General features: G+C 34.8%; 2 protein-coding genes across 2 annotated transcripts; both read left to right on the top strand.

Moving 5' to 3' along the window:
* Positions 1-39,656: 39,656 nt before the first annotated feature.
* Positions 39,657-47,240, top strand: LOC128988097 (histidine-rich glycoprotein-like). Its single transcript, XM_054409300.1, has 3 exons — positions 39,657-39,982; positions 42,218-42,537; positions 46,904-47,240. The coding sequence occupies exons 1-3, from the start codon at positions 39,815-39,817 to the stop codon at positions 47,238-47,240; spliced, it is 825 nt and encodes a 274-aa protein (XP_054265275.1). The 5' UTR covers positions 39,657-39,814.
* A 9,181-nt stretch (positions 47,241-56,421) lies between these two features.
* Positions 56,422-58,503, top strand: LOC128984807 (histidine-rich glycoprotein-like). Its single transcript, XM_054404175.1, has 2 exons — positions 56,422-56,934; positions 58,087-58,503. The coding sequence occupies exons 1-2, from the start codon at positions 56,422-56,424 to the stop codon at positions 58,501-58,503; spliced, it is 930 nt and encodes a 309-aa protein (XP_054260150.1).
* The last annotated feature ends 13,586 nt before the right edge of the window (positions 58,504-72,089 follow it).

Raw genomic sequence — 72,089 nt, 5'->3', positions numbered from 1 at the left:
AGCTATAAAGATTTTCAAAAATAATTCGACCAAATAGAAACTAACTGGAATGTCAAATAAAAATCCAAATATGTATGATAAGCTCTATTTATCTCAAGATAAGAATGCCCTGATAACAAATCAAATTCAACTTATACAGTTTAATGAGCAAATGTAATTTAAATCAACATCAGTTTCAAAAGCAATCTGAGAGCAGTACTTAATAATTACATTTTATAATCAATAATCCGTAATCAATAGTCAAGAATCCATAATCAATATTCAGAGATAATCCGAATTATTAATCTGAAATCAATAATCAATAATCAGCACTCAATAATCAATAATAATCAATTTACCATATTCATCAAAATTCAATAATCAAAATCCATATTCAGCAATAATTAATAAGTAACCCTTTATCAATAATCAATAATCAATCAAACAGAATCCATCTTAAATCTACAAAATGGTACATAATGACGGTGGCCACCGGAACACCTATAACAGACAACATACAAGGCACAAAATATTACAATATACAAATAAGTCCGTAGGTCCTGGATGTCCCACGACGATTCACTAGCCGCTGTCCAAGTGTCCGTTGCACAGGAGATAAATAATCGTAAAGTCACTCACCAAATGTAGACTTCATACACAGTGTCCAAAAGACAAAAGATATCCGGCCGGACCGGGTGTCTGAGGCAAACGTATTGTCCAACAGTTGAGCGAGCGGTAGGCCGTGAGCGGCAGGTCGGTACGTGAGAGGCAGGTCGGTACGTGAGCGGCTGACACCAAGGCGGCGTCCAGAGATGTCCAAACAGTAGCCTCTCGTAGTAGTGACAAGTCCGGTAGCAGTGGGTCAGTATAAAAAACCCTCAGAATATTCCAAAATGGGAATCCAAGAAAATCCACCGGCGTCGGTGCTCTGAGGGTCCTTGACGATGTTGGCTCTGCTTCTACTCAACTAACTTCTTCGTCGTTAACGAGCGTTCACATGTGCTCCTCCACTCCAGTACAGACATGATCTCAATCAGCTGTTTGGCAAATGACCGATCGATAACGCTGTCCACGCTGAGCCCAATACGTTTGTGGACTTTATTTAGTGCCTTCAGGGCAGAGTTGGCAATTTTCTGTCAGTTCTGTTTATGGTCATCCAAACATTGAAGGCGCGCGTCACTTCAATTATACTGTCATTAGTGAGGTGATCAGTCTCACTGGGATTTAGTTCAAAACAAGAAACTAACGTTACATGTTATTCCTCCTTTGGTCTCAAACGTGGGTACTTGATCATTTTGAGGTACTCTCTGAATATTTATAGAGTTGAGTAAAAAAATGCTCTAATTTGTATAATACAACTTTTCTATAATTTTTATGTATATCTTTGATTCATATCATCATTATTCCGGAGGGTTTTGCTTTGAAGGACTCATCATATTTATAAAAATTCTGAAGTCAGTAATCAAGAAATGGTTTTTATTAACATATCTATACTCTGAGAAACAAATACAGAAATTATATAAAAAAACTTTTTTCCGTTCAGAGTCGGTCTAAGTTGTATAATATGCTATCCTTTTTAGTTAATTTTACATACCGGGTGTTAAAAAAGAACCAGATCGGCTTGTTATTTTTTTTAAGCTTAAATATTTACTTAAAAAACTTAGAACCTGTTTCTTGGACACAAAATACCATTTTAACACTAATTCAATGACCACCTACCCTAGTACTTTTAAAGACCTTAAAGTGCATATCAACCTATGCTTACATTTAAAATTTTCTTTTGACTACTAGTTGGTCGTCCCCCTGAGCAGGTAGGGGGTCACTGAATACGTGTTAAAATAGTATTCTGTGTCCGAGAGACAAGTTCTAAGTTTTCTAAGATGATTTTACTATACAAAAAAATATGAAGCCGATCCTGCACTTTTTTAACACTTGTCGTAAAAATAATGCATTCGAAATGAATGCTAACAATGTAAACATTCTGAAACCCTCTGGAAACACAATACCTCGTTTCACACATAGGACCAACAATCAATATTCTATGGGGAAAATGCATAACAATTGCACTTTCACAGCAAAGTGCAATCGTTAGAGAACTCGACAACACAGGCTCGGACAAAGCTAACAAGCTCAAACTGTGTGATCGTGGCCATCTTGTTATACATGTGTTACAAGCGAGCGTGGACTTTGTGAATAAAGTGGATCTTGTTACAGGAGACACTGGTTGACAAGGTTGCAACTGTTTAGGTAGGGTTTTGGGATACAAAGTCAATTGATGAGTTGTTATAGTGTTTGCCTCAGAATCAATAAGTCTAATCGGAAAGTAAATCGTAATTACGATTTTTCTAAACTGGACACAGTTGTCTTAAATCGTTGTTCTTTAAACCCTTTGTTGCCCACAAAAAGAATTCTAAACATTTCAAGGTACTTTCCTGTTAAAGGGAACATTCATTATTATTGATGATTTATTTATCGATATATCGATATTAACAAATTGAAACATATCAGCTGACAACAACGATAAATATTAAGTATCAACAAACAATAATGAAATGAAACTGTTCTAAAAAAATAACCTAACATAACTAACCAAACTTGCTGTGTAACATGCCGTTTAACATGCTTTTTCTTTTAACATCAAAAGGAATTTTTAAATAGTACAGCAAGTTTGGTTGGTTATGTTAGGTTAGCTTACACCAGTTTCATTTTTTAATCCATATAATAGACTATTTTAGCCTAAACAAGATCAGTTGTCAATATGTAATGGATCGGTAAACAAAAATATCGATATATCGAAAAAATCATCGATAATAATGAATGTTCCCTTTAACAGGAAAGTACCCATTTCAACTAAACTATTTGTGCCCTCAAATGTACATTTCCACAATAACACTAAAAGTATCAATAGTAGGCTTTTTATAAGCTGGGAATATACACCATTAACCTATGGTTTGGTGCAATTATTTTAGACAACCACTTCAACTAAATAAACTGACAACTGTACTAAAATACTGCAATAGACATAGCAATTATACTATTTATTCTATGCTATTACATTTACTATTTGTCGAGGTTTTAATACCATATAATTTATTAAGATCCTGTTGTTTTGAATATTATTATTTTTTATTAACATGTTAGATTTATTTTTTATTATTTATTGAATAACCACATACCTTAAGTTAATATTTGAAGGAGAAGACGAGTAAAGAATGTTAGTTGAATCTGTGAAATAATATTTTTGTTACTCGATTGGTCAGTTGTTTTCCTTCCTATTGATTTATCTGAACCAATGATGACGCACTATTTGGACATGATAAAATCTGCATTCTTTAGCTTATCAACCATATCATACTTAAAATACCCCCGCCGCAGCAAACCTGCAGACTAAGCGAATTTCCATTAACCTGATTGGATTTATACTAAAATGCCTCCATAAAAATAGCATATTTATTTCCTATTTAAATAGAATTAGTTTAACGAGTACTTAGGTTTGCTGCAACAGGGAAGGTAAAAAAGATTTTTTTATAAAATGATAAAAGTTTAGTAAGAAATAAAAGTATTTTCCAAAATCGATCAAAATATGTTCATAAACAAGCAAACTACAACAGTTGACTTATTCTCCATAAGAATAACATGGGAATTTTAAAATTAAATTTTTTTTGAATTTTCTCCGTAACAATTAGGCGCATACTAACGATTCAATATACTAAATTATTTGTTTTTTTAGGCTCTACAAGATGGTTTAAAAAGAAATTGTGAAATTTCCTGTTTTTAGGGTCAAAAATGGGAAAAACCTATTTTTGCCCCATAAAACCCCCCATAAACCCCCGTTCCCATAGTCCGATCATGCTGGTTCGCGAACTCATTCAAGTTTATCCCGCTTTACACCTTCAAACCAAATTTTATCAAAATCGGACAAAAATTACTCAAGTTATCGTGCGGATGGACACACACATATATATATATATATATATATATATATATATATATATAGATATATAAAAATTTGAACGAATGGTGTTTTTGGCCTCTGGGGACATTAAAATGAAAAAGTAAATCGGTCCCGGGCTTAAGTCTTACCATGAGACCTACGGTAATAGCTACTTTCCTATAGGGAAATTCGCTAACACTAACTAACTAGATAACTTAGTTAATTTTCAATTATATAGGGGAACGTTTGACGCTTAAGTCTTCGGAAGAGGAAGTTTTAATTAGTTCTAAAGAATGTTGATTGGTTTCGCTAAATCACATTTCTTCCTGACTTTCTAAATGATTCATTGGCGTCACATAGATGGGTTTGGTTTTATTTCAACTCTTTATAAACGACACAAGTGTCTCTTTATAAACTAAGATGTTTTTCGATCTTAGATATAAATATCATGTCAAAAACTAAATGTTATTTCTACTTGATTATTAGGCAAAAAGCTTAACTTGTGTTTTTAATAAACAATTTGTATAGGTACAGAATCATTAAATAGTCAATTCACAATACAATTTTGAGAGATTTAAACCCCAACTTACAGCACATAATTCCCACATTCTATGAGTAATTACTTCTTTTAAAGGGGGTTATCTTTCTTGTAGGGTAGCTGCAAGGGAGTCAACTTTCTTTTTGGACATCTGAAAGGGAGCCCCCTTTCTTGTAATGCAGCTGCTTTACCTTATATTAAATCAGGATGCTATCTACCATTCCGTTTAAAGAATTATTCTTAATTTTTTTCTCCTATTTGACTACTGGAGCCTTCTTGTCGAACGCAGACAGTGTCGGTCCATTTTTAGGAGGTAGAGATTACACAAGGAAGACGACAAAGGGTAGCTGCAAGGGACTCACCTTTTGTTGTAGGGTAGCTGCAAGGGACTCACCTTTTGTTGTAGGGTAGCTGCAAGGGACGCACCTTTTGTTGTAGGGTAGCTGCAAGGGACTCACCTTTTGTTGTAGGGTAGCTGCAAGGGACTCACCTTTTGTTGAAGGGTAGCTGCAAGGGACGCACCTTTTGTTGTAGGGTAGCTGCAAGGGACTCACTTTTTGTTGAAGGGTAGCTGCAAGGGAGTCATCTTTCTTTAAGGGCAGCTGCAAGGGAGTCACCTTTCTTTTTTGGAATCCGCACGGGAGTCACCTTTCTTTTTGGCATCTGCAAGGGAGTCCCCTTTCTTGTAATGCGGCTGCTTTACCTTATATTAAAGTCAGGATGCTATCTAATCTACCATTACGTTTAACGAATTGTTGTTCATTCTATTTTCTCTTAATTGACTACTGGAACCTTCTTGTTGAACTTCAAACGCCTTTTCCCACCCTTGGTTCATTTTGTGTTCAAGCCACTCATGACCCCACCTATTTTGAGACGAAAAAATGCAACGTGTATCATCTGTGGTTATATTATGATAAAGCAAAAATAAAACACACCAATCTAAATGACAAATCATTTTATTCAAATGAGTGACAGTATGACAGATCTATATAGAGGTAACTAATCATCTACAGTTCTAAACCGTCTTTCTTCTGTTGTGATCATACGCAGACAGTGTCGGTCCATTTTTAAGAGGTAGAGATTACACAAGGAAGACGACAAAGGGCAGCTGCAAGGGACTCACCTTTTGTTGTAGGGTAGCTGCAAGGGACTCACCTTTTGTTGTAGGGTAGCTGCAAGGGAGTCATTTTTCTTTAAGGGCAGCTGCAAGGGAGTCACCTTTCTTTTTTGACATCTGCACGGGAGTCACCTTTCTTTTTTGGCATCTGCACGGGAGTCACCTTTCTTTTTTGGCATCTGCAAGGGAGTCCCCTTTCATGTAATGCGGCTGCTTTACCTTATATTAAAGTCAGGAAGCTATCTAATCTACCATTTCGTTTAACGAATTGTTCTTCATTCTATTTTCTCCTAATTGACTACTGGAACCTTCTTGTTGAACTTCAAACGCCTTTTCCCACCCTTGGTTCATTTTGTGTTCAAGCCACTCATGACCCCACCTATTTTGAGACGAAAAAATGCAACGTGTATCATCTGTGGTTATATTATGACAAAGCAAAAAATTAAACACCACAATCTAAATGACAAATCATTTTATTTAAATGAGGGACAGTATGAAATATCTATATAGAGGTACCTAATTATCTACAGTTCTAAACCGTCTTTCTTCTGTTGTGATCATACGCAGACAGTGTCGGTCCATTTTTAAGAGGTAGAGATTACGACAAAAGGCAGCTGCAAGGGACGCACCTTTTGTTGTAGGGTAGCTGCAAGGGACTCACCTTTTGTTGTAGGGTAGCTGCAAGGGAGTCATCTTTCTTTAAGGGCAGCTGCAAGGGAGTCACCTTTCTTTTATGGCAACTGCACGGGAGTCACCTTTCTTTTTTGGCATCTGCAAGGGAGTCCCCTTTCTTGTAATGCGGCTTCTTTACCTTATATTGAAGTCAGGATGCTATCTAATCTACCATTACGTTTAACGAATTGTTCTTCATTCTATTTTCTCTTAATTGACTACTGGAACCTTCTTGTTGAACTTCAAACGCCTTTTCCCACCCTTGGTTCATTTTGTGTTCAAGCCATTCATGACCCCACCTATTTTGAGACGAAAAAATGCAACGTGTATGATATGTGGTTATATTATGATAAAGCAAAAAATGAAACACCCCAATCTAAATGACAAATCATTTTATTCAAATGAGTGACAGTATGACAGATCTATATAGAGGTACCTAATTATCTATAGTTCTAAACCGTCTTTCTTCTGTTGTGATCATACGCAGACAGTGTCGGTCAATTTTTAAGAGGTAGAGATTACACAAGGAAGACGACAAAGGGCAGCTGCAAGGGACTCACCTTTTGTTGTAGGGTAGCTGCAAGGGACTCACCTTTTGTTGTAGGGTAGCTGCAAGGGAGTCATCTTTCTTTAAGGGCAGCTGCAAGGGAGTCACCTTTCTTTTTTGGCATTTGCCTTGTATCAGCCCAACATCTGGAAAATCGAATTCTGTTGTTACAATACCAAATCTAACTCTATAAACTAAGTTAACACTGCTTTAATAATTTAACTTTTAACGGAAGCTTGCAGCCTCTCAAACTGATGTGCCTGGCTATGCCCTGTGAGATGGGTCGGGTTTAACCAAAATACTTTCCTTACAACATCCAACCTTCGTAGCAGCCGGGTCTTTGGTTCGAGATCTCCGTTTAAAAAAATACAATCAAGAGTTCCTAACGAAGAACAAAACTCTTCTTGTGGTTGCTAGTAAGGCAGGCTGCTGGAATTACTCATTCCTAACTATTCATGACCGATGCTTTTACATCAGTTGCTCTAGTATGCTCAATATGTTTACCAATTTCAAATAAATATTGCAAAGACAAAACTTGATGTTAGGCCTACCAGTGTTCAAAGACATATTACCCAGTTATTTCACAATTAATTAGCCTACAGAAAAATATTTTATTCTCTTCAGCTGAGGCCTAGGCCGTACGTTAGGCTCAAAACTTGATTTTGTTGTTGTCATGTAACCTCTAGTACAGTGCATTGAGTATGGCCACAATCTGCAGGCGTTCTGGCCATTGCATGTGCTCTATCATACAAAGTTAAATAACTCTAGTCGGGTGATCAGTCCAATGGCCCATCTCTACTATGTGAATATTTTTTTTATTAACGCAATTGAGTTTTACCTCACATTGAAGTCGGGGTGATGTCATCTATTTCATTTGTAGAATATTTCTTATTTCTATTTCCTCCATTTTCCAAAACCCTTAAGCTTTGAGATTTAGAGAGATAGCAATTTCTTATTCTAACGTACAGGCAAGAGGTACAATACAAAAAGCATCTTTATCTGCTGTACCAAGAGAGTCTAAGTCACTCCCATTGTATTACATACTAGGCAAGAATCATGTTGCGTAATCCACCCGATAGAGAAGCAGCAATGTTGTGTTTTAAAAGAAGGCCTTATAAGAAAAATAGATGCTCAATATGTTTACCAATTTCAAATAAATATTGCAAACACAAAATCTGGTGTTAGGCCCACCAATGTTAAAAGACATATTACCCACTTATTTCACAATTTATTAGCCTACAGAAAAAGATTTTCTTATTATTATTCTACTTATTTTATACAGAATTATTACATTTTCCTTTCAAATCAAAATCTATAAACCATTGTTTGAATTGGACTAGCCAAAACTAAGTTAAAAGACGGAATTACCCTGCCTAACTTTAGAAATTTGCAATTTGGTGCTTTTTATCCCTCTTAAAGCGAGATAGAAAGTCAAAAGGAAAAAGTTAAGCTAGCCTTGTCTTGTCTTGTCTACTTCACCAGAGCGACTCGCTCAATGCTAATCCAGCTGAGGCCTAGGCCGTACGTTAGGCTCAAAACATGATTTCGTTGTTGTCATGTAACCTCTAGTACAGTGCATTGAGTATGGTCACAATCTGCAGGCGTTTTGGCCATTGCATGTGCTGTATCATACAAAGTTAAATAACTCTAGTCGGGTGATCAGTCCAACATCCAATAGTGGCCCATCTCTACTATCTGAATATTTTTTTTACTAAGGCAATTGAGTTTTACCTCACATTGAAGTCGGGGTGATGTCATCTATTTCATTTAGAGAATATATCTTATTTCTATTTCCTCCATTCCTAAAAGCCCTTAAGCTGTGAGATTTAGAGAGATAGCAATTTCTTCTTCAAACGTATAAGCAAGAGGTACAATACAAAAAGCATCTTTATCTGCTGTACTAAGAAAGTCTAAGTCACTCCCATTGTATTACATACTAGGCAAGAATCATGTTGGTAAACACTTGATAGAGAAGCAGCAATGTTGTGTTTTAAAAGAAGGCCTCAAGAGAAAAAGAAACAATTTTATTATGACAAATAACAGTTATCAGCACACTCTTTCTTTCTAACTTCTTGATTAGCAGTCAAATATATCTTCCAAATCTAATATATGAAAAAAAATATATCTTTCTTTATATGAATCAGCCCGAAACATGGGTGATGACGGCGGTGATAATTTCTCTCAGTCGTGGTAAACTACCGTTGGATAGTGGGTAGCAAAGGCTGATAATTTGTTGCCATCTGTAGGTATGCAGCTGCAAGGGAGTCTTTTATGAGTCGAAGAAATGCAACGTCTATCAGCTGCGTTTATAATATGATAAAGGAAAAAAATTTAAACAGTCGAATTTAATAACAAATAATTTTATTCAACGGAGTAACAGAATGACAGATCTAAATACATGTACCTAATTATCTACTGTTCGTAACCGTCTTTCTTCTGTCCACAGACAGTGTCGGTCCATTTGTATGAGGTAGAGGTTACACAAGGAAGACGACATACAGTATCTTCACTAAATCTTCACTTCGTCATTTGCCTTGTATCAGGCCAACAATCTTGGTCATCTGGAAATCGACCCACTGTCATGTGCCTTGTATCAGGCCAACAATCTTGGTCATCTGGAAATCGACCCACTGCCATGTGCCTTGTATCAGGCCAACAATCTTGGTCATCTGGAAATCGACCCACTGTCATGTATCTTGTATCAGGCCAACAATCTTGGTCATCTGGAAATCGACCCACTGCCATGTGCCTTGTATCTGGCCAACAATCTTGGTCATCTGGAAATCGACCCACTGTCATGTATCTTGTATCAGGCCAACAATCTTGGTCATCTGGAAATCGACCCACTGTCATGTGCCTTGTATCAGGCGAACAATCTTGGAAAATCGAATTCTGTTGTTACAATACCAAATCTAACTCTATAAACTAAGTTAACACTGCTTTAATAATTTAACTTTTAACGGAAGCTTGCAGCCTCTCAAACTGATGTGCCTGGCTATGCCCTGTGAGATGGGTCGGGTTTAACCAAAATACTTTCCTTACAACATCCAACCTTCGTAGCAGCCGGGTCTTTGGTTCGAGATCTCCGTTTAAAAAAATACAATCAAGAGTTCCTAATGTAGAACAAAACTCTTCTTGTGGTTGCTAGTAAGGCAGGCTGCTGGAATTACTCATTCCTAACTATTCATGACCGATGCGTTTACATCAGTTGCTCTAGTATGCTCAATATGTTTACCAATTTCAAATAAATATTGCAAAGACAAAACTTGATGTTAGGCCTACCAATGTTCAAAGACATATTACCCACTTATTTCACAATTTATTAGCCTACAGAAAAAGGTTGTCTTATTAATATTCTACTTATTTTATACAGAATTATTACCTAAATCATAGATATATATTTCAAAACTATAATCTTGCAAAACTTTGTCAGAACCATACATGAATGGAAGTGTGAAGCCTAAGCTTTAACTTACAAGCTTTCATTTTCCTTTAAAATCAAAATTTATAAACCACTGTTTAAATTGGACTTGCCAAAACTAAGTTAAAAGACGGAATTACCCTGCCTTACTTTAGAAATTTGCAATTTGGTGCTTTTTATCCCTCTTCAAGAGAGATCGAAAGTCAAAAGGAAAAAGCTAAGCACAAAATCTTGTCTTGTCTTGTCTACTTCACCAGAGCGACTCGCTCAATGCTAATCCAGCTGAGGCCTAGGCCGTACGTTAGGCTCAAAACTTGATTTTGTTGTTGTCATGTAACCTCTTGTACAGTGCATTGAGTATGGTCACAATCTGCAGGTGTTTTGGCCATTGCATGTGCTGTATCATACAAAGTTAAATAACTCTAGTCGGGTGATCAGTCCAACATCCAATAATGGCCCATCTCTACTATCTGAATATTTTTTTTATTAAGGCAATTGAGTTTTACCTCACATTGAAGTCGGGGTGATGTCATCTATTTCATTTAGAGAATATATCTTATTTATATTTCCTCCATTCACCAAAACCCTTAAGCTTTGAGATTTAGAGAGATAGCAATTTCTTATTCTAACGTACAAGCAAGAGGTACAATACAAAAAGCATCTTTATCTGCTGTACCAAGAGAGTCTAAGTCACTCCCATTGTATTACATACTAGGCAAGAATCATGTTGGTAACCACCCGATAGAAAAGCAGCAATGTTGTGTTTTAAAAGAAGGCCTTATAAGAAAAATAGATGCTCAATATGTTTACCAATTTCAAATAAATACTGCAAACACAAAATCTGGTGTTAGGCCTACTAATGTTCAAAGACATATTAGCCACTTATTTCACAATTTATTAGCCTACAGAAAAAGATTTTCCTATTAATATTCTACTTATTTTATACAGAATTATTACCTAAATCATAGATATATCTCTCAAAACTATAATCTTGCAAAACTTTGTCAGAACCATACATGAATGGAAGTGTGAAGCCTAAGCTTTAACTTACAAGTTTTCATTTTCCTTTCAAATTAAAATCTATAAACCATTGTGTGAATTGGACTTGCTAAAATTAAGTTAAAAGACGGATTTACCCTGCCTTACCTCAGAAATTTGCAATTTGGTGCTTTTTATCCCTCTTAAAGCGAGATCGAAAGTCAAAAGGAAAAAGCTAAACTAGCCTTGTCTTGTCTTGTCTACTTCACCAGAGCGACTCACTCAATGCTAATCCAGCTGAGGCCTATGCCGTACGTTTGGCTCAAAACATGATTTTGTTGTTGTCATGTAACCTCTAGTACAGTGCATTGAGTATGGTCACAATCTGCAGGCGTTTTGGCCATTGCATGTGCTGTATCATACAAAGTTAAATAACTCTAGTCGGGTGATCAGTCCAATGGCCCATCTCTACTATCTGAATATTTATTTTATTAAGGCAATTGAGTTTTACCTCACATTGAAGTCGGGGTGATGTCATCTATTTCATTTAGAGAATATATCTTATTTCTATTTCCTCCTGAAATGAATAAATTACCGAAAGGTACCGCCTAAGGTAGTTGGATATTAACTGTCTGTTTTGAACACGAACGCAACAACATAACAAGAGTGACCACTACGTGATGAGAATGCGAGTGTAGTATCCGTTACGTGCCTCTGTACTGTGTCTTAGTTACAAACGTACAAAGTATTACAAACCTGTAGAATAACTTGAATACAACTATCCCACTACGTGTATCCCACTTCACTGCTTTGACACGACCAAACTAAGTTAACAATTCAATTCACAGTTTGTGTTAGTAACTGAACAAAGTGAATGCAAAAGGTCTAATCTGTACTGTGTCTTAGTTACAAACGTACAAAGTATTACAAACCTGTAGAATAACTTGAATACAACTATCCCACTACGTGTATCCCACTGCTTTGCTTTGACACGACCAAACTAAGTTAACAATACAATTCAACGTTTGTGTTAGTAACTGTACAAAGTTAATGCAAAAGGTCTATCTGTTTTGAATCAAAACTAAACCTTTTACCTTAGAAAAATGGCAACGTTAATAACTACAAATATAGACGTAGAACAAATTTGATTCAAGTTAATGATACGGTCAAACTTTTCTTACTAATAACTAAATCATAAAAAATTAATCTCTAATACAATTGTGGTATTAATCGTGAGTAATTATTAACTTAAGTCTCTAAAGAACTAAAGGATTAACTAAATCTTAAGAGTCTCTTTATGAATAAAATTCATTTTATCACTTCTATCTCATTAGAAAGGTCTAAACATTTCACCAGCAAAGGTCAAATACACCAACTTCACTTATTATTTTAAATTGTAAACTTTTTATCATCACTCATAAGGCCGTTTTATATCAGATTGTGTTCTTCCTTTACAATAATATTCTCATTGTTCTAGCATTTCCCAATTTATCTTTTATTTTTAAGACATACATTTTTGTACCTTTCAGAACATTAGCCTTTAAAAGTCCTACTACAACTTTTCAGATTCTTTGGAAATCTTTTATATTTTTGTGTATAACATTACCTTTAACACGTCTAAGTTAACTAAACCATAACCTTTAAGGTTGTCACCCCTTTTTGAGTTACACGGTGTTCTAAACAAAATCTAAATCCAAAAAAATTATCTTCCTACTCATCTTATAAAAGCTACGTTTACATTTTCTTTACTTCGCACAGGACAATACCCTACGGAATTCGATTATTTGCCAATTATACTTTTAATATTTACGACATTTCCTTTATAAACATCTTTTTCATATTATAAGGACCAAAATAACTGTCTTCAATCACACGAAGTGTTCCTTACACGCTCCAACTTGTCACGTTTCAAACAAAGAATTCAATTTCGCACCGAGAAGAGAAGTAGACAGTTTGAAGTAACATTATTGAAAAACAAATACATGTTCTAGATCCAACGTCGACTTAAACCTAAGCTGCATTCCGACATTGAGAATGACAGGTCTTCTGTTACAACAAATCGGACGAGTTAAATATATTCGTAGTACTAGGTCAAGAATTTGTCTGTATTTGTGTCATTAATTTACATAGCTAAATGAGTTACATGAGTTAATTAAATACGTATGAATAAAACTGGTTAATATTTGAAAGTATTGATAAACTACTTGATTAAATCAGTGCAATTAACACAGTTAGTGATCGATCAGCTGTTGATCAGCTGTTTGTGTAATTGATACATTAACTGTTCTACTAATTTTAAACAGCTGCTAATAAAGAGGCAAACTGTTTTAATGGGATTATTATTTAATAGATCACTTAAATTTGTTTATTTTTCCTAACGAAATGGTTTAAACGTCCTTTAAGCTGTAAAATCTAAAAGCCTGGGATTTTTTAAACACTGTTATTGAATACGGGTTATAAAAACACTGTAAAAAAACACGGTAAAGTTACATGACATATTTAATATTCCTGACACAGTTCGTGTGATAGTAAATAACACAAGGGTTGTTGTCTGTGTGACGGCGTGGACTGAATATGAAATTACTAGAGGTGGACATAGGTCGGGTATAGAGAAAGTAGTTTAACAGCATTAAAAACTTAAAAAAATTTTTAATTTACCAAAGTTATTATTATTTTTATCGAAAATGCTGTAGTCCAGTAGAATATGTATTGCAATCTAAAATTGTAAATATAGTATATTTTAGTGTGGATGTATACATTTATTACAAAAAAAAAAAAACAAAAAAACAATTCAACATATTGCATAGTATTCTTTTTACATTTTAAATAAAAACCCATACAATTATTGACGAATAAATAACTTACAACCAATAATTAAAATTATTATAATGGATTAAAAAATCTAGGGCAGCAGAACATGTATTTAGTCGTTGGTATTGAGGACCTCGTCCACAGTATAAAATTGATTGACAAAACCTGTTCGAGAAGTAACTTGAATATTTTTTCATCTCTCTGTTATCTTATCTCTTTAGGTATTCAAAAAACTTTGAATGTCTTCTAATCTTGTAATCTTGTAATCTTTTTTGATGATGTTGGAAATGAAATTTCGATTCATGTGATCCTATTAAATTTAACATAACGATACTTGTTCTTACAAAAAACAAATGTTTATCTTCTTCTAACTTTAATCTAAAGTCTAGATAACACACTGCTGCATGGGTTTGTTTTTGTAAAATATGATATTTTGCGAATACATTACTTTATGTTTTAAATATTGTTCATTCGAAAATTCTAATATTGACAGTTTAGCTCAAATATTATTTGAATTTTCCATATACTTATTTATCAAAAACTACGTATACTTGGCAAATTTGTCGACATTTTATTTTTAAGAGTAACAATCTTTTACAATTTTGGTGCAGTAGCTTCTGAAAATATGTACCAATTTAAGAAAACAATACGTATGGAAATAAAACCAAACGCAACTAATAGATAATTTTGCAAAACATATCACCAATGAATTCACTTACCCAGTTTTAAATGTAATTCTATTTGGCTTTATAGCAAATAAATAGAAACGACAATGAAGACGAATTCTTTCAAACAAAAGTTTGGCTTTTTAGCAACTGTTTAGTAAAGCTTGGTGTGCAATTATTGTAAGGGAGATAACGGGAAGACATGGAAATAGCGAACCTATGGCACCTTACGGAAGGGGGAGGTGATTGAGAAAAGAGAAAGAAGGGGTAGGGAGGGAGTAGTGTAGGTTGAATGTCTAAGACTTGTGGCTGGAGCCTGTCATCCTGTCATGGCGGTGGGTAAAAGTTCCAGAGCTAGGATGTGTTTTCTATAACATATAAAGGTTGGAGCAAGGTTAAAGAAATCCTGGAAGGTCGAGCCTATGAAAACTTATTTGAATGTGACCCACTTTTGTTCTACGAGTTTTTTTTCGATTTTTTGACTGTTTTTACCTTTGCTTCTCTAGCCTGATAAGGGTGAGATTTTCCTGAATGCTGTAACTTGCTCCGTCTTGAGTATGTTTGAGATGTTGTTCACCCATATTTGTCATCATTCCCCAAAACAATCTCGGCCTCCTCATGGCGGAGGATTATATAGCATCGACTGATACTGGGTGAATACAGTACAAACCTCTGCTGATTCTTCTTTATGGGATTTTTTTTCTTTTTTAATTCTTGCTCCGTCTTGAGTTTGTTTGAGATGTTGTGCATTCAGATTTGCCATCTGAGGAATGTTTCCCCAAAACAATCATGGCCTCCTCATGGCGAAGAAATACCTAGCATCGACTGATACTGGGTGAATACAGTACAATCCTCTGCTGATTCTTCTTCATAGGATTTGGTTTGCTTCCTCACTCTTGTTCCGTTTTGAGTCTGAGAAGTTGAGTACTGAGATTTGCCATCTGACGAATGTTTCCCCAAAACAATCTAGGCCTCCTCATGGCGGAGAAATATCAAGCATCGACCGATACTGGGTGAATACAGTACAATCCTCTGCTGATTCTTCTTTATGGGATTTTTTTTCTTTTTTAATTCTTGCTCCGTTTTGAGTTTGTTTGAGATGTTGTGCATTCAGATTTGCCATCTGAGGAATGTTTCCCCAAAACAATCATGGCCTCCTCATGGCGAAGAAATACCTAGCATCGACTGATACTGGGTGAATACAGTACAATCCTCTGCTGATTCTTCTTCATAGGATTTGGTTTGCTTCCTCACTCTTGTTCCGTTTTGAGTCTGAGAAGTTGAGTACTGAGATTTGCCATCTGACGAATGTTTCCCCAAAACAATCTAGGCCTCCTCATGGCGGAAAAATACCTATCATCAACCGATACTGGGTGAATACAGTACAAATCTCTGCTGATTCTTCTTTATGGGATTTTTTTTCTTTTTTAATTCTTGCTCCGTCTTGACTCTGTTTGAGATGTTGTTCACTCAGATTTTTCATCTGAGGAATGTTTCCCCAAAACAATCTCGGCCTCCTCATAGCGGAGAAATACCTAGCATAGACCGTTACTGGGTGAATACAGTACAAACCTCTGCTGATTCTTCTTCATGGTAATTTTGGGTGCTTTTCTAACTCTTACTCCGTCTTGAGTCTGTTTGAGATTTTTTTCACTTAGATTTGTCATCTGAGGAATATTTACCCAAAACAATCTCGGCCTCCTCATAGTGGAGAAATGCCTATCATCGACCAATACTGGGTGAATACAGTACAAACCTCTGATGATTCTTCTTCATGGTATTTTGGTTGCTTTATTAACTTTTGCTCCGTCTTGACTCTGTTTTTAGATGTGGTTCACTCAGATTTGTCATCTGAGGAATATTTCCCCAAAACAGTCTCGGCCTCCTCATAGCGGAGAAATGCCTAGCATCGACCAATACTGGGTGAATACAGTACAAACCTCTGGTGATTCTTCTTCATGGTATTTTGGTTGCTTTTTTAACTTTTGCTCCGTCTTGACTCTGTTTTTAGATGTGGTTCACTCAGATTTGTCATCTGAGGAATATTTCCCCAAAACAGTCTCGGCCTCCTCATAGCGGAGAAATACCTAGCATCGACCAATACTAGGTGAATACAGTACAAACCTCTGATGATTCTTCTTCATGGTATTTTGATTGCTTTTTTAACTTTTGCTCCGTCTTGACTCTGTTTTTAGATGTGGTTCATTCAGATTTGTCATCTGAGGAATGTTTCCCCAAAACAATCTCGGCCTCCTCATGGCGAAGAAATACCTAGGATCGACCGATACTGGGTGATTACAGTTCAAACCTCTGCTGATTCTCCTTCATGGTATTTTGGTTGCGTTTTCACTCTTGCTCCGTCTTGAGGCTGTTTGAGATGTTATTCACTCAGATTTGCTATCTGAGGAATATTTCCCCAAAACAATGTCGGCCTCCTCATGGCGAAGAAATACCTAGCATCGACCGATACTGGGTTAATACAAAACGTATGGTAAACTAATTTTAAAATTCTTTACAAATTAAACAATTAACAATAATATAATATATACACATACCTAATATATTTCAGCATTTAAGTTTGAGTGCCAAAATATACAGACTATTACGTAGACTATATGTATTGTGAAATAATAGAATACTTAATCACTAGAGGTAAAAGGTCTCCTCTCGAGTTCGACACAGTAAATTTACAAACAGCTGTTACTGCCATTTAAATTAAATACACTGCAACGATAAATTCTAATTTTTAAAATTTAATTATATTACATTTCAATCCGTGTTATGAAGGAGTAAGTTTGCAGTAAAATATAATACGATGATAAACACAAACTAATCATAATAATAAAACGATGGTATATGAAGTTTGGCTTCATAGCAACTGAATAGAAACGACAATAAATACGAATTCATTTACCCATAAGTTTTGCTTTTTTGAAACTGAATTGAAAAACCAATAAAGACGAATTCACTCACCCATAAAATATATCCAAATTCAGTTATAACTTCTAATCCTATTTGGCTTCGAAGCGACTGAACAGAAACTTCAATAAAGTTTTCTAATCCTTATGTGAAGGGCGTACTTTATCTGGGCCGAGGTAACAAATTAACAAGAAGAAGCCAAATTTAATTTGACTATTGCGATGCAGTTCTCTAAGTATAATTTATAGAGTTTTTCGTTGTTTGAACGCGTTCTTCAGTGAACTCGGTCGAGTTTGGTTTATTATTACAACAAATGCCCTTAACAACTCCTAATACCACCTCTTTCCATTCACTGAAGAATATTCGACCAGTAAACATAAATCAGCTGTTTTTGCAAGATACGATCACGCTGAATTTGTGTCTAAATCAATTTTTTTATCCAAGCGTTTACAATTACATGATTCTTTCGGTTATTATGATTTAACAAACTATAACTTTAAAACTGTAGTACGTTATTGATAATGTTACATGGGAGACAATATATTTTATCAGTTCAATTTGACGGAGCGTCCAAATAACCAATCGACATGACACGACCCGCCCTTGTCTTCATTTGTCAATTCAAAATTGGACATGTTTATTTTCACCACACTAATCAAACCAGCTGTTTGTCAAGCATAAAAACACTAACGCGGTTAACAAGTGCAAGATAATATTAACTGCATCGTACTTATTCAAAATAAAAATTATTGTAAAAAAATAAAGAGAATATTCTACTTTATTTTACTCAGGCCTTTTCATAATAAACTACAGTACAAGCTACTTGTACTTTTTAATTTCCATTAGAATTTGCACAAGGCCCCACTTGAAAGTTTTTTCTAGTGGGGCCTTCGATTTGCATCGGCCAATCAGCTGATTTTCTAATAATATTAGTTTGTAGTTTATTATGAAACACAGGCCTAACTAGGAATTCAACAATTTAGATGAAATGTATCAAAAATAGTATTTTGATACAATAAACAAAAGATAACTAAACCAAGTAATCCTTTGAAATAAATATACTATCATAAATAATTTAATATTATCTGAATTATACTAAACGCAAATACAACTGGTGGGTGAAGGTATAATATATTAATAGGCAAGCATGGTTCTTTAAAACCGTTTTTCTCACCTTGTGTTCATCGCAGGGAAAATCTATGTATATTGTTAGAGATATATTTTCCTGTAAATGAGCAAAATCCCTTTGTAAATTAAAATAAACTTCAAAATGAGCACAAAAATTAATTTAAAATTAAAATTAAAAATTATCCTGGGCCTTATGAGTTGCCATGCTGGTGACGAAATGTAAACAGAAAAAAATTGAGGAAATTCCAATCACATGTTTTATTTACAGTGTGGGGTGAAAATAGATAGCTCTATACATTGCACATCTTTGGTCAAGTTTTCGACCACTTTTAGTATTTTAAAATATGACAACTGGTATTAATCATCCCCCAGTTATATTTGAGTTGACCATAATACAAAATATGTATCGCCGGTCACAGTCGGAAGTATATACGCGCGGTTGTGATGTAGTGGTGCATAAATTAGTAGCAAGTGTTGCCTTGTATTTCTTGCTCACCGAAGTACATAAACACATGTCCTAGCTGGGTCGTATATTATTGCGGTTCTTGACGTAACAACGTTTCTTACTTCAGCCCGCAGTTGGTTCTCGTCATAAATTATGCGTTCACCAATAGACAAGCGAAGCGTGATTTTTTCAGGTTAAATGAATGCAGTGTTGATACGAAATAACAGAATTATCATTCAATCAAGAGTGGTGTAGATAAACGTGATCATTTGTAATTTACTAGCTGTTTAGACACTACAAAAGTACAAACTCTTATAGGCTCAAAAGTGAAAAGGTTTTTGTGCTCCAGTATATTTTAATATTTTAAAGTAATAACTTATTCTGTAGTGCATAAGGTGAACAAGAAAAGTTTAGGTAAAGCATTTTGTTTTTAAAGAACCATTAAATTAAACAAATCTTCATAAAATGATACAAATATTCAAAGTTTAACTTTACCTTCATTGTTTCTGTGGACCCGTCACATGGATTTTCACTGAACCATTTTACTTACACTACACAATTTATAATTAATATTTGACACTGTTCCTTGTGTATATATATTTAATAGAGGATAAAAACTATTGTTTTGAGTTAATATTTCATATGAATTTATTTCAAAATAACATACTACAATATTTTTAATACATCTGACTCTTTAGTCAGATGTATTTAGGTCAGATGAATGTGGCTAGGGGTGAGATATTCACTTCGGGTTTGCGTCATTGTATTTCTTTTGACAAAACCTTCAAAATGAGGGGTCACTCAATAGGGGTTGCTCTTTGAAAAAAATAAGTCACCCCCTACCCCTGTTAAAGGGGTGAAAAATCGTTGTTGGTGTAAATAATTGCCGAACCTTTATTAAAAATCAATGCCACAAACAGAATATTTCTATCTATTTCGGTTTAAATAATACAGATTTGTTTCAATACTTAATTTACACACTGTATACGAATTTTTAATATTGATTATAATTACCAATGTATCTTATCTCTTGAGTAAGTAAAGGCCTCGGAGGGCTCTGCCAAGGAAGTAGAGGGCTCTTCCAAGGAAGTAGAGGACTCTGCCGAGGAAGAAGAGGCCTGAGATATATCTTGTTTTCTGGTCCTTTCCAAATGATACCCAGACCATGGATCCCAGGGGGAAGGATTGGTTATCCCGTAGGGCACTATCAATAATTAGAGGCCTCGGAGGTTTCTACCAAGGAAGTAGAGGGCTCTCCGCAGGATGTAGTGGCCTGACATCTAGTGGTCAAGGAAGTAGAGACCTCTTCCAAGGAAGTAGAGGACTCAGCCGAGGAAGAAGAGGACTCAGCCGAGGAAGAAGAGGCCTGAGATATATATTGTTTTCTGGTCCTTTCCAAATAAGACCCAGACCACGGATCCCAGGTGGAAGGATTGGTTATCCCCTAGGGGTCTATCATTTGAGTAAGTAGAGGCCTCGGAGGCCTCTTCCAAAGAAGTAGATGACTCCGCCGAGGAAGAAGAGGCCTGAGATATATCTTGTTTTCTGGTCCATTCCAAATGACACCCAGACCATGGATCCCAGGGGGAAGGATTGGTTATCCCGTAGGGCACTATCAATAATAAAGTAATTAGAGGCCTCGGAGGTCTCCACCAAGGAAGTAGAGGGCTCTCTGCAGGATGTAGTGGCCTGACATCTAGTGGCCAAGGAAGTAGAGGCCTCTTCCAAGGAAGTAGAGGACTCTGCCTAGGAAGAAGAGGCCTGAGATATATATTGTTTTCTGGTCCTTTCCAAAGAGACCCAGACCATGGATCCCAGGGGGAAGGATTGGTTATCCCGTAGGGCACTATCAATAATAGAGTAATTAGAGGCCTCGGAGGTCTCCACCAAGGAAGTAGAGGGCTCTCTGCAGGATGTAGTGGCCTGACATCTAGTGGCCAAGGAAGTAGAGGCCTCTTCCAAGGAAGTAGAGGACTCTGCCTAGGAAGAAGAGGCCTGAGATATATATTGTTTTCTGGTCCTTTCCAAAGAGACCCAGACCATGGATCCCAGGGGGAAGGATTGGTTATCCCCTAGGGGTCTATCATTTGAGTAAGTAGAGGCCTCAGATGTAGTGGTCTCTGCTTCAGTTACAGTTTGCCATAGTTCCATGTGTTCTTCTACAATCTCCAGTCTGACATCTCTCCTAGCCGTCAGCTCCCTTAGTTTAAGATCTATAGGGATCGTTCCCGTTGTAACACATAGTGCCATGTGTGACGTGCTTTTGTATGCCCTGTCAAACTCCTAAGTATACAACTTTGTCCTAATCTGAAGTTTCTAATGACGTGGCTGTCTGTTAGTCTATTTAGTAAAGGTCCACATGCATACTAGAATAGAAACTGCCACAGTATTGTACAATGTCCAAAGTGACTCAAGTTTTACACAGTATTGATGCCTGGTCATTCACTCCCGAGTATTTCAGTTCTCTTGTTGCCGGAATCCACCGCCCTTATATTCTTACATTGGTTGGTCTTCTATAACTAAGGGTGCCTTTCAGCCTCAGCAGCTTTGTTTTGGCCAGGGAGAATGCGAGTTTGGGTTTTTGGAAGAGTGTCTACTATATCAGTAAGGTCATGAAACGCATTCAAACATGTATTTATCATGTCTGACCCTTTCATTTCGCTCGTGGTAAGGTGTGCATAATACTCCAACTTGGGCTGTATTTATGGATGGACGAATAGAGGGCTTTTTCCTGTATGTTAAGACATCTTTCAATGATATTTTCATATCAATGTATTCCCATATGTTGGACATACAGCGCATGAACTGGGGTGACTAATAAGTAACAGTTCTAGTATAACAGGGTATACATTTGTATTAAACCTAACATTGTCTAAATCTGTCTCGAAATAATCAGCGTGTATCATTATATTGAACACTGCAGAATAGGAAATACATTTAAGAACACATTATCGAATGTTAATAATTATCTCTAGTACACTCAGCGTGCATCGTTATATTGAACAAAACATGATTACCATATCAATATGTTGAGACCTAACGATGTAATGTATAAAATGACAACTTACATGATAAAATCATTCCCGATAGTGACGCATTTATTAAAAAGGGACAGAGTTTCTAATGAGCTTAAGACCAATACTTTTATATCCTGTCCGATTGGGCAAATTACTTGTTAGGAAAAACTTAACATGAATGCTGTTGATTTTAAGAGATGATCTGTACTTACTGTAGAGACAGTCCCCTTTCCAAACCAGTATACATTCCTTTCATTCTTGTTTTTTAGATGAAGGGCAGGAAATGTCCCCACAATCATGCCTGAAACAGATACACTTTCGAATCAGAAAATATATATTGGTAATGAACAGACAGTGGAACTGTTTTAAAGGCTTTTAATTACTTATGCTGCTAACCAATCATTAAAAACCATTGGCAGTTTTAGTGTCCGTGATAAGGTTCAGTCAGTTAGTAAAATGTCAAACTGTCAAAATGGCTTTATAGACAGAAACAACACTTATACTTTAGTGTGACAGTACCACTATAGAATTGAGTATAAGCATATTACTTAAACAACAAGATGTTAACCCTTTCATTGCTAGGCCACTAATTCGTATTTCGTAAGACTTTTTTGTTTGCCTTTCAATTCCATTACCTGTCGTTGGTTATAGTCCTCCAGCACCCGGCCAGTGTCAGGTCCTTCCCTTCCTTAGGGATCATGGAAGCTGTGTTTTCTGTCCAAGCAGTTGGGTAATTACTCGCCAGAAACATATTATTATAAATCTACCCAGTGTGCCTGAAAGACGGCGAAATCTTGGGCTTGATGAAAGCGGCATCCAACAACTTGTGTTACCGGGAATTCCGACGTAATCGCTACATGTATTGATTTTTCGAAATCAATAACCACATGTGTCGGATGAAGAGACATTGATCTCTTCGAGCATTCTTTTCGGTCGATCTTAAGGGCAGTTCTATAGCGTTGACTGGTTTTATCTCTCAATAAAAACAAATGCTAATGGGTTGTACACACCGTTCACAAAGCCATGTGTTGTAAACAGTTGATGAAATATTTCGGGGTGTTCTCAAGGTCACTCCAACGTCCATCAGAAGAATGTCACTTTGGCACAAATACGAAAGATTACTTTAGCTGGACTGGAGATGGCGCACTAGAGAAATAGGATTATGTGACTTTTATGAACGTCTCACTTATGACCTGGGGAGTGGCGCACTTGGGATGTGCCCGTGTAAAGATGTATACCTTTAGCAATACGGGAATGCCCCTGATCGTCAGGTCACGCACACACACTCAGCCCTCACTCACACAAGGACAGGGGATTAGGACAACAGACTGTCCCGCGCTCCGTTAATTAGTCACAAGTGGCATTTCCTTTATCATATTAAAAATTATTTAACTTTCATAATAAAACTAAAATAGTTAGCAGTAATCAATTATTCTCATTGACACGATAAAATTGACACCAAACAACATTGTCAAAGCAAATGTAAACATTGCGAGTGTTCCTCATTGCACCCATGGAGACCAATCAATATTTACTTTTAAAATCCTCCCCTCAGAACTTTTAAAGCCAAAGGGACAAAGCCTACGGTCAGTATCGATGTGTGAATAGTCCTATTAACGTTCTTGGTGTGGTAGTTTGTTCGCCTATTAGTAACTGTACACATACAGACAGACACCATAAGATTTGTATATAATAGTATGGATATTGTAATAAATCCATTTTCATCTATGATACTTGCCTAACATTTTGGAGATTTTGGATTTGGTTGTCTGATACATATTGTTTGTAATATTCTTCTTAAGATTGGTTTTACTGGTTTTTTGTATGTTCTTTGAAGCGACATAAAATTGCATGTTATTTTGCCTAATACCTTTGACTCCAACAGACACTGTTAGTACTAAATTCAGAACGATAGTTACAACTGATTTAGATCCTCAAATTATATTTTTCACAACATTGTAGAATTTATTTAGATACAATGTTTAAGAATTTGTAATAAGTTTAGGGGGGAAATATTTTCCCTTACAAGAGCACATTTTAGTTACTTGCTATACTCTCAGTGTTAGTTAGAAGTGGAGTGGGGTCCTCTGCGATCCATGGAGCTTTTACATAGTTTACATAGTTTTTTTTTTCTGTTACGCTTGATTTAGGAATAAATGTATAGAATATTTCCCTTAAAGGTGTATTCATTAAAATAATGTTTTAGCAGTTCTCCTTTTCCTGTTCCTTTACTGTTCAATATTTGTATTTTTTCCACGTCTATCAAGTCATGTATCAGGTAGTGAGTCAGGTAGTAATAAAACGTATACTTAAAGTAAATGTCCAGTTCATAAAACAAACACGTCAAACGTCAAGCTGTCTAAACTCATTAAATTGTTTTTTCATTTAAAGTTCCTCAAGTTGCTCGCCTTGGTACTGAGCTCAGATGAGCTTGATGATAACGAGCTTGAGTGATGTGAATCTCAGATTATTGTCAGGTCCAAGAGCATCACAAATCACAAAGTCTGGGCGTTAGCGGGTAAAGAGCATCACATATCACACGGAATATTAGGTTTGGTTCAGCCTGCTGTCGCCTTCTGTGTAAGAATTAATTTAAATCTTGCGATAATCTTAAATGTATGTATTGTATGGTCAAATATTGATCAATTCAATCTCAAATTGAAATTCTGTTCACAATTCCAAAACTTATAAAACTGTTGATAGTTCGTATAAAATACGACAAACTCAATTCGTTTTAGAATTATACAAAAAGGGCGAAATGAACTCACTCAATTTATAATTATTGGACCCATTTCAGAGTAATTGGATATTTTATGTGCCAGTAACATAATTGATTGAGTGTGAATTAATTTTGTATACACTTACTAAAATATCCAAATCGGGTACCAGGAAAACAAACTTAAAATACATTATCCAGTTATGCCGAGCATTTAATATCGTTTCCACGCGACTATAAATCGATTGATAAGAACATGGATGTAAGTTAAGTATTTACCTAAAACTTGTAAGCTTGATATTAAAGAAAATTTACCATCTACAACGCTAAAGAACTTGACCCAATTAACATTCTAATTTGTCAACTTCTTTTCAGACAAATATTATTGATACATATATGGACAAGATGCTAATCAAAGAAGTATTAAATAAGAAGAACAACAAAAAACTGAAATACAACAACAACTGAGACAAGAAATACAGATGGCGCTGGGGAGAAGAAGAAACATTATGATTCAGTCAGTTATATTTAATCAGTGACAGTGATAAGACAGTGCTGGCCAGCATGTACGGATCTTATCAGTTTTATAAATTTGTATTCCATTTTAACTTGTCTATCTACATGACAAGTGTTAATGATGGATAGTAATATTGACACAATAAAAAAGATGACAGTACATAGTATTCAGAAATCTTCTAACAACAAGTTTAATTATTGTGATTGTATAAGTTTTTGAAGAATCTATTTACATACCATTATGTATTCAGTACATTGATCGTGTGGTTTCATACAAAATTGCCTGATGAAGCTCATGGTGTAGAATATGTAGAATATGATCTCAATATGTAGAAATGCTCCTGGTAGATCGCACACTCTCTAAACGGCTTGACTCGCTTGGATGAGGTTCATCATATTCCTTTGGAAGATGATGATGGGGAGAAAAGTATATATATTGTCTGGGAAAATGTCAAAATGGTCAGAGAAAGATGTAGAAATGCTCATGGTGAATTGTACACTCTCTAGACGGCATCATACCTTCAGATGAGGTTCATCATATTCCTTTGAAAGATGATGATGGAGAAAAAAGTATATATATGGTCTGGGAAAATTGTCAGAGAGGTCAGAGAAAGATGTAGAAATGCTCATGGTGGATTTTACACTCTCTACACAGCATGACACGCTCGGATGGAAGATGATGATGGAAAGAAAAGTATATATATTGTCTGGGAAAATGTCAAAGGCTCTAAACGGCTTGACTTGCTCGAATGAGGTCCTTTATATTCCCTTGGAAGATGATGATGGAGAGAAAAGTATATATATTGTCTGGTACAATGTCAAAGTGGTCAGAGAAAGATGTAAAAATGCTCATGGTGGATTGTACACTCTCTAGACGGCATGACACGCTCGGATGAGGTCAATTATATTCCCTTGGAAGTTGATGATGGAGAGAAAAGTATTTATATGGTCTGGTACAATGTCAAAGTGGTCAGAGAAAGATGTAAAAATGCTCATGGTGGATTGTACACTCTCTATACGGCATGACACGCTCGGATGAGGTCCATTATATTCCCTTGGAAGATGATGATGGAGAGAAAAGTATATATATTGTCTGGAAAATGTCAAAGAGGTTAGAGAAATAGGTAGAAATGTTCATGGTGGATAGTACACTCTCTAGACCATGCCGTCACTCGGATGAGGTTCGTTATATATTTTTTGGAAGTTGATGATGGAGAGAAGTATATATTTGGTCTGGAACTATGTCAAAGAGGTTAGAAAAAAGGTAGAAATGCTAATGGTGTATAGTACACTCTCTAGACCACTCCGTCGCTCGGATGAGGTTCATTATATTCTTTTGGAAGTTGATGATGAAGAGAAAAGTATATATTTGGTCTGAAAAAATGTCAAAGAGTTTAGAGAAAGATGTAAAAATGCTCATGGTGGATTGTACACTCTCTATACGGCATGACACGCTCGGATGAGGTCCATTATATTCCCTTGGAAGTTGATGATGGAGAGAAAAGTATTTATATGGTCTGGTACAATGTCAAAGAGGTCAGAGAATGGGGTAGAAATGCTCATGGTGGATAGTACACTCTCTATAACATGCCTTTGCTTGGATGAGGATCATTTTATTCTTTTGGAAGTTGATGATGGAGAGAAAAGTAAATATATAGTGTGGGACAATTTTAAAGAGGTTAGAGAAATATGTAGAAATGCTCATGGTGGATTGTACACTCTCTATACGGCATGACACGCTCAGATGAGGTCCATTATATTCCCTTGGAAGTTGATGATGGAGAGAAAAGTATATATATGGTCTGGAACAATGTCAACGAGGTTAGAGAAAGAAGTAGAAATGCTCATGGTGGGTTGTACTCTCTCTAGACGTCATGAGTCACTCGGATGGCATTTTATCAGAACTGGCAAATATTATTTATCCCTCCAAGTGAATACTTATCTCGAAGGGTATCTGTTAGGCACCTCTCTTTTTCTACTCTCCTCATACGCATAAGATATCTTATTATTGATTGTCTCCTTCTCCCGTTTTCAATATTTCTTCTTTGGACTCCAGGCATTTTCTGTTCTTCCAAAAAATCGTATTAACTGTTTAACTTGGTTTTTACCTACTGAATATTACAAATATTACTATTTACTCTCAAAAAGGTAATGAGTTTCTTTTTATATACAGCAGTTTTTTTGTTTTTATATTTATTCTATGTATTTCTTATGAGGATAACCTGACCTTTGAGAGGTGTTCGCACCCTTCAGAGTAGGAATCTTTAAATTCTAAACTCGTATTGCAAAACTACATAATTATTGAGATGAATCGTTGGACACCTTTAACGTTGAAATTCGTTCACAAATAAGGAAGGAGTTATGTTAACAAAAAAACTACTTCACATATTATTTATATATGGATAGATATAATAGATATGTTAACAAGTTACAAATCAAAGATGTATAAAATAATAAGAACAAAACAAACTGAAATGCAGATGGCACTGAAAAGAAGAAGAATAATTCAGTCAGTTTTATTAAGTTAGTGGCAGTGATAAGACAGTGTTGGTTGGCTAGCCTGTACCGTAACAATCAGTTTTATAAATTAATAATTTGTATTACTTTGGTATTACATTTTAATATTTTTTTTTTCATTTTCAACATGACAAATTTCCATTATTGTGATTGTGACAGTTTTTAAAGAATCTATTGACGTACTATTATGTATTAATACACTGGTGATGTGGCTGCATACAAAATGACCTGATGTTCTAAGGAACGAAACTAGCGAACATACCAACTGTGGTTGGATAAGGTAATCATTTTATTATATCATCAAAATACAAATTTAAGAAGTATTGAGGATATAATTTGTCTTTCCAGTTTTATATAAATAAATATGTTTATTAATTAATTAGTTTCTGTCAAATGTAATCTTTACCAAACGAAAACACACATCTAATTCGGCAGATTAGTTGTAATACCTAAAATTCCAAGTATCTTTGCAAGAATTCTAAAGCGAATCGGACTGCAAGCTCTAAAATATCTCCAATATAAGTTAGACGGTTTAATCTCATTTGGCTTTGAATCTACTGAATAGAATAGCGCCAAAAAAGTTTTCCAATCCTAAAGCCCCGCCAGAAATCGCTACTGAGCAGAGTCGCCCATTAATCGTTTAGTAAGAAAAATCTTTGTAGCTCTCATTTCTGAATCTTTTATTCGTTAGTGTCAAAAAACAACAAATAAATTTAGTAAAAGATCATACTAGATGCACATTAGGGTCGCTTCAATCACGTTTTTTTTTTTTTTTTTTTTCAGGATTGTGAGAAAAAGTGTTATGCAAAAACGATGACCCAAATCTCTTATGCAATATTCCTAAACATGTTTTCTAAACCATAACTATAATGTTATTGTTTATTCTATATCTATATAAAATAAAAGTAACATACCTCTCAATGTTGCTTCTGGCCAAACAGACTGGATGGCGTGTTGTGGATTGCTTGCTCGAAGTTGACGACAACATTTTGAGGTGAAAGCTCTTCTCCATTTTCTCTGCACAGCCCGATCAAACTTCTAAATAAATACTCATATGTCTGTGACTTTTTGTCCGGTAGCAAACTGAACACCAACGGCACGTAGTTACCATTTTCTACTATGTGGAGGGTAAACATTTGTGTAAAAAACATTGCACAATACAAAAATGTTCCATTTATGAAAAGAGTTTGGCATTTACTTAAGAAACTCAAATTCTTCTTGAGAAGATAACAATGTGTGTATTCCGGTCATTGCTCATCAACATGTTTTCATTTTCATTACTAACTATTTTAATACAGTCCAACGCATCATGACAGTCACTGATATTTTTTGGCAATAGTGGATACTGCTGCCTTCTTTTTAAATATAAATTTTTCCTGATACAGTTCACGTCATTTCGCGTAATTGTCTCTTGGAATTTCTGTGGCGCTTTCATTATTTCTCGTCGGATAATTTTCGACGGCACACTACATAATTCTCCTTCTGCTTTTCTTTTGACACTGTTGGAAATAAATTGTCGCGGTAGTGTATCACACACGGCGTGGTTGTGGTCACCGACGGGAAATGCATCATTTGTTAAATTTACGTATAATTTAGCGTTGCACTTTTTCTTCACGCACCCCACTTCTGCCTTTTGAGACGCATAGCGACACGCTATATTTTACATAGTGTGTGCATTTAGCGAAGCCGGGCTACATGACTATCTCGTTGCCTGCCGCGACTGCATCAACGCTCTATCCCTACCTTCCTACTCTTGTCCCCCGTCTTGGCTGATCTCCTCTTCAACTTCGGCATCTAAAAACGACACAAGAACCATTTTCCAGGACCGTGACTCGAAACTGATAAGTTACAATAGTATAGTTATGTAGATAGATATAAGTACCAATTATGGTTGGCTAAGTCAGGTAACAAGCGGGGAGCCCTTCTGGCTCGCCCGACCATTGAAATGTAGGAAATCGCAACTCATTCAACCAACCTTTTTAAACATGAAAAACTAAACCACATGTTCCCAGAATGTAGCCTAGCAATCATCAATCAAATTCATACATATTAGCCATTCAGTATTCAATTTACATATTATTTCCCTCACTCATCAATATTAGTAAGAAATTATCCAAGTCCAGGTCATAGTTGGAAGGATAGGTTAATATTTAAATAGTTAGTTCAATTAGTGTAAATCAAAGCTGGCTAGGCAAGTGTCCTGATCTGGGTAAAAGGTCTCCGTCCCTCTGGTCCCCAGCAATCTTCCTAATTTTATTGGTAGCAGATTCAGCACGCTTATATTAAGTTTGGTCCAGACACACCTACTCCTGACCTATTGCATTACCCTGTTTGTTCCCTCCTGATTACCCGAATTCCCACCGATATCCCATACCTTAACCCCGGTTTTACCCCTCCCCAAACGGCCCCCGGCTACACCTTGTCCTGTCAAGTCACTTTTATAAAACTTCAAACTTTGATACACAAACAACTCTCGCCCCCGCTCACTATACATCACATACGTATCATCCATCTAACAACAAACAACACAACAACAAATTCGCAACACTCCGAACTCTCACACTTTCAAACTTAGACTGTTGAAGTATGCGGGGATGTTGCTGTACCTGGGGAGGCAAGTACCTTGAATTGTGACTCACGTCAAAACACCGGGCGTTGGCTTCTGGAAACTCCAAATGACCCAGTGTTTTGAACCCTTGCTAGAATTGTCGATGGTCAATAACCTTTGAGGGTCTTAAAATATTACATCAAACGTTGAACGAGTAGAGTTATCCAAACTATATCAAATTAATGGAAATCTAGTTTTGTTTTGTAATAGTTATAATATTTTACTACTGTAAACTACTGCATAACATTTTTACTACAGTATGTGAGTTATAAATAAATAAGACTATGGTAGCTTAATAAATTTGTAGCTTATTAATGCTAGTTACCTACTGAAAAAGCCAACTCGTATTTAACAAATGAAACTGGCCATCGGCGCAATCGGGCAATCTAAAAAAAGGTCAGTAAGGGCTGCCGGCGCAATCGTATAGTGTGGGGTGGGACTAATCCCTGACCATCGGGGCAGTCGGGCTACTCCCTGTATTCCTTCTTCTTAAGACCTCACCTGTAAGCCCTCCTCTTTAACAGTACCTTTTTGACAATTTCTTCTTCTATCTGGGTCTGGATTCTTTTTCAAATTCTCTCGTTTTATTCTTTGTGTCCATGAACCCCGGCATTGTGTTAAACTTGTTACATCTTCTGGATGTACCATTTTTATTGTAATGTGTTATTCCTTGTCATTTAATTTTTTTCCAGCGTGTATTTTTGGGTTCATTGGGTGGTGTGTTACTGTCTGTCTCCTCAAGGAAATTCAGTTGCTTTTGCTTTCCTTCAGAATTAGGTCCTCGTTAAAAGAAGTTTTTCCTTTTCTTTTCTGGTTTGTTAACCCATATCGTTTCACAAAGTTCTACCTCGAGTCAGAATTATAAAACTTTCCCTTCATGCTTGGATGTGACCAAACCAGCTTAGTCTTGCCATCCTTTTTATGTGCAAGATTTCTAGAAATCAGATTATATCACCTTGATTACGTCTAGTGATTCCTATAACACTTCCTCAGACGATGTGTCTTTCTTCGGTTTCTTATCAAGAATATATATCATTGCTCATTGAGGTCGTCAAATCATTAAACACAAACATTAAGACATAGGAAATAAGTACTCGACTACAATGGTGACCACAGGTAAGCACTTCACAGTTGACATGTTCGGTTACTCATGCAGTTTTAGTATTTCCTTACAATTAAAAATGTGAACAAAAAGCTTATAGAGGCATTAAAGAGAGGCCGAAAATATTCTGCAAAATATCCAAAATAGTATTGGCTCACTCTAATGAATAAAAATAGTTTTGAGCTAACAATCATATCTTCCTTTGTAACTGTAGTTGTCAACAATCACGTGGCATGTTTGCTGATTTTCTCACACACAATCTCTTGTCCATGCTGCAATCAGTTTCTGCTGCCTTTGTACTGATTGTTAACATGATAATTCAGCATACTGATTGGCGTCACCTCATGAATTCCAACTTGGGCTGTATTCAACAATAGGAATGTTAATACACGTGTAAATCTCGTAATTCTCGTATTATACATTTATCAAAATTGACGTTCATTATTTTCTCTTTCAAGAATATTAATAGAGTGGAAGTTTAGTTGTCTAAATACTAATACAGTTAGTTTTCCCAATAGAAACTATGCAAGAAATGATAATTATTTGCCATACTGTTAAGCAATAATTGATTTATTTTTCTCCATGTAAAAATCGAAGAATGTATGTAAGAAACCATTTTAATGAAATATTTATTTAATTTTGTTAATAGGAACTCAGCCGTTTGTTCAATCACTACAAAAGTGGATACTGTATCTATACAAAAATAGTGAAATGCTTCAAAACCAATGTTTATTTAAATATTTAGCTTATTTTTAAATGTACTTTTGTAATTTTACAATCCAACTTGGAATTAAAATGCTGTTTACACTTTAATAACACCTAAAAAATTACGAAAACATAAGTTAAATTACTTCCAACACTTTTTAAATTTTATCATGCGTTATACTGCTAGAAAAAAAGAAAATAAACACATAGTCCTTATGATTTGTAATTGTTAATTTTCACCCCATTCTCTCTGCAACAGGGAAGCATTAGTAAGTGGAAAAAAACTGAAAAACTCATATTTAAAGCTGGTTGTTTCAAGGGAAAGAATTCTTCCTGAGGTTTTCATTATCCACGTTGAAAGGTTGGTAATTGGATACGTAAACCAGCTGAGACAATCTGAACCCGCGTTAGTTCCATTATCCTCAGGATTTGTACAACAATCTTTTCCCAAGGAAACTTCACCAATGGTACAAAAAAATATTAAAATTTTCCATCACTTTTATAACTTATTGGTGGACTAAAAGATATGGATTTATTTAAAAACATGAAACATTGTTTAGTTACTGTACTTTTGTTTGGTTCTGTTTGTTTGATTTGCAAGTTTTAAATGAGAGTTTAGTGTGTTTGGTAGTCTTTAAGACCTGTAAATATTGTAGATTTTATTGAAAACAGTATACTGTAAAAAAACGTTATTTCAGTATGAAGAGATTTCAAGTTAGCAACCTTTTGGTTTTTTCATCAGAATTTAATTACTCATAAATATTATCGTGTCTTATTTTCTAATTGGAAAACAATTTAAATTCTAAATTACATGCAGGTTTTTTCGTTACCATACCGAACATTTGTTTTTTAAATAATATTTCGTTTTTTTCTATTTGGCACACAGTTTTGAAAACTAAAAGGTATTTAATCTGTATTGACATGTAATTTAGAAATTATTGTAATTATTTTTTTATTGGGATTCAATATTGGACACTTATTATTTATTTTCATTGACATTAAATTTATTTCCTATTGCTAATTACTTTGTGTATTAAATAGGAAAATCATCGATACAAAAATGAAAAACAATCAACTGTCAACTATAACAGACGGTACAAACATAAAAAAGCCAAATTCATTCATGTTTTTTCCTCAAACAAACTAATCATCACCGCTCATCTTAATGTGCTTGCATCTTAACCACAAACGAAATTTCTCGTTAGAATTCAGAGGTCAGGAAAATGTGATATTCTTTTCAACAAGAGAAGAAAGAAGTAACAAAACGTTCTGGTTGAGACGTGATTCCGAGCTGGACATTCACATTTCGCAGCTCTGAATGTAATAAGACAACCTCGTGTGTGGAATGAAGTATGCATCTCAACGTGGTGAAAGTACGTGCTCCTTGTTCTAGCGCTTTGAAATGTTCCGCACAAAGCCCATAATAGAGATTTTCAAATGTTCGCGTTTTTAAATAACGTCGTTTAGAGGTAAAACTTATCAAAATATCGAAATTATAACGTTGATTTTTATTTCAATAGAACAAGATCATGCTTTTAAAGATCTGTCTGGAAATTGATATACTTCTTATAAATTTAAAGATCCGAATTTATAGTGAAGGAATCAATTCATATTAAGGGTAAAAGTTTGTTATAAAAGTTGTAGAGGAATCTGAATCTCGTTAAAGTAATTCCGTCGAAGTTCATTTTAGGTACCAGCAAGTAATTCTGTTTAAAGAGTTATAAACTAACATTATCCACTTCTGGTATCCCATGATGATCACAAAAACAGTTTAAACATAAAATAGAATGCGTAGTAAATTCACTGTAATTTCGTATCATGGAACGCCAAAGGTTGTATAAATTAAAACATCAATATATATCATTTAACATTAAAATTTTCAATGCATCATCTCGAGTTAAAACCAATAATTATGGTAAAGTGATGAAATGATGAAAATTGTTGTTTGTGTAACTAGTGAGCAAAGGCAGTTTGCACTCGCATTACACATGATATTTTTCCTACAGTTACTATAAATCATGTATAGGTAATTAGTCTTTCGCAGCAATTAGCAGCTTTCTGTACTATAATCAGTACAAGGAAGCTTACTTTGTCGGGTGACTGTTGGAAAACTTTTTTAACATGTCCGGAAAACATTTTCCTAGGATTCTAGCCTGGAATTAATTTTCACATAACTGTGCGGAAACATGACAATAACGTGATATCAAAACTTAAATATAACTTAAAGCGTATTGCAAAGGATAGGTTAGTAGGGATACATACACTGTGATTTTGAAATGCATGTCGATATGTAGGTGATCAGACAACCAGTCCTACACATCCATCATGACGATTGAGTGATCCATCTTGTAGATAGAATATGTCAAAGACACTCTACAAAAACTGTGTGCATGGGATCCGTCTTAGACCCTACAAATATAATTAATGAAGCTGACGAAACTATTAAACGCGACCAACGCAATAAAAACACCTTAGATTACACTATTGCAGCAATTCTTCACAGTAAAAGTATTAAATTTAAAGTCGATGAACTTTACAAAAAAAGAATGTTTAAAGTTGGAATTTTTCAGCCATCACAAACCTACAATGGATACGAAGGCTGTGTGGACAACTTATTAAATTAGCAAAATTAGTTTAGTCACACTTTATTTAATACTCTTAAAATCTAACGGGTATTAGGTACAAAATATATTTATTCTCAAACGATTAGTTATTTACTGAGTAAGGTTATAATAGGTATTATAACAATTGAACTGCAAAAGCTGAGTAGTTGTTAAATAATAACTAAGCACCTCGTTGTTGTTCGCTGCAAGTTGTATTGTTATAGGATTAATTATGATGGAAAGGGCTTGCCTTTACAGATGTACCGGGTGAAGGATGCTTGGGGTTCTTAAATATAGAATACGAGTCTTAGGCAAAGAGCATTACCAGTTCTGTTGATATTCAGGAATTTACCGCGTGATCTTAGATTTGTAACGGAGGTGGAATATTTTCCTGATGTGCTAAAACCTATAAATATAATAATTGGAAACAATATACTAGTAATACCACGCTAATCTTTATACAGTACCACTCATAGCTGACTATACAAATTTTTTAAGCACAATTTGGCTGAATTTGAAGATTGAATACCGAACACATATAACATAAAGACATACTTACGTAGTTTCTATGTAAGATTTCAGAAGTTTTTTAAAGCTGGACATGTTTTAAACTAACATGTGATTGGGTGTTCCCAATCTACCTTTGCCTTACTTGAGACACTAATTCGTGAACCTAGTCCCCGGTTCTTCCTTGATGTCTTCTGTGCTTTTATGATTTATGTGCTGCCATCTGCCTTTAGTTCTTCTTTTATGATTTATGTGCTGTCACCTGTCTCTAATTTTTCTTTTATGATTAAAGTGCTGTCAACTGCCTCCAGCTCTTCTTTTATGATTTATGTGCTGTCACCTGTCTCCAATTCTTCTTGTATGATTAAAGTGCTGTCAACTGCCTCCAGCTCTTCTTTTATGATTTATGTGCTGTCACCTGTCTCTAGTTCTTCTTTTATGATTTATGTGCTGTCATATGTCTCCGGTTCTTATTTTATTATTTATGTGCTGTCATCTGTCTCCGGTTCTTCTTTTATTATTTATGTGCTGTCATCTGTCTCCGGTTCTTCTTTTATGATTCATGTGCTGTCAACTGCCTCCAGCTCTTCTTTTATGATTTATGTGCTGTCGTCTGTCTCCAGCTCTTTTTTAATGATTCATGTGCTGTCAACTGTCTCCAGCTCTTCTTTTATGATTAATGTGCTATCAACTGCCTCCAGCTCTTATTTTTATTTTTTCTTATATTGTCATCTGTCTTCGGTTCTTATTTTATGTTTTATGTGCTTTCATTTGTCTTCGGTTCTTATTTTATGTTTAATGTGCTGTTATCTGTTTCCAGTTCTTTTTTATATTTTATGTGCTGTCGTCTTTCTTCGGTTCTTCTTTCATGATTTATGTGCCGCCATCTGTTTCCAGTTCTTTTTTTATATTTTTTGTGCTGTCGTCTTTCTTCGGTTCTTCTTTTATGATTTATGTGTTATCATCTCTCTCCAGCTCTTATTTTTATTTTTTCTTATACTGTCATCTGTCTTCGGTTCTTATTTTATGAGTTATGTGCTGTCAGCTTCCTTCGGTTCTTTTTTATGAGTTATGCGCTGTCATCTGTCCCCAGTTCTTCTTTTACAATTTATGTGATGTCTCCAGCTCTTATTTTTTGTTTTTTCTTCTGCTGTCATCCGTCACCAATTTTTCTTTTAATGATTTTTGTGCTGTCATCTGTCTCCGGTTTTTTTTATGTTAACTGTGCTGATATCTACATCAAATTCCTTTATATTATTATTGTACCGTTTTCTGTCTTCCCCTCTGGTTTTTGCGTTGTCAATTAACTCCGGTTCTCATTTAAGAATAATGTATATTAGTAAAACATTTATTCTCCACATTCAAATCGAAAGGTCGCTAGTTAGTGACAGAAATTTATGAAACTCGAAACTACATTTGAATCAAGACTAACAGACGTGTCTTAAAGCGCGAATGTTTACAGTTTCAATCTGGAGCTGGCCATAACCAGTTGATGGGCAATAAACACGTTATAGTGTCATACATTGTTAACTTTACTGCTTCGTTATACTGACATACATTGTTAACTTTACGGCTGTCACTGAACAGGGCTGTTCCACTTGTATTACAACCTCCCCGACGGTTTCTGCATGTTCAAGTACTGCCGAGATACACTTAAATTACCGTTTAAGATTTGTATTTTAACAGTTTGTCAAGGGAGAAGTCGAATTACAATGATTGAAAGCTGTGTACTTTATTTAGAGGTATAATCAGCATTAGTAGAATTGAAGAATTTGTTTCACAATACATGGTGTGTATGTAAGATTGGATGAAACACATGATTCAAGTAAAGAATTCCGAAGTATTTGAAGTCCGATTTTCAATGAACTGATGAATCATCAAAGTAAGTTTCAGTCACCAATTTATCGTTATATACAAAAATGATAGCACAATCTGGTTACATGAAATATTATAAAGTATTTTCTCTTTAAATTACTGGGTGTCAAAAAAAGAACTGAAACATTTTAAAGGTCAATATCGATACCAAGTAAAAAACTATGTTCAATCTAAGACTATCCCAACTGTTTAAATCAACTGAATTAACCCAAAATACCTACAGACAAGCACACATTTTCTAAACATTACAACAAACAAATTAAAAAACAAATTAATATGGATCTTATGGGTTGCCATGCTGGTGACGAAATAACAATGAAATAAAATCATAAACAAAACAAATGTTCGAAATTCCAATCACAAGTTTTATTTACAGCGTGGGGTGAAAATAGATAGTCTTTACATTACATTATATTTTTGATCGAGTTTTTGACCACTGGACGACCTCTAGTTTTAATTATTAGCTTGTAAGTTTATAAAATAAATCCAAACAATGAAGGACTGTGGAATTTACAACACGAAAACAGCGGTAAACCTGTGTCAGGGATGTTGTAGTTGTGACTCGTAATTAACTGGATTCATCCCCGAATACAAACAAGAAGCCTAAATCTTTCCCGAGCTTAATTGAAACTGATAACAAGACGGGTTTAGAATCTGTTTCAGCTCTTTGCACAAATATTAAAATTTAATCAACGAGATAAAAGCTCCTCTTTGATTACTGAAAGCAAAACACGGAAAATCTCTTAAAGTGACTGTATTCAATGATAATCCTGATTCGATTATCTATCGATTCATCCGGATAAAAGCTGGAACGAGATCGTCATCGCTTTAATCTAGCTGTTTGCTCATGTTTAAAAGGAGGTTCATTTGATCTTGGAGTGTATTTTTCTTTAAACGCGATTATTGAACAGTTTTTTTTATCGATTGAAAATATTTCTAAAACACATTTCATTATTAAGTAAATACATTTTTTCAAAGGTTTAAACATCAAATTTCACACATAAAAGTGACTCAAACGTCAATGTATTGAAGATTTATTTATTTCATTATAATTATTGCGTGCAAGCATTATTGAGACATAGCAAACAGTGCAAAACGAAATTGTATCAGGCAGTTTCTTTTTATCTGAAAACTAACATTATTTTATTGATTAGACAATTATTGTACATTGTCAATTACTGTTATTTATTTATAAGTATTGGAAAATTGATTGTATATGTCCTGTACCAAGGTAATAAATAAATAAACAATAAAACAGGGTTAGGACCATGTCTATGGTTAGGACCCTGTTCAACAAGTTGGGACTTGAACTTGAAAATGAAGTTCACGGATGGTTAACCGTTTTACGGTCATATTTCCATATTTTTTATAAAGGTAAAGGATAAAGGTTAAGGTTCTTAGCCTGTGTATATATTGGGATCACGTTGACATTGTAGCGGACCTGAAAAATAACTTCTAGAACATTCGCTTATTGGGTCTGATGATGATTGGAGTGTCCAATCGAAATCGATCACTTACTATCTTATATATGTATTTACCGTCTTGTGAGTAAAAAGTATAAGTATAAATATATTATTATAAGTCTTATTTGACTATCTTTTGTGCTTTCAGACCTTAAAAACGAATGGAGTAGGGGTTGGGCATTACAGAGATGTTCGTTTAGTCATTCTTCTTCATTGGGAAATTGTGCTTCAATCCGTAGTTCAGTATTTTCGATTCTTTTTCACTGAATTGAATGTCTGTAAGGTTGATGACTCTCTTCTGGAATTTGTGTCCTATACTCGTCCTACCCAAGCCTTCATTCAGTGTATTCTTCTCTACGAGCTTAACTAATTTGTTGTTCATCCGTGAATACTTCAGGTCCATGGCGTCTTCATCCTCTTAACTGACGACTTCATGTAATAAATTCCATGCGATTACTTTATTTAATTATTGTCTTTTATGATTGAATAGTGAATCTGTGATAAAATATTCTACTTGTGTTGAAATCCAATTGCATTTTTGAAAGTGTATTTTTTTCGGGAGAGACAAAAAATTCTATGCTAACTAATTGATCAGCTTAATAATTACATGATTCTCATAGTGTTCTGCTTTCACTATATTTTGTACATGTTAGATAAACAAAATTAAATAAACCTCTTCAGTCTTAAGTTTATTAAAAATCTAACTTACACCAAGTACACTCTGACTATTCACAACTAAATATATCAAGGAACCTAAATTTAAGCTTATTAGAATTTTTTCTCAAAATCCGTTGTTTAAACCACCAACGATGAACAAGTTTTTATAACTTACTGTTTTAATCTGTACAAGCAAGGGTTTAGTGAATACCGCGAGAGCTTAATTGGAACCAGAATGACTGTGTAAATATTGTCTTTTAATCTCGACCAGGTGGAATTTAATTACAGTTTGTCACAGATTATGTCACACTGTGGGAAGAAAGCGTGAAGATGCCGTATAAACTGTCAGAGTGGCGTGGACACTGTAGTCTGGGATGGTCGGTCTACAGGCATGGCTCGTCCTGGCCGTGGGACTCCTGGGGGTCCTCGGGGTCCTGGGGGACACCCGCGACATCGCGGCAGACAGGGTGGAGGAACTACGGGAGTCGCCGCTACTAAGGCTGGTGCGACAGGCTCAGGAAGTGAAGCTGGAGCCGGTGAAGGTAAGGATTTAGTTCTCGTCGGAATAAACTGTTTAAAAAAAATATATAGCTCACATAAACAAACTATAAAAATAATTGTTAAAAGCAATGTGACACATACTTTCTCCCATTAGCTTTGCAAACCCCTTGTTACTGGTAAGCAGTGGGAGTAACTTTGATATTTTATGTAGAAAAAAACACATAACTTGAGAACTGTATTTTTTCCAAGCAAGGGGTTGTATTTTATTGTTTAGAGTTAAAAGCATAATAAAATATACCAAATTTTAATTTTAATCGCACGAGCGGCCTTTTTTATCCGATTTTTCTGGTATTTTATAGAAAACTAACTATTGAAAATAGAAATTTCAAAAAATTATCATCAAAATCTGACAACAAGTGATCTATAGCTCTGTAGAATTGCATACACTTACACAGACATCACTTCGAAGCCCCCTTTTCTGGGATCAGGGGACCCAAAACGGATATATCCACCCAAAACCCAAACTCGAAAATTTTGACTAAAACAATCCTTTCTACGGTTACTAGATCCTGTATTTTGATTTTATGGTAACAAAGCATGATAAAATAACCACTTTAATAGGTTTTAAAAAACAGGAAAGTGTTGTAAACTGAAATTAATATTAATATTCATATAATATTTACCCCAAAAGCCTAAACACAAATTAAACCAAAAAAGTAGACGAGCTGTCATATTTTAAGGGACTACTGTTTATATCGATGATGTTTGTTAGATTTTCCAGCTCTTTGACAGATGATGACCATTTCTTTATACATTTTTTTCATTAATTATGTTAAGTTGAATGTTGGTCTTAAAACGATTAATTCGTATTCTAAGCCTAGTGAATTATTTAAGCTAGATATTACGTTATAAATTACATTTTAACAAACAAACTATCATAACTTGTGTAAATTTTAAGTCTAAACAGTTAAGTTACAAACTGTGATGAATACTATAATCTCAGACAGGATTAAAGGTATTGTAACTTTCTTGTTAACTTTTAAACAGTTCTTTGAACCTCTGCTTCCTGTCTAGTCAAAGTAGATGAAAACCCGTGTCCACCAATCACGTATCAGATTGTTCATCGAGAATCAACGAGGCTCGCTTTTACGATCAAACGAACAATCTGTTTACATTAGTCACAACTCGTTGGTATTATGAACTCTGAACATAACCTGAAGAGTCCACGTTTCATTATGATTATTATCAACGGATCTGCCCTTATCATGTGGTTTGTTTATATAGCGTATTAGCTTAAATTACACGCTGTTGAATTTTTTGAAAGAGATTTAAGGTATTGTTAGATAGTGCTTCTGTGTAATTAATAGATGTTTTATCGTGTAATTCGTGTGTTTGTTCCATTTACACGTCAGTTTAGTATGTTTTCTTCTAAGAAATAGGGTTTTAATTATTATTGTATTATAGTCAACTATTTGATGTTATTTTTAAAATGAAAGTATATTGAAAGTATATAAATGAGCGTATATTAGCAATGTATATCCTTTAATTTGTCTAATTTTGTAGGTTGTCGATAACTTAGAGCTGAAAAGACTGTACGTTTGTTTACCAGACTCAAGTTTTTAAAATTGTGTACACTGTCCATCTCGGTCGAAAACAACTTTCAATGATTGTGTGCTTTTTGTGCTCTTGAACATAATCAAAGCTTACAATGGATGGAAAAATACTAATTAACGGATTTTCAAAATACTTTTGTAAATACTTAAGAAACAATTACGAATTTTCAGTTCGTCCATCGCATAATTCGGATCTTTGTGAATATTTTATTTAAACTCGATTTTAACACTTTTAATAATGCCAGGAGGTTCTTTGTAGGATCATGTTTATGTGATAACCAGCCTCAAGTTTTTAAAATTGTGTAACACTGTCCATCTTGGTCGAAAACAACTTTCAATGATTGTGTGCCTTTTGTGCTCTTGAACATAACCTCTTAACCTCTTAAAATAATGGTTACTTTCGGGTCAGTAACATGATTTTTTATGTTTATGATCACTACTCATCTTCGTAAGTTTTAGGTTCTGTTCTATTATTAATGTTCGCTACCAAATATGTATCATTTTGATCTTCAAAACAATTTTTTATTCATTTGAAATATTAAATGATTATCTGGGTATAGTTAAGTTTGCTATTCAATTAAGTCGAATTTTGTCATGTAAACGCTGGATACATCTTATTTATAAGAGCATAGCTCGCTCCACTCAAATATCTACTCTGTGCAGGGAGAGGACAGTGAACTCGTGCGTCACAAGAGACACAAGCACAGTAAAGGAGGCGGAGAGGAACACCACAGTCACCACCACAGCAGCCACGGCCACAAGGCGGACAAAGGCTACAAGACGAAACACCACTTTGACAAGGGTGACCACGGGAAACATGGGAAAGACAAGCACTCTGGCTTCTACAGCGACCACGGCGGCCACAAGAAGAAATACCACGACGAGGACGAGAAGTACGGCCACCACCACAAGGGGGAGAAGGGGCACAAGGCTGCCAAGTACGGGGAGAAGGGGGGACACAAGAAGGGGCACAAGACTAAAGGGTAGGTAAAGTAGATGATATAGGGAGGGGAGGAAACAAAATAGACATGTAACTAGAGTTTAGGAAGGATAGATTACAACTTAGTAACGCTTTAAGTTTGGGGAGAAGGAACACAAGAAGGGGCACAAGACTAAAGGGTAGGTAAAGTAATGATATAGGGAGGGGAGGAAACAAAAAGAGACATATAACTAGAGTTTAGGAAAGATACAATACAATTTAGTAAAGCTCTTTGGGGAGGAGGAGCACAAGACTAAAGGGTGGGTAAAGTAGATTATATAGGGGGGGAGAAAACAAAAAGGGGCACAAGACTAAAGGGTAGGTAAAGTAGATGATATAGGGAGGGGAGGAAACAAAAAGAGACATTTAACTAGAGTTTGGGCAGGATAGATTACCACCTAGTATATCTCTAAGATTGGGGAGAAGGGGCACAAGACTAAAGGGTAGGTAAAGTCGAAGGTAAGTAAGTATAGAGAGGGAAAGATAAAAATAGATGGGAAAGTAAGGATAGGGAGGAGGAAACAACACTAAAAGATAGATGAAGCGGAAGACAAGTTAAAATAAGCAATGAAGAGATAAAATTTGATGAGGAGTGTAAGATAAACGTATTGCAGGAAAGGGAAGATACAAAAGAGGAGAAATGACTAAAGCATAGGAAGGGGAGATTACAAGAAGAGACAGACAGCTTTTAAGTTTGGGAGAGGAGAGGACAAAAGGAGTAATACCGCGTTTAAGGGCAGAGAAAAAAAAATACATAAACAACCGTCTTTTATTTATTAGCGTGAAAAACAGGATAGAAAGTTGCTCTTGCTTTGCAATAATTATTTGGGTTCTTTTCCATTTTCTTCTTTGGTAAAAAAAAAATTGAGTACGTCTTGATTTATTAGCCAGTTCCAAAGTTCTTTTTTCAGTTATTTTACTGATAGTGGTTTTGTATGCAGGTGGACGGGGTTTACAATTTTGCAGCCAGTATACGATTTCTTACTGGATTTTGTGTTGTGTTGGTTGGGAAGGCTGAAGTCTCTAGCTCCTCTAGTCAGGTGGTTGTGGAAATCCTGATGTAGTACATTACATGTTCAACAATTTAGAGTGCTGGAACTGTCAAAATCTTGAGGGATTTGAAAGCCTCTCTACAAATTTCCGTAGGATAAAAATTAAATATAAAACAACACTATCCGCTAGAGGAAGTCCAAGCTAGGTTAACAATATTAAGGAGAGGATTAAAATATAAGTATAAAATGTTTAAGCACGAGAAACAGAGGATAAAATAGGAGACACAAAACTAAAGCGCTAATAAAGTAAAAGATAATCAGATAATACAGTTAGAAATATAAAGTACAGAGAAATTGGTGGAAACAAAACGATGAATAATTATAAGGGATGGAAAGGGAAGAATGTAAACTTAGTTTAGGGAGAAGAAATTACAAGAATAAAGAGTTGAAGTTGAAAATAATGTGAACATGAGGAAAGATTTAATCCAAAAGACTAAAGCATTGTTGAAGTTATATTATTAAAACAAACTATTCACTTCGATAAAGTCGGCTAAAGTAAACCGAATTAGTTTCATTTGTGTTTGGTTAATGACTATAATGGTTTAAAAGAATATTTAGAACACTAAATGAACTCGGCAATCGGTAAAGTATGCTGAAACCCCTTTTCAAGTCTTAACTTTAACTAGGTTAATCTGAGCCCCAATTAGAAAACTAATCAATAATTTATACTGACCGCAGTGAGTGCACTTTTTAAAGTCTTTTTAAAGGTAAAATTATCTGAAAACTAAATATTGTAGCTTGTTTGGAATCAGTTAATTAGTTTAAGATTATGTCCTATCTAGTTTGAGCTTCAAGTTACCGGTAACTAAATGTGTGGCGATTTCTAACTAACTTCGAAAAATAATATAATAATTGTAACATTTTGGATATGTTGATTATTTTCATTATCAGTTGTAATAACCATTTTTTAAAATCTCGTTGTAAACACCAATTTTGACACTTAAATATTAGTATTTTAGTTTAAAAATATTAAAATAAACAACTGAAAACACAAGACTACATACCAACAAAAATCATCTGTTTCTTCAGTCAGTAAAATTTACTAGCTCATACCAGGGCCCAGTTTCGAAAAGAAAATCACAAACTACTTTCAAAATCCATCCGGCGGAATTCCGATTACTAGGCGAGCACTACTTAAGCTTTTCCAATACGCTATCTAGCGTTTCTATTGAATTGTAATTGCCTACTTTGATTAGCTGTGTAACCGTACACTATTCACACTAAATTTGTAAATTACTGAATTTGTAAATTTATAGTGTAAATTTACTACACTATTAAGACCTTACTTTGGCCAGGAAATAACTGAAAGAACTACAGGTCGTAATCAAATACTTTGTAAATTATATAATAAAACAATTATAAATTAAACCGTTTGTAAGTTGAGTAATAAATATTTTTAGGAGCGTTCATACTAACTTTAAGTGTGTTTTCATTGTGGTGGCTTAGATTAATTCAATATTTGGACAAACGTAAAGTTAGTTTTTTTCTAAAGTTGTATAGTGAACTAAGTGGTTGAAATTGTCGTATTTGGGACAAGACTGGAATATAAACTGTTAGGCTAAGTAAAGGATAGGTCCCAGTTTATTATATGAAGTGTAGTCGCCACAAAAAGGAGATTCAAGACTGAGGGTATGTTCACAATTAGATTAAGCGAACCCTTCAAAATTAGATTTACTCCTTGTTCCAAAGGAATCTTGGTTATTTTAACCGATTCGGACTAAATCAGTACACTTCTAACATCCTAAGACACCATAACATTCACAATGTTTAAATATTATTCAGCATTTATATTAAACTAAAGTTACGTTTTAACTTAAATGTTCAAGTCCTCAACGATATTTTAAAAAGACTTATGACTGGCAGAACTAAAAAAAATCTATAACTGTTTAGGCGCATCGAGAAAGTAGGATAATTTAAGAAAAACCTAAAATTTCCAAAAAATATATAAGTTGGTAAATACCAATGATTGAGATGACAACTATAGTAGGAACGTGATAGTTTATTACCAAAAATTACTTTGTTTTTTTTTTAGCAGTAAGTAACAGTTTTTAAACTCGTCCATGTACAGCTATAATTATTATCTAAGACGGAGATATATTTTATTTTAACCTTAAATTATGTAAACGTTATTACATGAACGAATAATGTTTTTGTTTGATAAAAAATAAATCTGTAATGACAGAATTAGTGATAGAAATACGACTTTTGTATATGGAAACTTAAAATCAATTTACCAGTACAGTGAGCAGTATAAATTATTGATGGCAGTTTTCAAACTCGAGCCCCGATTAACCTAGTTCGAGTTAAAAGACTTGAAAACAGGTTTCATAACTGTTCTACCAATTACAAAGTTCATTTATTGAGCACTTCAAATATTCTTTGAACTATTCCAGTTATTAGCTTAACACAATCAAAACTCATTCCGTTTACTTTGAACCATGCAATTTTATTTCTAAACCTTATTTGCGATATATTGCTGTTGCATGCATTTTGTAAGCTCTTTGTAAACAAGTTTATTTCAACGAAATGATTTAATTGAATGTATCATTGGTATTGATTCAGTTCAAATGCTTCAATTAATGTTTTCAAAGAAACTTTGAAGTTGAACTAAGAAGATCTGTTTGAATTTAAACTAATTACCTGTATTTGAATCGCTTTTGGAAAAATAATCCTTTACTCTTTTTCCATGTTTGTACAGTAGAATCTAACTATTCATTACTTTATATAGCAAACGTAAATGAGTATACTCGTAATTTTTCATACATTTTTAGTTTTCTGTTCTTCCTTTCCAAAATATATGATCAAATAACTTGTTTGTAAACAAAACGTTAACAGCAGTTTATCCTAACATATGTGTCCAATAAAAGTGTGCACATGTTCTCTATAAATAATATGGAAATAGACGAACTTAAGTTCATCTGTCAATCTTACAAACTGCCTCGGAGTTTTTTCCATATGTCTCTTTTGTTTCTTATTTGGATCACAACAACTCCTTTAATGAGATTCAAATACTTTAGTGTAGTAGTATTTGTGATGAGAACACAAAATATCTAAAGTTAGTACACAGCTTAAAACATTTCAATGAAGGTACACACTAAATAAATTCATAGAAAAGGACTTTAAACTGGACGATTTGTATAGTAGCTATACAAACTCTACTTATCATAAAGTTAAACCCTAAGCCTTGAGTGCAAAAATGTGGTAATAGTAAGGAGTTTGAAACCTTCATTAAAAAGCATTAAAATGCCAAAGACATAGATACACAAAATGCAATATAAAACAGATAACACCATTAACTATTTATATAACCTTTTTCAGATACCACAACAAGTTCCACAAGGACGAGTACCACAAGGAACACAAGTTTTACGACGACTACAAAAAAGGCGGGAAACACAGTAAACATGGCGCGTTCCACGGACACCACGCCAAGAAGGAGGGAAAACACAAGAAAGGAGGGCACCACAAGAGTGCCTACCACGACGACCACCACGGGAAGAAGGGGCACCATAAGAAGGGGCATTACGACGACGAGCACAAGGGGCACAAGGGCAAGAAGGGGCACGAGGAGCACCACGCGCACAAAGAGGACTACGGGAAGAAAGGAGGTCACAAGAAGGGGAAGAAGTGGGGATTCAAGAAGGGGCATCATTGATTCTAGTCCTCGACATCGAGTGTTATTTATTTGTATATTTCGTAAATATAATTTATTTTTCGTCAGTCACTTGTTTTGTTTCCCCTTCAATAATGTGGGTTTAACTCATAACAAACCCAAGCTCTATGGTGTTACAGGTTTAGGTTTAGTATGAAATACTGTTAATACATGTAACTATGCTTAATCACATGCAAGTGTATGAGACTAATCGTTCTTGGTCACATAGATTTTATTTTGTATTCAATTCTTAAAATTGATTAACACTTTATAACAGCTCCAAATTTACTACAGGAAAAATGTACGAAAGACTCAATTCAAAATTATTATAAAACATTTGCAAGTTGTACAATTATTTTGAGTGACTATACTTATTTTTTCCTGGGAACACTCTGTTGTATTTTGTCCACAGAACAGAGTAAAATAGATCATACAAGTTGTTTGCTAACAATAGTATATCTAATCACAGTTTTATAGCATGAAAGCTCATAGTTATCAACACAAATACGATTTCAGTGCGTTATGTTATTTTCATTTGGAAAATTCAGACAGAATTTCCTCATTTATTTGCTTCGCTATGTAGAATGACCGGCTCTGAAGTCCCAAGAGGATCTGGAAATTCCAACCGCTATTTTCCAACGTCACGTCAATAACCATCGAGTGAAGGATTGGTGTGTGCATATTTCAAAATGCTAAATTTTTACCAATATTAGTGTGAACTTTCCGTACTTCCTGACTCTTTAGTTCTTGTTGTATAGAACGAACTAGTTGTGAATTTGATTCTCGCACGAATGTTACGACCACACGAGTGTTACAAGTCCCAGTTCTGTGACAGTTAACACGGTTACCGCTCCACAGCGGCAGTTACAGCTGATGCAATTACAATCAGCTGTTATTAGTTAACCTCGTTTGCCACTAGGGTCGCCACTGTTGCTTTTAGCTCCAACCACCATGACAGGGTGGTCTCTAGAGCGCGGTTAATTCAGTTTTAGCCCTCAGAGATAGTAATTATAAGTCGGTTCTCTGTCGTGTATTCTTGATGAGTTTCGGTTTGGCTTTCATCAATTTGTAAGCGGTCAAAAGGCGTTGTGGTTGTTGTAACAGTTTAATAAACGTATCATTCATATTTTATGTTACAAGTTGGTTATAATATGGTATTACATTTGAGAATTGTATTTGAACAACAGAAAACGGTCTTAGAATAAATTAAATTTAACCATGATTTCCCCCTAGAGGAGTTAGCTCGGATTCTCAATACAGATAAAAAACTAGAAATAGAATATAATTTGAAAATATTTTGGAAATATTTCGCGAGGAGGAAACATGGACACAAATCTCACAAAACATGTTTTATTTATTGTTTAATAAACCTTAAGGATGGTTTCAGAATTCCAACAGCGAAGAACTTCTTAGAATTGTTATTGAAATGAAGCAAGCGCATAAATATTCAAATTTAAGTTTCTTCAGGTAAGAAATATTGAGTAATATTTTAACGTGCAACTAGTGGCTGTTTGCTGAGTGTCGTCTGCTAACAGCTGATATAACTGCTGCTGATGCCGTGCTTGGGAAACAACTTTCATTAACAATGACTATTCATGATTTATAACAATGTAAAAATGACAGTTTCTTAAATAGATGGTTTTCTTTGTGATACACTTTATGGCTTAAATTTGACAAACCTATTGTTTCTCAGTAGAGATGGTAAGCAAACTTAAATGTTACCTGAACCAAGATGAAAACATAATTTTTATCTATATTTTCAAACAGATTTGAGTCAGGGGCATTTACATAATAGGAGTTCTCTGAGTTTTTATTTGGAGAAATAATCAATTGGATTGTAAGCTAATCCTTATATCGTGCTCGTACAGCGCAGTCTACTTGGAACACCCGTCCGTCTACATGCTCTATATTTTATTTTCCCCCACCGCCCAATACTATGAACACAAGCTTGTAGAGTGGACCAAAAAAGTGGTGGAATATCGTGCTCGTACTTCGCGCAGCCTACTTGGAACGCCAGTCCGTGTGTCTGTCCGTCTACATGCTCTATATATAATTTTCCTCTACCGTTAAAGTGACAACACTATGAACACCAGCTTGTACAGGGGACAAACAAAATGGCGGAATATCGTGCTCGTACAGCGCAGTCTACTTGGAACGCCCGTCCGTTGTAACCTTTTTTTTATTATTAAATATTATTTGTTAGGTTAATTGAACTAAGCCCAGGTTAACTCTGAGAAGGGGGGGGGGGTTGTTACTGAATGCTTTCAAAGAGTCACAATGACAGAAAGGATCCTCTTCGGGAAGGCGCCACCTTGTTTACTGCAGAACGTCCACCGGCCAACAAGGAAGTCCAATGGCAGTACAGGGTTGAGATTAAAAGGTTTACTCTCGAGGACCACTTAACTTATCATTCATACTCACTTACTCATTTACTTATACCTAGACACTTTAGTGAGTTAATATCGCTAATGGTTTTGCATGAGCGTGAAAAGTAAGATTAATTTGTAAGGGAGCGACTAAAGTTTGATTTTAACCACAGTAGGAAATATTGATATAGTGAAAACACAACAATTAAATTTGAATTACAATAGTTTAATAAGAAAATTAAAAGTTAAGAAGATTACAAATCTCCAAAGCAAGATATCGACACAAAAGTTAACGATAGTCGAACAGATTTCATATCATAATTATGGGATAACAATAACTCAACGCTCAATCAAAGATGACTTTAAAACATCGGTAAATATTGGTGGCCACCTTAACTTAAGTTGAATAACTCTGTCTATAGATAAATTAAGACAAATAGCAATGAACAGAAAAGAAATACAAGTTAGATACCGGTCATAGTTAAGAGATCAATTTGTACAGAAAGAATTTAAAGTGAAGTTTAGGATAACTTAATTGGTCTACTTAGCGGTAAGGCGTATCAGGTCCTTTCACAACACGGTATTTGGCGAGACAAACAGAATTCCAGTGCGATTCGACTAGTAGGGCTAGAAGATAGGCAGGCCTAGTCTTGGATAGGTGACCAGGTCTCATCCAGTAGACAAGGACATCTCACGAGCCAGCATGCCCCGCACATATCCCTAGAAAAGGGCCTCATGAATAGTAACAGTCTTATACCACAATGATACATAGCAGTCATACACTCTGTCTTTGGCAAGTTAATATTTCACAATTATAACAAGGCTATGGAAGTTTATCTTCACTAATTAGTTAACACCAAATGTCAATACGGGTAATTGGTACCAACCTAACCTAACTTTTAACAGTTCACTTGATGACACGTTTTAGTCTCTGTTTCGAGTTCACATCATTCGATGACTGTTCATATAACAAATATTTACTTTAACAACAGGTTTAAAATATCACAGCAAAAGTTCAGTCTTTTGAAATCACAAGTATTAAGATTTTTTACACTCTGGAGTATTTCCACGATCATTTTGTTTGTGTGTTCATCACTTTTTGATCCTGAAGTTATGCCAGATAATACACCCTCCACAATTTCATTCACTATGGGGGCAGTGCAAATATTTTGTTCCTTATATTTATTTGTGTAAAATGCCCTTTTAGTATCCATCATAGCCATGACATATACACTGTCGGCATATTCCCAAGCTGATTTTATATCCATTTCATTGAGTTTTTCCTTATCAAGATGGATACAATTTGCTACTAGATAGTGATACAATTGATGTATTTTTATTACAAATGAATACAATTTGGAATCTGGCAAAGTATTTAAAAATGGAAATTCGGGGAATTTGTTAATTTCTTTTTTCTTTTTCCCATCATTTTTCTTTTGACTCTGATTCTTGTTCTTCAATTTAGTAGGAGAAATCACACATCCCGGAAGTGTGTTCTTTTTGGCAGTTGGAGAATTAATATCAGATGCATCCAATTCATCCCCATCTGCTTTCACAGTTGACTCATCACCGTAATAATCTTCTTCTCCAAAATTTTCTTGATATTCTTCTCCAGAATCTTCTTCGTAAGATTCAGATTCTTGTGACTCATCCCCACTCTCGTCTTGTGGCTCTTTACTAGCTGCACTGTTGTAATCGTCACTTTTCGAAGACTCATTCTCTTTTACATCAAAATCCCATTCTAATATTTTTGGTTTCCCTCTAGAGTAAATATGAGGTCTTTTTTCCACATCCTCCTTGTACCATGCTTGCATGTCCTTCAATACGCTTGTTGGATCGCCTGGACTATCCCTCATCAATCTGAAAAACATAAGTTGCACAATCCACTTTTAGAATTCCCAAAATATTTCAAAAGGCTTTCGTGGTCTAATTGTGCTCTTCCTATTGAAATAATGAATGCCACCTTCGCATTGACTAATAAATCTTTAGTAATTAGATCTTTTGAAATTTCTCCATACTGATTTGTCCACTCAAAGCGTGTTGGCAAGTATTCTTTGCTTTTGCCTTCGGTTAAGAATGGAGATAGGAGCATCAAAATATTATCTGGCCTAATTTCATCTTCATTTTCGCTGTTCAACAAACAAAATACCTTGTAGTACCAATCTTTCATTTCTTCGAGTGACTTGTTCATTTTGAGACCAATTTTTTATAGTAATTATTTTGATAAAGTTAAAGTGACTTTTCCTCGAGGGTAAACCTTTTAATCTCAACCCTGTACTGCCATTGGACTTCCTTGTTGGCCGGTGGACGTTCTGCAGTAAACAAGGTGGCGCCTTCCCGAAGAGGATCCTTTCTGTCATTGCGACTCTTTGAAAGCTTTCAGTAACAACCCCCCCCCCCTTCTCTGAGTTTACCTGGGCTTAGTTCAATTAACCTAACCTTTAAAATTAATAATAATAAGAAAATGGTTACAAATGGCGCCCAACGTGGCCGTTGAGTTTCATTATTGAGTCCAAACCACCAATCAGAGGTCTACAACTTTATCGATTGAGTGAAGATGGGATGTAGCAACCGTTGGAGCGAAGAGTATGAAGTGGTAGAGGCGTACTATATAAAATATTTTACAGTGACGAAATGAAATTCAGAATGCGGTCAGGCAGTCGATGCGCGCTTAAAGACTGAGATGGAATATTTAGCGGGTGATCAGTCCGCTAGTCTGTATGTAGGCATTACAGATTTTCAGAGCGTTACACCGTCTACATGCTCTATATTACATTTTTCCCCAACAGTAAAGTGACAACACTATGGACACCAGCTTGTACAGTGGACAAACAAAATGGCGGAATATCGTGCTCGTACAGCGCTGTCTACTTTGGAAAGCCCCTCCGTCTGCATGTCTCCTCTATATTTCAATGCACTTGCGGTACGAGCTTTGGGCTTTCTCTAATTTGTGAATGAACGTAGAGTTTCTTTCGCTCTCAAATACCAACTCGGTGGAATTTTAGTGACAATGGTGGTAAACGAACCACTTCAAACCCAGTTCTGCAGCCTTTTCGTATGAGGATGCTGGACGTTTGTTTAGACGAACCAACTCGTACAATTCAGGTCTCTTTAGTTCACCTGAAACTGAAATTCCTCGTTTGTAGCCACTCTATCATCGCTGATTTTATCGATGAAGAAGTCGTTGTCTTCTCCTTTAATCCTCGAATGGTACGGTGCGTTGTCCATAATTATTTCAGCTCCACGAGGAAGAACTGGGAGGAACATATTGAAAAATCATTTTTCTTCATGTTCTCGTGGTAATCTTCGGTCTTCTTTGATTGAAACAACACGGGGCTTTGACCCAACCCCTAGAATTCCTTGTGTGGCAAACTATGAGACTTCTCTCTTTTCCTAATGGTGCCGCTAGAGTGCATTAACTCAATAATCTGCCTAACATTTTCCCTTGAATTAATTTCGATTCAAAATTTCAACTTTAAAAGCTACATTTTGATTACAAGTGTTACCTAGAACTAGAACTAAGAACTAAGGAAGCGAGAATATCTGTGGCTGAGGAAGGTCCTAATCTTTCTGCTCGTGAGTGTGCGTGCGTGTATGGGAACTGACCTGGCATCCAAGGTCGTTCCCAAATCTTCCAAAATTATAGTTATAACAAAGCTACAAGGCGTCACACTTCATTTTACTCTCATCCTTCACTCATATTAGGGTTGAAGTAGGCACATAGGTGGCGTTCCCATCTCAAATGATAATCATAAAAATGGATCTTTAATTATCTTATTACAAATACACTTGTTCAAAACATTTGGAACAAAAAAAAATTTGTAAGGTGCATAATATTGTCATCATTATTCTCTACATTTTTTGTCTACCATTTTTACAAAAGAAACTCAAACGCTAAAGGAAGTTTGTCTAAACCCCTCAAAGTTGATTGTATTAAAATTGTATACAGTACGAACTGTTGTAGAGAAAAACAGAAAAAAATCAACAGTTGTGGATGTATCAGGGATTGAACCGAATCGTAACCTGGATTAGTGACACTCCACAATTATATTCATTGTATCAAACCAGTTCCACAATTATTGTTCAAAATGTCAGGATTTAATCAGTAACAAAAAATACAATGAATGCAAATAAAAAGAAGAATAAAACAGTGCAATCACAAGAACGTTATTTAAATACAAACCTGCCTCGTTTACATAGCTGAATCCAAACAGTATAATATTTCCGTGTCTCGACGTGGAACAAAAAACATCGCATTGAAAAGTAAACCCAATCAGAAATACCTATTTGCAGAGTCAACAGTGTCTATGTATTCTTATCATTCCGACGTGAGCCTGGTTGAAACCCATTTCCAAAATTGTTTACTTACAATTCTGCTGATCGTATCCAGAAGAGGCGATTTAAATTCGTTTGTGAAAACGACAGAATTTCCTTCTATTGAGTGTTTCTTGTTTATTTTTACCAAATATCTCGTGTTGAGAATAGAATGTAGTTATTTTTTTTAGTTATTAATTCTTTTACTCGTATTTTTGAAAAGAGAAATTAGAGCTAGTTGTTGAGTTAGGTTTACATGTTAAGTTTGTTTCATTTAGCTGTCTATTGTGATGCAACTCTTACATGTAAAAAAACTATTTTATGAAAAAAATGTAAATCTATGTAATTTGTCTATAGTTTTTTGTTAGATTGTGGAGATTTTTCTTGCATTTGTTGTGTAGCCGATATCAATAAGAGTAGGTACAAGTAAATCAATTTCCCATCTATTTTCAATTTACTTTTGAACTTACATATTGCAATCTTACGAAATTCAACTGATGTGGTTTCATTTCATATACATTTTAACTTTACATGAGGGTTTCCATTATGAAAACTCATTTGCAAAAACTTTTACAAAATAATTTAGTTCTGAAAATAATATTATGATTTTCTGTAAAAGCTTTTAAAATTTTTCTAGGCGAAATTATTTCCCACAAAGGAGAAATGGATGTATTCCATGCTTAAAATACTATACCATAGGAAATAGCATCATATTAGTTACGTATCATACAAGTGCAATGATCCATACTTCAATTTAAAAAAAAAAATGCAACAAAAACATATAAGTGACACTGTTCAAGTCAGCATACAGTAAATTATATTTCAATTAAATTATATGGTTCAAACTATTACACACACACAAAAATACATGCAACCGAAAAGGAATATTTTAAATATAAAATGTGTTTCCCCAAGTATTACCGTGATAAATTACTCTCTTCAAACTCATAAATATTACAACACAACACTTGATATGTCAAAGGTTCTGTTAATTTTCCAGGAAAGTTAATACAACACGAAGTAATTTTGTCAGAGATTACGATTGCCACCCACTTCTGTTTGATGGAGTTAATATTTCTGTCGGACTGGTTTTAGTTACTTCATCTCATATAAATTCCACTAATACATACGTTGTGAGAAAAGTTAATGTTTCATAACTGTTGAGTATTTAAATTGTATTTAAATGTAATTCCTTCAGAAACCTTTAGTTGGACCATGAAAAGTTGTGAAAGGATTGTTTGAATGAATTTAGTTGTAGGTTTATTTTTGCAATTGATGTATTACAGGTTTTATTAATGTGGGCAAAATTATTAACACGATTTTTATCAGGCTCTTTAAAAACATTGAACTTTTGTGTTTGAATATTTGTAGCAGCTGTTTTTGTGGAATGCATGTAATTTAATAACAATCAACAAAATTATTACCCTTTTCTTCTTGATGACACTTAATAGTTAACTTTCTTCTAAATACTTGCATACCTCTAGGTTCTATGTATCTTGTCAAGACCTATGCGCTACTCAATTAAGTTTATAAAAACCCTAACTAGAAAAGAGTAGAGTAAAGATGGAGTTTATAATATACTTGACTTAAGATTCTCGGGGGAAAAGGTTGATCGGGGAAGGGAATAAAACAATGTAAAAAAACGTATTGTTAAGCCAAAACGTTATTCTGGAGTTGTGTGCTAAACTTAAGTAGTCATTTATATTGGTACCAGCAAATAATTTGGCTCATAACAAACGATGTTTTACCCTTCTTAATCATTCATTTGTTGATATCGATAGCATGATATTCTGCTTAAGTTTTTATTCCTCCAAACAAAAATGGTCATTCCATAAGGATACCAGATACTGTATCTGAGAGAAATCAAGATATACCAGAAACCAAGAGAAACACATTTTTAACTCCTTGGAGATTTGTTGATTATTGTGTAGTAGTAAGAGAAACAAATTCTAGAACATATTTGCAATTGAAATTGTTGATTCAATTTCATCACCAGTATTATATATAAGTAAAATTAGATTATCATTATGGTAGCCTAATGAAGTGAAATAATATTAATTTACCTACAGACACAAATAAATGCAATGACACAGTGAATGCAATGATGAGTTAAAATGCATGAGACACAGTCAAAATACGTACATGCTAGTGGAAGCACAGTCTGAAGGTGTTATTCATTATTGGACTATCGAGTAGGGATATAAACCAATAAAAGGTCGCAGATGTTAGAAAGATTAGGGTTTGGAGCGTTCCCATGAAAAATTCCAAACGTAGAATCACGAAACACTCCTTGCACGATAGTTTCAGTGTGTTGCATCAAATCAACTCATCCATACACTTCGCCGCGCTTCACTTGGCGTTTCAGATGATTTGGCGCGAAGGCACGAGCCCAGCAGACCGACAAATGTCGCAAGTGGGATGAAATAAAGACATTGGGCAAACCGACAACCGGACCGTGTAGATGTCTTTATATCCAGGAGGGAGGAGCTGGAGGAATAGTCACCATGGTGCTTCTGGCATGGTTGCTGGTGACGCTGGTCGTGGCAGAGGGAAGGACGTCGGATCATGAGGTGGGAGAAAATAAGGATCTCTTAGTCCAAAAATCGGAAGATCTTCATAGACTCCGGAGAGATGTGGACTCTGCAGTTGCTACTTCCTACGGTCATAAGGGGAGCCACAGGGGCGAAGCCGACCATCACTCGGGGAGGACCTCGGAACTTGAAGTGGGAGAAAAAGATCTCGTAGCCCAAAAATCTGAAGATCTTCTCAGACTCCGAAGAGATGTGGATTCCGCCGTAGCTGCTTCCCACGGGCACAAGTGGAGCCACGGGGGCGGAGCCGACCATCACTCAGACCACCACAGCAGCCACGGACACAAGGCTGACAAGGGCTATAAGAGTCATCATCATCACGACCACGGCAAGAAGGGGCATCACGACAAAGAGGGGAAGAGTGGACACTTCGAGGAGCACGGCGGCCATAAGAAGAAACACCATGATGAAGGGGGCTACCACAAGGTAGGGTAATATGTCTTTTACTTTTTTCAACGTAGTTTATTTAGGCCATTTGCTTGCTCGATCCCTAATTTTGCCTAGAAAACATCGAACTTTTAACAGGGGTTTATGAATAAAAGAGTTAACAGTGAAGATATATCAAAACACTCGTTATTTTATTAACAAACCCATTTAATTAAAAGTTAATTATGTTTCAGTTAATAGACCAATTTATTTATTTGTCAAGATAATAGATCTATAGATTGTAAAATTATGCAAATATATCATCAATTTAATTTCACTTTACTAAAATTTCAAACTGTTAATAAAACCTTAGTGAGTTTATTTTAACTTTTGATTTAATGAGTTTTCTATTGCTTTCTGTTCGGTTCTTTTAACTTTGAAATATCATTTTGGAAAATATCGTGTAATACATTCCAGTAGAAAGTATATCCAACAAAGAAATCAATTTTTTTTTATAAGTTCACAAAAAATAATAGTTCTATGTAGCCGATATCGTATCTATCACAGCTGATTATACAAAGATGGAGTTCTTCTTTAATGAAAAATTAATTTGGTATTTGTGTTCTGTGTTAACAAAGGTTACTAATAGTGATGTAACACATATATTTCATTAAAACAAAAAGCACATGTTTTGGAAAACCTCAGGAAACATAATTTCAATGTGTGTCATTTTTTCGGAAATGATCAAAATATTAGTATTATATCAAACGAGTTTTTTTTTTTATCTCGCCCTGCAATTAGTAAATATTTATTTTTAGTGGAGTACAAACTTTTTACATTCATTTATACTAGTTTGCATATACTTGTTGTTTTGCCCGTGCTGCGTGACGGGGCAAGAATACTTAATAGAATAATGCTCTAAATCTATTGTAAACAAAAAACAGTTGCAGTGCTTGCAATGCAAATTATTCAGGTAAATCTCAATCGTGTCAAATGCTCATTTGTGCAAACTGTGTGACAGGATCAAAACTAATAACTTTATCATTATGTAAACGTCTGTAATGAACTAGGGTAAAAGTAAACATACAAACCATAAATGGTAACAAATCTAACAGCTGACGCAGCTTCAAATTTTCAAATGTTACTAAATACAACCCTTAAAAGCAGTCAGAAATCACAAGCAATCAGAAAATGACTGTTAATTTATTCCAGGAACACCACAAAGGAGAGAAAGGCCACAAGGGACACAAATACCACGACCACGGCTCATACAAGAAAGGCCACAGCACCAAAGGCAAACACTCCGTTCACAAGCTGGACGAGCATAAGAAGAAGAAACACTTCTACGACGAACACCACGACGAGGGCCACCACAAGAAGCACGGAGGGTACCACCATCACCACGACAAGCACCACGGTGGGAAATACAAGAAGGGGAAGAAACACTCGGGCTACCACGAGGACCACAAGGGGAAGAAGGGACACCACAAGAAGGGGAGTCACCACCACGAACACGCGGGGCACAAGAAGGCGGCCGGACACGACGATAAGTACGGACACAAGTCTGAACACGGGAAGAAAGGAGGACATAAGGATCACAAGGAGTGGCATTGGCATAAGAAACACTGAGGTGGATTCCGGAGAGTGTTTGGTTATGAATGTAATAAATACTTAGTTTTATCGAATGTATGGATCAACTCGAGACGATTCAAGCTTTTGTCCGAGATTTGCTAGCTGGGAATTGTTACTCCAGGACTTTCATTAATTCAGTCTAAGCTTAGTAGGGTGTTGAATTAAATAACAATTAAAATATTTTTGATTGGTCAGATTTGAACCCCCAACCTCGGGGGGGGGGGGGGGGCTCGGGCACTCCTTCACTGCACTGTACCACTGAAACAAATTGCTTCCCATCGTTTCCCACCAGTTACGTGTCATTTAACTAATTTTATAATTCTTTTAATTCAATACTTTGTTTGTAAATTATTGCTGGTCGTCTGGTAGTGACTTATGAATTAAGGCACAAATCGAAAGTTTTTTTTACAATAATACAGATATTTAGTCGAACAAACTTATAAATGGTTGAAAAGTCTACTTGCAGTGTTCATGGTCAATAGTCTTTGGCTAGGTGATTGTTGGAGTTGATCATTTGTTTATGCAAACTTTTAATTCGATATGTGTTAAGTTTGTGATAAAGTTGAGTACAATTTTGTTTGTCTTTCTCACTGTCAGTAAACTAAAAGATTATTTCGTGGAATGACTCATAAAAATTTCTAGTTGCAAATTAAAAAAATCTACAATATTCTATCACTATTAGGATGACCTAATGTAAAAATAGAATTTTCTTTACTATTGTTTTATTAGACTTAGGTTTATTTATTATAAATTTACCAGTTTATTTTTTTGTGAATACTGTGATCTGTTATGAGACTGTTTATACGATGTATTTTGATTGTTGTTTGTTGGTTTGTAAGTGTAAATAAAATTTGCATTTAACTTAATTTGTGTTTGTTGTTATTAAAATCTGTAGTACTTTCTTTGTTTTTTTAGTTTCTAGATTACTTTTTATTTCACGACTTAATATTTAGTGATAAGTTTTGTATTAAAAAGACTTAATTTTCTTTAACTTCAGATTGAGATAGTTGATAACTGTAAGTAGCCGTTTCAAAATGAATGTTTACAAAGAAGTAATAAAAATACTTCATTCCTGAAATATTTAGAAACATTGAGACGTTTGTATACCATAACAACATGATACTCAATTTGAAGACATTTTATTTACCTGAATGCATTACAAATTTGGCATCATACAAAAAAATCATAGTCAAATTATGTATTTAAGAAATTAACCCTTGTAGCAATATTTCATCTTAAATTTGTTGTAAATTATTATCTTTTTCACTCAACCTTTCTACCAATATTTTTAATCATTTACTTCATATGACTTTATTAATGTAACTTGTCTAGCGCAAAACAGTTCTCGCCCGAAAAATCTATTCCTTCTAATCATAAGGTGGGTCTGAACGATTTGTAACGAAAGAAGATGGATCACAGCTTCATATCATATATCTTATCGATTTGATAGGTATAAACCTCGCTCAGCAGTATAGAAGTCCAGACCATTTGACCAGGTAGTGCTAAATATAATCAATGATAACCTTTTACTTATTCGCATAATTAGTAGGTACACGTGAACCATTTAAAATTTAGTCTTAAAATGAATAACATCGTAGTACATCTCTTCTCCGCAGTTTACATGTTACAATGTTTACTCAGGAAAGGTGTAGACGTTCCGATCAGTGAGTGTGGGATTGTGTCGTAATCGGCGCGAAACGTGTAAAACCGGCGGGAAATTGATTGTTCAGTGGCCAGCGGTTAGTTGCATAAGTGGCCTGACCGCAAGCTACGTGGTTTGGCCCTGGTACATACTGTCGATGATTTGTGCAATAAAAATGCACAATTGTTGCAATGCTGTGTGAAATCGAACTTACCTTGATTTGTTGTAAGTGATGATTTGGTTGTATGTCTAAAGTTATTAAGTAGACTTACGTCCACTTCGCATCCGAGGTCGATATAGTTTGTGTGATAGGACCTGTCTTCTAGCCTTTCGAATACCTGGGGAGTAGTTTAAGGTTCGATCCAATCACAGATAGTCGACCTGTCAGGAGGCAGGTTACATCATACAAGCTGTAGGCTTAATCCTGGAACAGTTAGTCATAGTTAATAGTCTAGTGAGTCGTCTATAGTTAGCCTCACATATTTCTTAATATATCCCTCAACTAAAACTCATTGGCTTTTCGCAGGATTTGAACCCGGCACCCTGAGGACCCGAGCTTTGCGCTAATCACATGTTTTTCCTTTCCAATATGTTGTAGTTAAGCAATTAAATAAATTTTACTCGTTCACCAAAAGATGCTTACTTGTTCACTTGTGTAAAAAAGAAAATGTGATGAATACCTGAGAAGAGTTGCATATTTATAAGGGAAAATGAAATTAAATAAGCTAATCAATAAGTAAATTTTGACTTAAGTTGTACTTAAAGAACTTCTTGCCCGGAACCAATGGCCAAAAGTATATAAATTTGGACGTAATCGATGTTCTTGTCATTCGCCTTTTGGGCCTGATGATGATTAAATGTCTAATCGAAATATTTCACTACTTGCCATCTTTTATATGTATTTATCCTTTTGTGAGCCAACAGTGACAATTTTCATTTATACAACTGTAATGTAAAGAGTTGAACACAGGTTTTAAAATCATTTAGTACCCCATACAAAGTGTTAAATGGGCAACAATATATGTTATTTTCTGTTAAAGAATCAAATTGACAGTGTTTCATGTCATTCATACAAATGTGATTTCAAAACGTTTATCAGAAAACTAAATGACTTATTTTTTTACAAAACACCGTCGATAACATAAAACTATTTAAATGCCAAACATTGCTTTGACTGTTACTACAACACACGGCAAATAAGCCGATAAAGAATGATGTACTGTATTTACATTAAGAGACTATTCAATTTACATGAACAAACAACGTCGCTATTGGTTTATTTGAATGCGGGCGCTTGTAAATTGGTTTTATCTCTCGGCTTCGTTTAATTTTTAAATAGCTTAATGTATTTTTGGATTTATTTTGTAAAATTACGTAAACTTTTGCCTTAGCATACTACTTTAAAATATGCCATATTAGTCTTGAATTCGTAATGTTTTTGTTACATACACATATTCAAAAATTTGGAAATCCTATTATTTAGCCGTAGAGATAATACTTAGCATGGGTTTTAGAAAAAAAAATTATAAAATTACGTCACTGGCTTGAAAGTAAACATGTTTGTATTCATATTTAAATGGAACTGCCAAAATTGTCCAAACTTGATTATATTGGTTTATGTTTATGGTCCATTCTGTTTACTGTTCTAATAAAGGTGGGTTAGTGGAGACTGTTTCGGATATTTCAAAAGTATATTTTTTAAGTAACAAAAATATACTATGTTGTGATCTTTTTGAAACAATGACTCTAACCTCGCTGCAACAACAATGTTTGTGACGTTTACTCCAACAACAATGTCTCAGACATTTGCCCCAACAACACTTGCTCTGACCTTTGCCCCATACAACACTTACTCTGATCTTGGCCCCAAACAACAATAAATCTGACCTTTGCTCCAAACAATAATGTCTCAGACCTTTTCCACACTCTGACATTTTCCCCAACAACACTTACTCTGATCTTTGCTCCAACAACAATGACTTTGACCTTTGCACCAACAACAATGCCTCTTACCATTGTACCAACAAAAATGCCTTAGACCTTTGCCTTAACAACAATGACCCTGACCGTTGCTCCAAACAACAACGACTTTCGCATTCACCCCAACAATTACTCATACCTTTGCCAAACAATGTCAACATGTACAACAATGTCCTTGACAATTACCCCAACAACAATGACTCTGGCCTCTGCTTCAACAACAACGACTGACCTTCAACCTTACAACAATGTCTCAGACCTTTGAACCAACAACAAAGCCTCTTACTGTTGCCTCAAAAAACAATGACTTTCGCATTCACCCCAACAACAATTACTCATAACTTTGCCCCAAACAACAACATCTTTTACATTTGCTCCAACAACAATTCCTCTGACATTTACCCCAACAATGACTGACCTTTGTCCAAACAACAATTACTTTAGTCAGAGCTCACAGTTAAGCCTCTGTTCTAGTCCTACCCTAAGCTAGCCCTAGGGAGCGATGAGTGAATGTTTAATGTCGCATGATGGCGCTTCGGGTAGTTTGGACAACTCTGATTAATTAGCCAGCTATAATATGACAAACAATAACGACCTGTTATCTCGCTTCAAGCGTTAAACCCTGTATAAACTACATTGCACATTTGGATGGATAATTCCAAGCTTTTTACGTCACATCGTGATAATAGGACTTTGATTATGGAAATATTCCCTAATGCCTTTAGCCTATGTAAATTTATGTGTACTATTTGTGCAAATCGACGTTGATGGAAACCTCCCATGGAAAAGAATAGTGAAATTTAAAAATAAATTTGCATATTATTACATATAGCTTTTAAGATTTAAAATACTACCTAAACTTCAATAGAAAATCAAATACAAATTTTAAAAAACCATTAGTACGATGTACTTGTGTGTAGCTAAAACCAAGGTGCTAGAACATCAGGAACTATTGTAAAACCAGTTCATAAACATAAGAGATATTTAAGGAGTTACGAAAATATACTTACGAAAGCTTCCTAGATGGACTAAATAAAAAGAATTTTAAAAGTGACCACTGATTGGGTGGAAGTTTTATTTAATCGATTCCTGATGACGAGGGGAGTTACAAACTTTTCCCAACCATAGAAAGACTACAGTGGAACAAGGTGCTAGGGCATCAGTTACTATTTAAAAACCTCTGCATAAACATAAGAGATATTTAAGGAGTTAAATCTTCAGTTGTTAGCAAAACAAACTTATATTTGCCATAAATAATAGACAACGAAAATATACTTACGAAAGCTTCCTAGATGGACTAAATAAAAAGAATTTTAAAAGTGACCACTGATTGGGTGGAAGTTTTATTCCATCGATTCCTGATGACGAGGGGAGTTACAAACTTTTCCCAACCATGGAAAGACTACAGTGGAAAAATTATCAGTTACTATATTTTATAGGTATAATATAGCAATTAATATTTTCTTGCAAATATAATAGGTACAAAAATAAAATAACAAATTCATCTTCAAATAGGCCTACTCTAACACGTTTTAAATACTTTCTCGTGTACCTTTCTTACACAATGTATTTACAGATATTATACAGAGACGTTGTGTATAAATAGTTATTTTCATACTAAGAATTCAGAAAATTTGAACAGTTAATGTAAATACCAATAACATATTGAGTTCAATATTTTAAATACTGTCATTTAGATTATGGCAAAGATACAATTTACTGTAATTTGAAAACTATCCAAAAGTGAAACTGCAAAAGTTATAAACATTCAAATAAACTTGACAGCTATTAAAAGCAAACTACAATAGAGTAATTTTAATACGAATAATGTTACGTTCACAAACCATGAAACGCTAAACATGGCGGTCATGGGACATGAATTACCACATTCATCAAGGCAATTCAGCATTTCGTGTCGCGTCTGAAATACTGTCACTAACAACATACACATGGCGTTATGTCAAAGCTATCTCCTGCAGTAAATGTTTTACATTTCCTTCAATATAGTGAAAAATGCTTCAAAATGTACGTGAACTTAACTTTAAATTAATTAAACACACGTATTAAATATTTACACTTATATTTTTTTACACCTACACTATAAAAATCCTGCAATACCTGAATAAGGATAAAATGGGTGTCAAATTACCTAATGTATATACACAAAATATTAAAAATAGAATTAATTGATAATATGTTGTAAATTTATTTTATTAGTCCCTAACGGTGATGTAGGACTAATGAATTTCTGTGTAAGTTATCTCTTCTGAAATAATTTTATTGATAGCAATAATTCTATTACTAATATTTAATTACATTATACTGTTATTATACTGTTATTATACTGTACTTATATTATACTAATATTACTAATAACAAAAAACAACTTTACAAACGATGTCTTACCACCATGTTAGCCTATAAAGTATTATACTAATCAATTATTGATAAATTAATTGTCATATATATTTATACAGTACAGTTTAAAACATTATTAGAACGTGAGTACCCTTTTTGATAATTTTAATTATCGACAACTTGTTTCTACACTAAGGTCATAGTCATGTTGACATTTTAAACAAATATAATAACAAATAATGAAAGAAATAAATACAATCATTATTTAAGCTAACTTAGAATTTATAGGATCTTGATTTCTTTTTTGTTTCATTTTGTGTATATTATGTAATATTTCTTTTTGTAACTTAAGGATTTTTCAAATATCGGATTTGTTTTGTTGGTGTTCATGATATTCAGTGAATTTTTAGGAAATCTTTTGTAATTTCTAGTAATTTGAGTACTTTACCATTATTTTAACATGTCCTAGGGTGGTTTTGTTTTGGCGGTTTTATAAATTAAAAATTGCTCCACAGCTGTAATAATCCTACCTTTACTGCAAATGTGTATGTAACGACTTCAATTTCGTTTCCAGAAGTGTAAAGTTGTATTTGTTTACTCCTAAATGTTCGGCATAATATTAAATACGTATTGTTTGTACCCAAGTCAAAGTTATTCCTTAAGTTTCGAAGGACCATTGAGGTTAAAGTTGTAATGTTGCTGTTGTATCATGCAATCAAACATCAAAGTTGTCCAACTACCTCAGGTGACAACATGGGACATTAAACTTTCAACGGTCATAACCAAGCCCATGGCTGACTTTAATGTTTGTTGACTGTTTGAGAGTCCAGCGTTTGAATATAATTTTCTAACTTACTTTGGAAAATATACTAACCAAAATTTTATTTCAGTTAGAAATAAACTACTATTTTTCACATTATAAAGTTACTCTTAAGTTCCACATAATAGAGTTAAGATGTGTTGAAAGATTTGTTAAACTGAATGTGTTATCTGACTGAATAACAGTAACTTTCGATACACTAAAATATTGGCGATAAACTGCAATAACCCTATGAAAAATACAAATCAAACTGTGTTAAGCGTTAGAGCAGATTGCAACTGACAATTACTCTACTAGATATACGATCTGTCTGGAATGCAATTATGTTGATGATATTAAATACACAAACTGTTTACATTCTCTCTGTCACTGTCCGATGATAGTACATTCCATAGCATCAATCCCTCAGACTGATGATCCCTACTAACATTGCTATGGAATGTAATCATCAGACAACTGGAAATATTACAGGACTACATTGAGACTTTTGAATCTAAAATCATGACACATGAACTACTATGGATTTTCAACTGATTGTACATACAACTAAAGTACGTGTAACATGTGACGTTTACTGAACCGTCTAAATTACTGGTCAGCATTGTGTGTATTATTAAATTAACAAAAGGTATATGTACGAGTAATAACACTTATATGCACGGTTATATTGTTAAGATACCTTGGAATAACAAGTCGGACTTTCTGAGACTCCATTGCCTCAGCAAATCCTTTAAAGCAGTCTCACCTGACACCCTGTTGAACACTTTGAGTAGCTAATTAACAGATCATAAGCAGTTAGTGTCACTCAATTGAAGATCATCAAGAGTGCAGATTATTACGGGGTGCCACAAGGATCATTGGACGGACCTCTATTGTTCGGCATAATTTTCAATTATCTACACCTAAATTTATAAACACCACTAAAAGTATTTAGATATTAGTCATTAAATAATTTTTTTCAGCACTAGTGTGATACTGTACAAAAAACACTATTAATTGTATCAAGAAATACCTTCATAATCAAAAGCAGCAACGGAAATAACATGGGGGCTAGGTATATCCATTGCAAGAGGGCTAATAAACTATTCTAGTAAAATAAAAAATAAACTTTATTCGTCATCTTAAACAGATCTTATTTTGTTATATTATACTTAAGACATTTTATCTTACAGCTCCCAGTTATATTATTTCACGGGTCTAAGCCTGAACGGCCCAAACTGTACAAAGAGCTAAGGACTAAGGTGAAGATGAATGGGAAAGTGACGGTTGCCCCGGTGGTCCTGACCTCCTTTCAAGTGTCTGCACTCTTGATGATCTTCAACTGAGTGACACACACTGCTTATGATCTGTTAATTAACTACTCAAAGTGTTCAACAGAGTGTCAGGTGAGACTGCTTTGAAGGGTTGCTGAGGCCATGGAGTCTCAGAAAGTCCGACTTGTTATTCCAAGGTATCTTAATATAACCGTGCATATAAGTGTTATTACTCGTAAGTTACATATACCTTTTTTTAATTTAATAATACACACAACGCTGACCAGTAATTTAGACAGTTAAGTAAACGCCACATGTTACACGTTCATTAGTTGTATGTACAATCAGTTGAAAATCCATAGTAGTTCATGTGTCATGATTTTAGATTCAAAAGTCTCAATATAGTCCTGTAATATTTCCAGTTGTCTGATGATTACATTCCATAGCAATGTTAGTAGGGATCATCAGTCTGAGGGATTGATGCTATGGAATGTACAATCATCGGACAGTGACAGAGAGAATGTAAACAGTTTGTGTATTTAATATCATCAACATAATTGCATTCCAGACAGATCGTATATCTAGTAGAGTAATTGTCAGTTGCAATCTGCTCTAACGCTTAACACAGTATGTTAGTATTTTTCATTAGTTTATTGCAGTTTATCCCCAATATATATTTCAGTCCATCAAAATTTACTGTTATTGAGTCAGTACGCACATGATATTCAACAAAACGATTAACATATCTTAAATCTATTATGAGGAACCCAAATAGTATCGAATTATTATTTGAAGTCCGTACATTTCGGAATTGTATGGTAGAATGCATTTGAAGAGCTGATTGTAAGGGCTTTTCATCTTGAAATAGCTTTATTGGAGCATATCTTTTGTGCTTGAAGGTAATAATACAAGGCCAAACAGCTCTTCTGAACTAAATTAACATATATTAAAAAGGTTTTTTTATCTATAGAAAATAGTTTTTTATTAGATATCACTTCTTATTTTACCAATTAAATACCAATTCTTTCGATAAATTTATAAAAGAGGTGGATGTGTTAATGTATGAGTTATTTAATAACACACTTGCAAGCTAACACGTTTACAACGAAATATTTATCTGAATAATCTACTCTAACTCATACTATTTAATTAATTATTTTACCAAAAGCCTCCATACTACTTGTGGAAATTTGTATTGTTGAAAATTTGGACCCAGTCGTTTTATCCGGAAGCTATTCATTTATGACGCTAAGATTTAGGTGGCATTGGTTACCACTACATCAGTTAAAAATAATTGCCTTTTTCTTTTTCATACTATGATACAGACAGCGTCTAGTGTAATCTAAATAAATATATGGTCATCTAATCTATCATTTTACTATTGTAACGACTCTTGCGATCCAACTAATATTAATTGAACCACAAGAATAATTACTGGACTTTAAACCAGGTATGAATGCCTGTGAGACGCCAGAACTTCGGGTCATAACAAAATAAAAGCATCTTATTCCAGAAAAGATTTATTACAACAATAAAAATTAAAAACCAAAATAAAAATGACAATTCTCAAACAAACTATCTAAGCAAATTTTACTCTCAGTCAAACCTAAAAAAATAAATATCTTCCTATAAACAGTATCTACTTTAAAAGTGCAGTATTATCCTTAAAAATGTTAAATTACACACAATCTTTATAAAAAAACCAATGTGTTCTTTGATATATAAGTATCTAGGGGTACTTTAAAAGTGCAGTATTATCCTTAAAAATGTTAAATTACACACAATCTTTATAAAAAAACCAATGTGTTCTTTGATATATAAGTATCTAGGGGTACTTTAAAAGTGCAGTATTATCCTTAAAAATGTTAAATTACACACAATCTTTATAAAAAAACCAATGTGTTCTTTGATATATAAGTATCTAGGGGTACTTTAAAAGTGCAGTATTATCCTTAAAAATGTTAAATTGCACACAATCTTTATAAAAAAACCAATGTGTTCTTTGATATATAAGTATCTAGGGGTACTTTAAAAGTGCAGTATTATCCTTAAAAATGTTAAATTACACACAATCTTTATAAAAAAACCAATGTGTTCTTTGATATATAATTATCTAGGGGCCCCAACTAAACAATATCCACTATCCACTATGTGGTACTCATCCGAAGTGTTCCGAAGAGAGCTCGATCCTTGAGTCTGAGGTCAAGTCAAGTCAAGTCAAAATTATTTATTCCATAAAATAAAAACAATATTACAATACATTGTAAGTAAAAGGAATTATTCCCCCGAATAGACTATTGATCCGTGATCGGGGGAAGAGTTAACAATATCATCAGTCTATGGGTATTGTAAAATTGTTCGAGTCACTGCACTTTTTTATTTTAAGCACATAAACTAAATAAATCTAAGCTCTAAACTAAATAACTGTATTTTAAATGCTAACAAAATTTTAATTCTAAAATGAGGTGAATTACTTTTTAACATTAAACACAACGTCGCACTACCCTGTACAAGACTCAGCTCATTGTATTTATTCCAACACAATGGGCTGAATCCCAAACAGAAACAATATGGATTACAATGTTTTACAAGTAAAATATAAAATATATATATATATATAAATATAAAAAATGTGATCGATGACTGAATCATGACAATATTATACTTTTGGAATATAGACCGACTGGATCAAAGCCTCTGCAGCAGCCCGCCCGATGTGCGCGAGCCACTCGCCGATCATCCGCTTATAAACAGCAACACTGCAACTCTCAGCCTCAATAATGTTTGTTGGAAGATTACGGTACAGGACGTGAGCAATATAAAATGAATTTTTGTTAGTGGTCGTAAGAATAGATGTTGGGCAACTGAAGCCAAAGTTTAAACGATTTCTTGTAGGGTACCTATGGTGAATCTCAGAAAATATTTGTTCTTTATTGGATTTAATGAATAATAATAATGTTCTTATGAAAAGCTGTCTGACGTTTAGTACTGGAAAGTCAAGGAAAAGCTGGTCTGTTGAGTAACGGAAAGGCTTTTTAAGAATTTTTTTAATCAATGATTTTTGTGAGATGAATAAGGGCTCTAACACAGCTGACGAGACGCCACCCCATGCCAGGACACCGTATTGTAACACCGACTGCACATAGGCGTAATACACCATCCTGCAGTGATCCACCGTCAGCACCTGGCCCAGCTGATCGAATGCATATACTAATTTTCTAAGCCTCTGCTTGACATACCACACGTGAGGAACCCAGCTTAATTTTTCGTCCATAATTATGCCCAAATATGTGTATTGTGACACACGTTCGATGACGTTACAATCACAGTCACGTGACGACGGATCACCACAGGAGTGTAAATGACGCGGGCTCGGATCACTTTCCTTCTTTAAACAAATTGGAAGACATTTAGTTTTTAATACGTTTAAAGTTAAAGAATTATGATCCAACCAATTTTTCAACTTAAGTAAGTCGGACGATTGCCGCTCATACACCTCATCCCACGTGCAGCCTGTAGTCACCATTGCCGTATCATCTGCAAACAAGAATAATTTGCTTCTTGTTTCTAGTTTTGATATATTATTTATATAAACCAGGAAGAGCAAAGGCCCAAGATTGCTTCCCTGGACCACACCGAATTCAATGTTTCTTTTATTACTTGTGACACCATCGATTGTAACAACTTGCACTCGGTCTTCTAAATAACTTCTAAACCAGTCAAGGGAGAGCTTGTCTAGTCCACAAAATTCCAATTTGTTGATAAGTTTATGTCTGTCAATAGAGTCAAAGGCTTTTGCTAAATCTAAAAAGGTCACCATTACACGTTGTTTTGAATTTAATTTATTTGATATAAATTTATTAATGTCGAACAATGCATGACTTGTGCTCTTACATGCTCTGAAACCAAATTGTGAATCACTGATAATGTTTTCGTTTTTAAGGTAAAAAGCTAATTGTTTCTTAACACATTTTTCAAGAATTTTAGATATTGCACCAAGCAACGAGATTGGTCTGAAGTTTGATGCAATGTTTTTTTGGCCAGATTTTTAAATTGGGGTGACTTTGGCAGTTTTAAAACATTTTGGAAATTTGCCGGACAGTATACTTAAGTTTATCAAGTGCAAGATAGGCTGAACTAATATTTCAATGTTTGATTTTACAAGTTTTGTTGGGATGCCATCCCACCCAGGAGCCGAATTCCCTTAAATTGTCTTCACAACCTCGAGAAGTTCAGCCCGGTTGACCGGCCTCAGGGAAAATACTTTGTCCGTGGCATGTGCGGCATCGTCGATTTCTGGGGGCCCATCGCACTTTATCGGTTTGCTAATTGTGACCCCAGGGAGGCAAAATAATTATTTAAATCATTGCATACAATTTTTATCTGGTCAGTGGTGGCAGCGCCATCGTGCGCACAGAATGCTTCTATTGGGAATTTTTCCTTCCTACTTGGACGTCCTGCGACCTCATTTACGATGTGCCAGAATTTTCTGGAGTCTCCGTCTGCATCTTCGATTTTATTTTTGTAAAAACTGTATTTGGCTTGCTTAATTAATGACTTGAGGATATTCCTATATCTTAAAAATCGCGTACGCAACTGAACGTTGAAAGGACGGTTTTGAACTTGTTTGCTTAGTTTATCTCGGAAGCGTATTGATTTTAGGAGTCCAACTGTTATCCAAGGTTTTATTTTGGAAACTTTAGCAGGTTTATTTTCAATAACTGTATTTGAATTTAAGATTGACTGAAGTTTATTATTTAACATTTCTGATGCGTCGTCAACGCTTTCTGATTTCAAAATTGAGTCCCAATTACAAGAGATTAAATCGTTGCTAATGCTATGCCACTCAACTATTTTTGATATACGGTTTTTAGTGGACATTTTACAGGACGTTTTTTTACATATTTCTAATGAGATGCTAAAATGATCTGTAATTTCTGTTTGTAAAACTGCGGAGTTAGCCGTGATGGAAGGCGGCAACCGTATGAAGAAATGATCAATACACGTATGACTAACAGGACGTGTTATTTTGTCAATGCAAGCTACAAAACCTAAGTCATATAATATATCTAGATATCGCTCTTCTTGTGAATTAAGAATAGGTTGAATGATATCACAGTTAAAATCGCCTACCAAAATACTGATGTCTGATTTATTTCCGTAATTTTCTAAATATTCTTTCAAATTGTCATTAAATATTTGTAACGATGAATTTGGGCTACGGTAAACACAAAGCAGGTTACACATTGTACCGGCCCAGTTGAAGGTCAAGGACAGGGTCGTAGCCACGCCACCGAGCAATAGCTGGCTGCAAGACACTGATAACGAATTATCAATGTAGATAACTAGTCCGTCGCCACGATACAATTGAATTTGCACTTAATACCTTGTAAAACTACCAACAATTCATCGAAGTTTTTCTTGTAACTTCTAATATTTTGGTGTAGGATCTTAAAACTAGAAAGTGGATTTAAACTGTTTTCATTCAAATTATCAAAGTTGAAAAGTTCAGAGCTAGGAATTTCAGTAC

This window comes from Macrosteles quadrilineatus, unplaced genomic scaffold (assembly GCF_028750875.1).
Source record: "Macrosteles quadrilineatus isolate MER2022 unplaced genomic scaffold, UCM_ALF_1.0 Scaffold_2__2_contigs__length_208266976, whole genome shotgun sequence".
In the NCBI taxonomy this organism is placed as follows: Eukaryota; Metazoa; Arthropoda; class Insecta; order Hemiptera; family Cicadellidae; genus Macrosteles; species Macrosteles quadrilineatus.
The sequence above is the reverse complement of the archived record's forward strand: the minus strand, read 5'-3'. Positions and strand labels throughout refer to the sequence as shown.

Excerpts from the sequence above, each read along its gene's own strand:
- LOC128988097 (XM_054409300.1), top strand. The coding sequence starts at position 39,815 with ATGGTCGGTCTACAGGCATGGCTCGTCCTGGCCGTGGGACTCCTGGGG. Across the intron at positions 39,983-42,217 it reads TGAAGCTGGAGCCGGTGAAG|GGAGAGGACAGTGAACTCGT; the intron begins GTAAGGATTTAG and ends TACTCTGTGCAG. Across the intron at positions 42,538-46,903 it reads AAGGGGCACAAGACTAAAGG|ATACCACAACAAGTTCCACA; the intron begins GTAGGTAAAGTA and ends AACCTTTTTCAG.
- LOC128984807 (XM_054404175.1), top strand. The coding sequence starts at position 56,422 with ATGGTGCTTCTGGCATGGTTGCTGGTGACGCTGGTCGTGGCAGAGGGA. Across the intron at positions 56,935-58,086 it reads ATGAAGGGGGCTACCACAAG|GAACACCACAAAGGAGAGAA; the intron begins GTAGGGTAATAT and ends AATTTATTCCAG.